The 72,089-nt window shown below is 25.0% G+C and overlaps 2 protein-coding genes across 2 annotated transcripts; both read right to left on the reverse strand.

Moving 5' to 3' along the window:
• Positions 1-15,185: 15,185 nt before the first annotated feature.
• LOC145834841 (SCY1-like protein 2) lies at positions 15,186-28,856 on the reverse strand. The gene is made up of 14 exons (XM_082942361.1): positions 28,680-28,856; positions 27,638-27,798; positions 25,945-26,086; positions 24,459-24,605; positions 22,561-22,782; positions 21,959-22,075; positions 20,718-20,843; positions 19,936-20,118; positions 19,288-19,524; positions 18,748-18,916; positions 18,018-18,127; positions 16,425-16,532; positions 15,888-16,145; positions 15,186-15,677 (listed from the first exon to the last, which is right to left on the reverse strand). Exons 1-14 carry the CDS (start codon positions 28,854-28,856, stop codon positions 15,186-15,188), a joined length of 2,649 nt encoding a protein of 882 aa, XP_082798487.1.
• A 230-nt stretch (positions 28,857-29,086) lies between these two features.
• LOC145834851 (ATP synthase mitochondrial F1 complex assembly factor 2-like) lies at positions 29,087-30,286 on the reverse strand. Its single transcript, XM_082942373.1, has one exon. It carries the CDS (start codon positions 30,284-30,286, stop codon positions 29,486-29,488), a length of 801 nt encoding a protein of 266 aa, XP_082798499.1. The 3' UTR covers positions 29,087-29,485.
• Positions 30,287-72,089: the final 41,803 nt, after the last annotated feature.

Below are 72,089 nucleotides of genomic sequence, written 5' to 3' on the forward strand. Positions count from 1 at the left end.
CTGACAACAGCATGTTATTATCTGAAAAAAAAAAAGTTAAGAGTTACGAGATTTAGTAAGATTATTATATAATCTCATTTATTAATTAACTAAATGCAAGTGTTTTCTATTTTGTACCAAAGTATTGCACACTAATTAAGTAAAATGTCATTTCTTTGCAGTTTAGTTTTTTTGCATTATTTAAAATATATTTTATTGCAAAACTGCTAAAATACTCAACAATTAGTTGTTATTTGCCTTTTAGATATCTAATTAGTTGTTTGGTTTGATGTTAAATAATAAGTCAACTAAGAAAACGTAAAACGCTTGTATTACTTAAGTTTTAAATAGATAAAAAAAGTATTTTGTTCCGAACTAAAACATTTTATAAAACAACAACTTGATTTAGTTTAGTTAACAAAGTCCAATGTAAATTTACTTTTACAAACAAAAATAATGTCACAACTTAAAGGCAGCCTTAATATTTTACCAGCGGTTAAAAAACTTTTAAAATGATTTAAGGATAAATTTTTGTGGTTTCAGAACTTTTTTTATCTAATTCAGTCTAACCAAAAAACCAAATGGAAAAATGAATTTTAAAATTATAAACGTATAAGAAACATTAAACACGGTAAGAATTAGTAATATTGTTGCTTTAAAAGCTACACTTTAGTAATGAATCCTGACTTTAATATTGCAAGAGCACCAAAAGTGTGTCCGCTAATAACATAAGTTCTGAATTATGTTGTCTACTTAACAAAAATCTACTATATTATTTAAATTAAATTTAGTGATACTCATTTATCAGCAGAATTTATTGTTTAAGAACGAACAAAATTGTATATCACACAAACATAAGAATTATTCGGCAAAATATCTAACTTATTAAATACTATTTGAGAACGTAAAAAGCTATTCAAATAAAACAGCAACCTGAATCAATTACAAAGCATAAGTTTTAAGAATAAACTGATAGAGTTCAAATTATACAACAAGATAACAAATGGTACATCATTAAACTGAGCCAAAGAGCGGAAAAAAGAGAAAGACATTTTACATTGAAATATTGGCTAACTCGTAACACAGTAAAAATTTTCACAGCTACGTAGTGCTTGATGCTACATAATGTATCTCAATAAATCATTCACCTTCATTGCCAGTTTTTCATCTTTGCTTGCGTCCGGTTCCTATAAAGAATAATGAAGGTTATCATTATTGAAGTTAGTTAAAACTGTTTGGATGAATTTAAAAAAAAATTACTATGAAGCTTTAATGAATTTGATATAGCAGCAAAACTAGCATGAGTATCTACATAAAACCGAACTTGGTAAGTGTTAAATTAATCAAGTTACTTTCAATTTATAAAGACACTTTACCTGCATCCAAAAAAACTCTCTTCTTGGTGAATTCTTATATTTCAAAACGTAGATTCTTGATGACGTCACCGGTTTGTAGTGCTTCCACTCACAATCGTCTGTTAAAATTTAATTTGTTTTTTTCTATGATTCTTTAAAAGTTTAACGTTTATTTATACATGCACAAGTTTTATTAATAAATACTTATTGCAACTTAAACTAAATATAAAATATTTATGAGCTGTAAACAGCAGAACTGATTATTTTGATCAGCCATTTAAAATCGACCTATCTTTATATATGTGCATTAAAATGAAGATTTATTTATGCAAATTACTAAAGAGCACCAAACATTTGTGAGATGTAAACAGTAAAACTTCTTTTTGCTTGTCAACCTAAAACAAACCAAACTATTTTTCAAAAAAAAGTACATAGGTTTAGATATTTATTTAATATGAAATCAAACACTAGTCAATACGCTTAAATGAAAACAAATGCTCAACAAACCAGGTCCAATGATGACTTCTACTCTATTGCAAGGGCCTTCCCTTGTTTTCCAACACAAATGCATCAGCTGGTCTCTTGGCGACAGAAACATGTAAAACAACCCCTTCCTAGGATCCGCTGTTACTAAGTTGCCCTGTTTAAATAGACATTTAAGATAAAAAAAACATTAGTAAGAATGCTATTTAACAAGCTAAAAGGTATAGCTGTTAAAATTTGTTGCAATTTTTTCTCTACTGCTACAGAAAACTGCAAATAAAATTTTTAAACTAATAGCTAAGTTTTTTAGGAAAATAAACATTTTTTTAAGTTAAATTAAATAAAACGGGAACTTTAATTTCGTAGTTGAAAGGAAATACTGTTTAATCTTTACAAACTCCCTTTGTGGTTATTAAATTGTTATCAACTATATTTTTATAAACTTGAAGTACTTCAAAGTTTTCAGAGCAAAATACTAAAATTCTAAATTAAAACACTAGAATAAACATGAGAGTGGTTTTAAACAAAATAATAGTTGTACACAAAATGAAGTAATAGATTATCTAAAAGCAAAAATGCTTCAAAAATGTTACAATTTTTCTTAAGTGTTAAAAACCTGCAGAAAATCTTACAATAACGTCTGTTTTAATACTTATCATTTGAAGCTTTTTACATAGTACAAAGACTTAGTTTAAAATCTATTTGCTTCAGTCATTGTACACAAGTATAAAAAGAAAATTTATAGTATTCTTAGAAACTGTTTAACAAATGTATATTAGTTTTATCCCACTTAAAGATATACTTATTTACCATTCAAAAACAACTTTTATTGAGACAAAAGTTATACATAAAGAACAAATTTACTTTTCCCATTGTAAGCTTGCCACATTTGAATTCAACCAAGATATTTAAAGGAGGTTTTACTTTTTTAAATAGAGCCATGCCACTAGTTTTTCTGCAACAACTTAAGTATTAAGTTAAATTTGAAACGTTCCAATACCACAATTGATACTTTATAGTAAGCTAATTTAGCGTTCAGAGAAGCTAGTATTGATTATGTTTATAACTTTCATTTTGTACAATTCACTTTGATAAACTTTGAGATTTAAGAGCTATGTATTTTTTATTTTTAAGTAAACAAACAAACTTTTAGAAGAAATAAAATGTAAAATTGTTATTTAATACTAAAATGTTTTTTACTCTACTAAAATTAATAAGCTGACCAAGTTTGAAATTTTGAAACTTTGTTGTAAACTATTTAAGTATTTAAGAATAACTACCTTATTAGAAATGATTATTGTTAAACTGTTATATTTAATGAAGAGATTTTGATAAGTTTTTTTATAAAAACCTAAAGTTTTATACCTATCTAGTATATTAGGTATAAGGTACTAGATATAATTCAGCTTTACCATTTAATTTTAATATTCTTTATAAACTTAAATGCTAAAATTTCCATGTTAATGGTATAAAATTTTAAAATTTGATCCTTGGATATAAAGTCAAGTACTCTATATAGCTAAAAGATTAAAATTTAGAACTAATTTAATACTGATTTAAATGAAAGTTTGTGTAAAATTATCTAAATTTTACTTCTATAAAAAGCTACTTTATATACATAGTTTATAAGCTTTATAAGGGTTAGTACTAAATATAATAGTATTTTTATGTATGTTTTAAGCAAGTTAACTTTAAAAAAAATAATGATTGAAACTCACAATAAAAATCAATTTTAAGCAATATGTTTTCTAAAAAAATAAATAAAAGAATAACTTGAACAAAATTTTCAAATTTGGCTGCTTTTCTTTTAGTATTGAAATTTTGATTTTTTAGCAATCTGCAAACGTCGTAGCATGACTTATCCGGCCAAATTTAGGGTTTTAAAAATTCTGAGCCGCAAAATAAAAAGACAATAATTATATGAATTAAGCGTTACACTATGAATAGTTTATACCTTTAAATGTCGCTGGTATTAAAAAGTTTTAATTTTAAAATTATTAAAACTTCAACTGCTTTCTTACTAATCTAGTTGTTTATACTTTGGCTGGTTTATCTTTTTGTAAAGTTTACAAAAATAGAAAAATCTACTTGGTTGTTTGCGTTTTTGATGTGTTGCAAATAAAAAACAAACTTTTTTTGTAATCTATACTTTTTATTCTTACTAGTTATAGTTTATTGAACGACAAAAAAAGACGCTCAAAATGTTTAGTCCTAGGACTTGGTGCGCGAAGAACCTTTCGGTTATCGAAGACTAATATGAAACAACGTTATTTATTTATAATATATCTACTTATAGGTTGGTTAGGGGTAAAATTTAAAAAATGAATTTATAAAGGTTATTTTTGCATGAATGCTAACTAAAGGTAAAAGTTAAAACATTAGTTTTTTTGATTACGAAGAAGCGTAAAACCTAAATTAATAACAATTTTAAAGTTTAAGGAAATAATTTTTTAAAAGTGAAAATAGTAAACTTTCGAAGTTATTTTTAAATTTGAAACAAAAACAAGTAGTTTATTTAGTCTTTTAAATTTAAACCTAAAATTAATCTGAGATTTCGATTACTTAAGTAACGCTAATGTAGTTACAGTTTCTTTCTTTTTGTTTGCAAAAAGACAACAAAATGTAATAAAAAATATTCATGCAAAAATGTTCACTTACAAAGTATCATAAGTCTGAAGTAATTTATTAAACAGTTTTTGTAAGTATCTAAGAGTTTTCTAAGGCTAACATACAAACTATTTAATATTTAAATATGAAAATTGTTGAATCTTATTATAGGTTTATAAAATAACTATAACTAGTTGGTTAAGTCTATGAGTATTTAAAACTAAAACAAATTAAAACACCGTTAAAACCTTTAGTGTTTAAATCATTAATTTAAACTACAGCTGTTAATGTTTAAGTATTGTAAAATTTAACAAAAATAACTTAATGCTTGATTTAAACTTAATAAACTTTTCAAGTTACTTTTTGTAATCAAGACATGTATTTCATTTTTATATAAATGTGTTAATTTACAGTTAGTATCGAATTTTAACTATTGTAAGTAAAATAACGAAAACATTTATAACTAGAAAGTATAACTAAAACGTCGTTGTAGTGCTTTTGTATAGCTAATAGGGTTTTTAATATTCCAACTAAAATATTGTCCATAAGTTTATTTTAAACAAATTCAAGTTAAAAAATTCAAAGAAATTCAGAATTTACATTGATTTTAGAAGTTTTAACAAGTAAAATAAAAACAACTAGAGGTTATTACAAATGTATTTCTTGTTTATTTACGATTCATTACTTTTACTACTTCTCTATAGGTAAAAATTTTTATATACATTTTTAAACGCTAAATTTCATTGTTTTGAGTATAAAACCGCATACATTAAGAATTAATATGAGCCTATAAAGTATATAAAACGGCAGTTTTTTAAGTCCAGGTTGATACCTCAAGAATCTGACGAAAGTTTGTTAGTTGTTTTAACATTTTTACTTATAGTTAAGTAAACTTTTTTGATGATGTTTTGTTAGCAGAGTATTATACTAGTTTTTGGGTGAAATGAATAAAAACACTTTTTTTTCTATTAGAGTTTTTTTTTTAATAAGGTTAATTTTTTTTATTAAGCCTATTTTTAATACACTAATGCAACTATTGTTTCTAAAGTGAAATTTTACGGTAAATGCATATCAATTCTCATTAATACTTAAAATTTAGTTTACAGTCTAAAAATATTGATAATCTATATTAATGCTGTAAAGCAATAGTGTTGAGAAAATAAATAATACCTTTTTTTGTCCTCTTTTTTATTTACTGTAAGCAAGCGCTGTAACTTTTTTTGTTTTTAAGTTGTTTAGCAACATATTTTTTTTATGCATTTTTCTCAAAAATTTAAACATAAATATTTTTTAACTAAATTAAACTTTGTTGAGATATGTTAGTTAGCACTTAACTAAATAAAGTAGTTAGAATAGTATTAGTAATATTTAAAATTATTAAAGGTGCTTAAAAAATGACTATAAAACTCTTAAGTAATTATATTTAAATTAATATTTCAAAAGTACTTAAAAACAAATGTCATAGTATCATATAAATTATTAATTTTATTTTGATATAATACTGTTTTAAACATATTAGTTGAAGCATCAAGTAACAAATTTAAGTATTAAATAATTTTAACATAGAGCGTTTGCTTTATGCTTCACATTTTTTAGTAGTAGCTTTTATAAATTTAGTAATAAACTGTTTTTTAGCTATAGATTTAAGTTTAAACAATTATCTTGTTTGATAACCAGACCAGAAGTTAAAAAATTCCAAACTTAGTAATTTTACTTAAAAAACTTAAAAATTTAATTTTATTTTTATAGTAGTTTTATTGAATAACTAACATACAATTAGACTGAAGTAAGTTATAGTTTATAGGAAAAATAAAAAAGCTGTTTTTAAACTTAAGGATTGTTATAAATCTCAAGCGAAAAAAACACCATGAATAAAATGTTAATCTTCAGTATATTTTTCATGACAATGTGTCACCTAACAATTGGAAAACCTTTAGAAAAACATGTTGAAGGTTATTTATTTTTAATTCTGATTTTTATAAAGATTCTCTGTAAAACTTGGTACTTTGTTCTATAACTTAAAAAAAAGAGTACATAGTTTTATAAGAACAATATTTTGTTCTGCTGATTATAAAAACGAAGTTTGTAAGTTGAAAGGTGACATTCCGACTTGTGTTTGTGAAAATGGGTTTGTTGGAAGCAACTGTAGCTTGAGTTTGTTTGTTTTAAGTTAGGTTGAAGGCAATGTGGTATAATTTTATCATTTGTTATATAGATTATTTAGTGCTCAAAGAGCAGGTTGAATAAATATATACACTACAAACAGCAGTTTATAAATTATTTACTTAATTTTTTTAGTATTGGAATTTAAATTATAAGTTTACAACATATAGCTATTTAATTTTAAAGATTCAAACTTTCTAAAATTATCATGAAAATTTCTTTCAAAAATTTAAACATCAAAATTATATTAAGTGTATTACGTTTTTTTTGTCACCAAACTTAAATTGTCTTTTTTTGAACCAACATAAATCTATTTTTGAAACCACTTTAAATATACCAAACTATTAACAGATAAATGTCCGGTCAATAGCTGCTACTTCGGCACATGCTATTTGGACAAAGGAATAGAAAATTGTCTCTGTCCAGATAATTACAGTGGTCAAAACTGTACTAACTGTGAGTTTATTTTTATTATACGGTAAAATGTATTTATATGGTAAAATATAAAACGTAGTATTAAAACTTTTCAATGATACTTTCATTAAAGTTGCATTAAATATTTTTTGACTTTGTTTGTAAAATAATATTGTTTTTGAAGAACTAGTTGTGCTGTATGTAATTAACACTTTACAAAATTAAAAGGCTGTAAAACTTTAAGAAACAATTTTTACTGTTTGTAATAATGTTTTAGAGATTATTCGGATTGTTGGTAAATAAGTTTTACTAAAAAGTTTTCGATATTTAAATATAGAACTGTTCTTAATATTCTTTTTTAAGTTTCTTTTTTATATCAAAAAGAGTAAGAAGAATAATAGTTTTTTGTTACCACGTTTTTAAAATTAATCTTTTAATTTACTAATAATGTTAGTTTTTTAAGTGTTCTACGCACTTAGTTGAAAAAACTCTATTCTTTTTACAAAATTAACAGGAAGGTTAATAAAATACATACTTACTTAAAACAGGAACTATTGTTAATAAATCAAATAATTGTTAAATAGTTTTTTGCTAGGATATTCTTTTGCTTAAAAATAATGCTCAAATTACATTTTTTAGTTAATTAAGAAAATATCTAAAGTCATTTATATCTAAAATAAAATTCTGTTTCATCGATTGTAACTTACCATAGTTAAGATTTAGTATTTGATGTTGAGACTTGTGACATATTTAAACTTAGTGTGACTTTTGTTTATCATGAGTTTTAAAAGTTTACATGCTGAAATTAATGAGTAATAAACTTTCATCTTAAAATTCAGGTCAATAATCATAAAATAATATTAAAAAGAAGCAAATAAACTTACTTGATCGTTATAACTATAAACTTTAGTAAACCTTGGTTCATTAATGATTAATTTAAAGTTTTTGTATCTTTAATTAAGTTTAACATAAAAGAAAATCTTAAGTTTTACAAAATATAAAACATTAGTATAATGAAATCAAAATTTTTTTTTATAATGGTTTATAAAAACAAAAAAATAAGTACAAACCATCTAGCAAGTAGTGCTCTATTTATTAGAAAACATTTAATAAAATATGTATTACTACTTTAGAATACATAATTTACTTAATTAATAAAAAAATGTTTGTAGTTTTCCGTTTAAAGAAGTTTACTTGTAATACATGAACACTTATATTTGAAAAACTTAACTTCTCCTTATGTACACAAAATTACCTGGCTTAATAAAATGATAACAAAAACAACTTTTAAATATCGATTTAAGTGTTTTTATACTTTAACGATATAATTTCATTACCACATGTTTTCACAGATGAATATCAATTTCCTCGTTCACATTGTGAAAACTGTGAAAGTCTAAACCAGCATTGCATTTCACAAAATGGTGCACCAACTTGTGTCAGTTTCACAACTGTTAAAAATGGTAAGCAGTTTTACAAAAAAAAAATTGTATTATTTTTATAATCTCAAAAACTTGTTTTAGTAGAAATGTTTTTAATTTTTTTTAGCTCACCGTTGTCATTTATTTTTTAAAGGTTATTTTCTTTTAATTTAGAGTGTTTTATTTACTATCAGAAAGGTGCGAGTCAAATTGTACAGCCGAAAATATTTGTACCTACACGCATTACTTGGATAATGAACAAAACCAAAACTCGAAATATCATTGTTCTTCAGTAGAAAAAGACTTGGCTCTAAGTAAATTTCTTTGTACTTATTACTTGTGTTTATCGCACAGATTACAATTTTTATGTCTAACTGAAATTTAAATTGTTTCTATAACCTAGCAATTGTTGAACATACTAACCTTGCTTTGAAAAGAAGTTTACTATAACGCTATTAATTTAATATTTACTAAAGTAAAATAAAAAAAGTATACTGATTTTGTATATGATATGTATTTATCATGTACACAAATTAAGTTAGCATTTGAAAAACTTAACAAGATAACAAGGATTAAAACGTGTTGTTTTTGAAGAATAAAAGCCTTACAATTACATGGTAAATTTTTACTAGTTTTATGTTTAATTATTCACAAGTCAAAACAATAAAAAGAAATTCGTTAAAAAAATTTAAAAAAAAATACTTACTGTATTTTATAGACGGCTTCTGCAAGAACTGCAGTAAAGATGACAGCTTGTGTTTTCGTTCAATTTATTCAGTGATGGACAAGTTTTTTCAAAATGAATACACATGTGAACTAAAATCAACCGATACACATCAAAGTTTGTTGTATTATATTTAAAAGTACTTTTATTTTTAGAAGCTTATAATTTTGCTTAATTTTAGTCGTCTTACTTTTTAACTTTCTAAAATAACTCCATTATAATTTGCAAAATTTTGTTGTTTTCGATCGTCAAGAACAAATATTTGCTAAAAAATGTTACCAATAAACACACTATGAACTTTATCAGAAAAATTCTATAGTATTTTGAAACTACAGCTTGTACAACATAAAAACTATTTTTCTTTGTATTTTTAGTAAATGTTTTAATAAAGGTTCTAAAAACTTTTTATTAAAACAATTAAAGTTGTAGCAGTTTTTTTATAGTAGCAAAATAAACTCGAAAATAAAATATTTATTGTTAAGTTTTAAAAAACCTGCTTATGTTATAATTATTTCTTATGGTAAACTAATATTGAACAGCTACTAATCCGAACCCTGATACTGCTAATAGCAGTTTTCCTTATTGGATTGTCATAGTAGCTACTGTGTGTGGTATCATTGTTCTAGCTGGATGCGTTTTGTGCAAACTTCGAAAGTAGATTCTGTTTTGTACTTTGATGTATTGCTTTACTTAAATCATTGTATGTAAACACACAATATTTTAATTTACTTTACCACATAACTTAAAACCACAACAAATCGTGCAACAATCATCATAATGTTGAAAAAGTATTAAAAATTACAAAACATAAAATTAAATCGGTAAATATATTTAAAAAATTGAAGCAGGAGTGAGAATGTGGAGACTACCGATGCATCAAACGAATTTGAGATGGTTGTCGAATCAGGATTAGGTTTCAACGATTCCAAAAATTCAACCTTGAAAGTGTCAGATGTTTTAGGTGAAAATGATCAGGAGGAATCTACAACTGACAAGTTGGTTTTAGATAAAAGTAATTTAAGCTATCATTAATTGTTTCATGTTTTATGGTAATTAAACGTTTAATAAAACGATTAATGTGTTTATTTTAAGGCTACGGTTTTGTAGTAGTCTAAATTATTACTGCTAAAACTTAATTATTAAAATTTATATTTTATAAAACCAAAAGTCCAGCACAAAACTTATAGTACATACTCTTGAAAACGTAGGTAGTAAAAGCAAAAGTATTATTTATGTGCCTATAAGTTCAAAATTTATAAACTTACTTACTTTTCCTTAAAATATATATATATACTGCTAACTTAATATGAAAAAGAATAATTTTATTTTGGTTATTTATTGTCGGTAAACTTGATATTTCTTCACAAAACAAGCAAAATATCTTGACAGGTTGGGTTTTAGATTATAGTAGTTGTAAAAAATATTAATTTTTAACTATTTTATTTCTTATAGTTACAAATTGTTTCAACAACATGAGTAAAATACCTAATTTTAAGCTTCAATTTCTAGTATTCATAGTCTTTTCTGCTAAAAACTTTCTTTTATAAAAAATTATAGTAAAACTAAAAGTTTAGCTAAAAGTAATAAACACATCTTTAAAACTGTACCATAGGTTCGTTTTTGTGTTCTTTATAGTTCTAAATTTATAAAATAGTTAGTTGTTTTTTTTTAAGTATGAAAAAAGTAGTTTATTGATTTATTTATATTGGTAAACGGAATGTTTTTCAATATTTTATATAAAAGAAGAATAAATAACTTCAACATAGTACTAGTTTTGAGAATTTACGTAGACTCGTAATTAAATTTCAAACAATTGTAAAATACTACTACATTAAGTTAAAATAGGCTTTAGTTAAAAAATTAAGTACTGTTATGTACTTCCTTGTTAAATACAATATTAAATCTTGTTGAGCAATCAATGTTGTATAATATAATTAGCTGTGTTATTTTATAAACTATTTGTGATAGTTTCTTTTATGTAAAACAGTTTTTATTATAATTATATCTTAAGCATCCCAATATAACTCTACTTAAACTTTTATACAACGATACATTTTTATGATAACAAATTAAAAGCACTGTAAATAACATCAAATTTATTTCATTTTTATCAGTGTTTGGCAATTTTAGTAAATTTGGGGGTAATAATTAGTAAAGGGGCAAATTGGAAAGGCCATTTAAAAATTTTGAAACTTGCACTAGACATTCTTGAAGAGCTAAAAAAAAGTAATAGGTATTTTTATTAGTAATTTCGGAGTTTACACTAAATATTCTTGAATTAAAAAAAAAAGGTCTTGGGTGTTTTTGTTAGTAATTTTGAAACTTATACTATATACTCTTGAGTTGCAGATGAAGAGAAAAAAAAAGGTCTTAGGTGTTTCAAATAGTAGCTTCTTAAGTAGTTTTGTTGGAGGGGGCAATAGCTTGTTTAATCTCTTTAAAGGGGGCAATTTGTAAGAAAAAAGTTCGGGAAACCCTGATTTAGATTTTCATAAACGTTCTATTAGGATTAAAAATAAAAATAAAAATTTTTTTTTGTGATTTTTAGTTAAGAATTTACAGTTACAACTCAATTTTTACAGATAAAGCATAAAATTTTATTTTATTTGTCTAATTATATAAAATAAAAGTTAATGTCGATAAAAAAATTATTTTTTATTTTTAGAGAAACGAGGACTACCTAGAAACTAATTTCATAAAAAAATGCACAGAAGAAATTATTTGTTCTCGCATGAATTGGAAGTTATTATGAATTATTTATTTTTGACAAACTTATATTTATAAATTTTATCATTAATAAAATAACTTGACTTAAGAAGTCTGTTTGTATATAATACCATTAAAACTATGTTTAAAATAAATAGCAATCAGTTGTGGTCAGTGTTCATTTTACTCAGTTTGAAATAACTATTTTCGTATTTTAAGTATCAGTAGTTTATTGTTAAAAATGTTTAATAGAAAAGTGTTTTTCTTTCAGTCTTTGAAATGAAGGGTAGTTTAATATGTATTAAAAAAAACATTTACTTAAAAAAATATTTTCATGAATGTTGCTAGTTATGTAAAAGGTTTAACAAGTGAAAAAAAAAATAAGTTACTATACTTTCTTGTCATATCAGATATTCTACAATAGGGAAGGAAAACTCGCGAGCCGAATCTGGACCAACGACAAAAATTATTAGCCCAATGTTTAATAACACAACTAACAAAAATGTTGTAATTAACGACAATTACATTACTTTAGTTATGACTAAGTAATCGTCTTTTTTCCCAAGTTTAAGGTTTTGACGTTATAATGCCAAAAGACAGAAATGTTTTTTTCTAATAGTTTTTGTCAGCCTAGTACTGCCATGCGATTGTCATTTTGCCGCAAAATAAATTATGGAGAAAAACAAAAATTTATATTTACAAATAAGATATATTTTTTATTTGTAAGTAAAGTATACAGCCAAGATAATTTCTATTCTATTGAACTTTTTGTCCTAAAATATAGGTTCTTCAAAGTAAAGTTTTATAAAATACAGTTAACCGCGAAGGACGTTTTTTCTTTTAATGTCACCCGTTAAAGAGATTTTCGAGTAAACTTTTTTGAGCCTGTAAAGTATTTAAGGCTGCCTGCAGACCTTTGGCCTGGTAGACAAGGTTGCCACTTATTTTTCCAAACTTTCTAGGTTTTTAAAAATACACATTTTTAGGTCTATTTTTAAGTAAATTTTTATATAAGAAAGTGTGTTAAATAGTATAAAAACATCGAAAAGATAATGTAAAGTTACTTTAAATAAGTTTCTAATAAAAAAATTTTTGATGATGACAAAAAAATCTTATTTGTTTGATAGATTTTTTGTGTCAAATCGAAACTTTACTACTGAAAATGTTAAAATTATTAAAAATTCCAGGTTTTTTTCAAAACTTCTTAAATTCCAGTATTTCCAGGTTATTTTTGCCTAAATCCCGAATTCCATATAAAGTGGCAACCCTGGGTCGATTAATATACTTCAAAAAATCATTTTAGAATGAAAATAGATGTACAGCTGCAATATTTCGCACCTTTTTTATATGTGTCTGTAGAATTAGCTCTTCTTTAAAACCAGTGATTTCCAACGTTGAGTTCCAATCAGTAATTAAATGAATTATAAAAAATTCAAACAAGTTGCTATTTTGTTTAACTATTTGTCTGTTATGTTTATTTCTGCTTTAAACATCAAAAAACACCTTAATGTAGAGTCTATAAAAAAAACCAAAAACTGCGCATACCTTCTGCATATTGTGAGAAGCACTGATTTAACCCCATAGTGATTATTTATTTTATTAAGTATTCCTCAAAGTGCACACAACTGTAGGGGTGTGTAAACTGTTAGTTGGCAAGTAAAAATGGAAAATTTCTTTTGAGGGGTCACATTTTTGATTTTTTTTTTGCATTCCATAATGCCGTCTTTTACTAAAAATTGTGCAACCCAGAAAATAGTTATTGGTTGGACGGTTTAGAGCCCCTAAGCTGTATATTCCTGTACTACAGTGTAAAAATGCACACTTTGAAAAACACTGATTTAGAGTTTTTTAACTGATATGTTAACTAAGAGGTCTTGCAACGCCGTGCCCTAAATTATTTATATATTTAAGCTATAACAACAGTTAGCACTCACTTAACGCATGAAAAATAATTAAATTAAAAAATGCTTTAGGTAAAAGTTTATATATAAAACAAAAGCTCTCGATTAAAACAGTTTATTACGACATAAAAACATATATTGCTTGAAGTAAATACTTGAGGCAGTGTTAAAATCAAATAAAAATTTTAAATATGACTAAAATATTTTCATTGAATAAAATGAAACATAAAGTCAAATAAATAATAAGTATTATCTTGGAGTTAACTATAATTTCTTCTAGAGTAAAAACCATATGCTAATCAAATTAAACTCTTAAATAAAAAATATACTTAGCTTATATGGACAAAATACATAATTTCGAAAATTAAGATACACGGTATATGAAAAAATAACAATACTTAATAACAAAACAATATTTAGGAGACAAATACAAAATAGATGGCTGAATAAGTTTTTAAGTCATAAAAATTTAAAAAGATAAAACTGAGATAAAAAACATAAAATATTTAAAGTTTAAAACGTGCATTGAAAACAAACCAACTATTACAGTATAGAAAAAAAAAACTTATGTTTTGTTTGTTATTTGATAGTTGAAATGTTTTCAAAGATGCATAACTCGACTAACAAAAATATTTCTGTTTTCATACAAAAGACTGATTTTTCATACTGAAATATTTTTTCGTAGTATAGCAGGGGTCGGCAAACTGCGGCCCGCAAGGTTTTTTTTCAGTTAGAAAAAAATATAACAAAATTCTTTGTGGTAAAACTTAAAAGTAGGCTAGTACTTTAATTATTACTCTTTACTAGTGCTATATAACTGTTTGTATCATCACATCTGTTTTTTAAAATATTATTTTATACTGATTATTTTAATTATTTAAGAATAACAGTGGCCCGCGAAAACGTTCTGCGGCCCACGAACATAACTTTTCCAGAAAATTAGCCCACTACTTAAAAAAAAGGCCGCCGACCCCTGTACTATAGTGATATAGTTATACTTATAGTAACAGCCTCTGAATTCCTGTTTTATTTAAAATATTAAGAATAGCAGTAACTTATTAAAGTTAGAAAAGGTTTAGATTGATTAAAACTTCAACATTAAATATATCTTACTAAAAAGCATCTACTAAGTTTCCTGTGAAAACAAAGTTAAACTGTTTTAAATTTATCTTTAAAAAAAGTTAACTAGTTAGAAACCATACAAGCAATATCTTCTAAACTTAAATCATTCAGATAGTTAACTTCCTTATATTTTTTAACCTTTAAATATATGTTTAACTTTATTAATTTATTAAAAAAAATTAATCCGAGAAATTCCAATAAGTTCTGGAAAACTCATTTTAAGCTTAATTTATTTAAGATTAAGGAAAAAAATAGTCAAAATAAACTTTCTAAACATACTTGAGTTTATCAATTTATTTATAAAACAATTTCACCCGAGAAATTCCAGCAAGTCCTGCTGGGTGAGTTTCTTCTGATTCGGGTTTTGTTTCTGGGGATTTACTTTCTGTGACGTCATCAAGTTCATGGGCTTCCCCTTTTGCTGCGAAGGAAACGAGAGGAGGGAGTCGAGTGACGTCACGTCGCCCTTGTTGCGTGGCAACGTATTATTTTGCTGTGACATCATCGGCTGGTTGTTGCCATATGACGTCATGGAGCCGAAAGGAGAATTGCTTCCGGTCTGATTTCCGCCGAAATATGATGGTGTCATCATGTTGTTTCCGCCGAAAGCGCCACTTTGTGACGTCATGTTTCCGAACGCGGGCTGCTGTGACGTCATGAAAGAATTCTGCTGCTGGGAGTTGATCATGTAGTTGGGTTTGCTCTGTGACATCTGGTTGTTTTGTGAATTCATGAAGTTGTTGTTTTGTGAAGACATAGACGTGAGGTTTTGCTGCATAAGAGTTGAGGTGAGGTCTTTTGGCTGAAAAAATTAAATTAGTATGGTTAATAGATGACAAAAACCATTTCTGAAACTTTAAACGTAGAATGATTTCGGAAGGATTTTAAAGAAAAAAAACTATATAAAACAAATTCTATTTAATTTTCGACTAGATATGTACTTGATTATCATACTAGTACTATAATGTCAAAGCAACATAACTAATTTAAAAAAATTTATAATAAGCCAAACCTTATTTACAGTTTTGACTGGAGGCTTTTGAATGGTAGGAACATTGTTAATCTTGAGCGTAGCATTTCCACTTTTCGCAGGAACATTTCCAGTTTTTGCAAGATTATTGTTAACTTTAAGTGGCCTCACAACCTGATTTTTCATCCTGTTGTGCTGGGCTTTCATATCTGCCAGTCTCTTCTTATCTTCCAGTGACAAATTGTTGGTATCTGTTGAAAGATCTTTCAATTCCTTGTTGTCAGACACGTCCAATATTCCCTGTTCATTTGATTAATAAAGCATTTAACAATTCGTTTTTTATAGGCATTTTTTTTACAAAACTAAGTCAAATATTTATTAATATTTTAGTAACATATTTTTAAACTTGTGGAAACATAACAAGTTTTTTTTTAGTATGAAAAGATATAACTATTTTTCTATCACTCATGGTTTATATGTGTCTTTTAGGTAAACATGTGCTTTAAAAATCTATTTGGATTATTTTAAAATAGTCTCAAAAACTAACTAGTTTTTAAATGTATAAAAGTATCAACTAACCGAATTGTTAACTTTAGTGAAGTCCAATTCATTTTCTTCTTGTATTTGCATCTTACTTATTTGTTCCAATTTTGTTCTTTGTTCCGTTTCTACCTTCTCCAACATTTCCTAATATATTTATAAAAAAAAAACTTTATATCAAAAAAAAACTTATTAAACATAATAAACTTAACAAAATTATTAAAATAATTTTGTCGTTACTAATTAACTATAGTCTACTGTCTGAACACGTGGTCCTCAATGTCTTTGACACTAGAAATAAAAAACGGTTTAAAATTTATCAGATTTAAGTAGAAACATTAAAACCACAAACTCTTCGGTTAAAATCTTAAAGCATTTATAACTTAATACAACACAATCTTTAGAAGAAATATGTTTAGGAAAACTTGAAACTAAAACAAACTGTTATAACAGACATGTAGAAATTAAACTGTAACAAATTAAGGAATCATTACCGTTACATAACCTTAAAAAGTATGAAACATTTAAGTAAAATAAATAAAAAAATTGTTGTTAATAATTTCTCTAGTTTAACGAAACTATATACAGTAACCTCTCGCTTCTTTACGCACTCGTGACGTTACGCACTCTCGTTTAGTTACGCATTTTAGAACTCTAAAAAGTTCAAAAAACAAAAATTAATATTGCATAAATTAGGTTTATTGTATATTTTTTAATTTAAAATATGCTTTTAAATGCTAATTCACTTCTCTATATCTTTAGTTTTTCTAAACTTATGTTTCTTGACTAATTGATAAACTTTTAGTTAGACCTCAGTTTATCAGAAATTTTGTTATACAATAAGAGACTAAATTAAAATTCTGAAAGAAATATGACTGTTTTAAATAATGATAGTATAATAAATAATGAGAGTGTAAAACACAAATAAATAATACAGCACTCTTGCCCTATATATGAATAAACATCTAAAAAAAAATCAAATGAAACTTCCTAGTAAAAAAATACAACATTTCTTTATTGTAAACAAATGCTTAATTATAAATTGATTTTGCTAAATACATAGAATATAAATTTTAAATATCAAATTAGTCACATATAAATAAAGATAACGATAAAATCTACTTATTATTAAAGGTAGTAAAATTTTTCTACTAGTTTAATAATATTATATAAATTTCAATCCTTTATTTTTAATTTATGTATTGTTTTATCTTTTGTTTTCATATTTGTAAACAAAGTATACAAGTTGTTAAAAATTAAAAAGTCCCCAGTCTGCTTTTAACTAGAAGCAATATCAAAAAACAGCAATTATAGTGAGTATATTTGGAACCTCTCGTACCTTTACGATCTTTCGTATCTTTACGCATTTTTGCTGTAGACACAATGTGCGTAAATAAGCGAGAGGTTACTGTAATAAAAATGTAAAAATAAAAATAAAAAAAGTAAAAATGTTTACAAACATTTATAACAGAATTGTAAGATTAAAACTGCTTCAAATTAATTTATCATTACTGCTACATAACTTTTAAACACATCAAAGATTTAAATAAAACTTCGAAACAAACTGTTGTAGTTTATTATTGTAATTAGATAAAAATAATTATAAAAAATATGTTCAAAACAAGTACAAACTTTTATGACAGACATGTAAGATTGAAACTGTTTCAAGTTAAGACTTCCTTCAAATGCAAGTGGTAATAGAAATGGAATAACTTTTCCCGTTACCATCTCCTTAGTTATACCTGAAACAAAAGACTTTATATTACTACATTTTTAATTTGAAATACAAAGGTTTTTGAAAACTTTTTTCAAGTTTTCTTATTTTTTTCTATATTTTTGAAGGCACAAGTTTTTTTAGTATCAAACAAATTTTAAGGTAAAAAAAATAAGTTAAACAGGACTACAACATTTCAAAAATACTGTAATGATACTTTAAAAAAGTTTAATAAACATTAAAATTTAAAATATAGCAAAAAAAATTACTATATGTATTATATTTTTCATATCTAATCAAAATTTCTTTATTTCTCATGTGAAAACTGTTTGAGATTCCAGGATTTTTTTCTTCAAAATTTCTTAAGATTTTAAGTTAATAAATCATTTATAAAAAATAAACATAAAAATGAGAATAACTTAGACTTTTATAACATACAAAATTTGTAAGTTTCAAAATTTTAATAAACTTAAACTTTTTATTTATAACTGTTGTAACCAAAAAAGTTGACTCAAAAAAAAACATTTAGCACAAAATATATAAACCACTTACACTTGAGTAATACTTTTTAGTTTTTATACTTCACAAACACTATTACTTTCGTCTTGTATAAACTATTATCATAAAAATCCTATAAAATAAACTCACCTAATTTATCGTTGTTATGAGCGATTTTGAATACTCCCAGCATGGCCATCAATATACCGGGTTCTCTCGATTTTACCAACAGCAAATGCACCAGTATCTCGTCCTGACAAGTCCACTTGTCGAATGACGTCATCAGTTTTGATGTGCATACCAGTGCGTTCACTTTTAACTGTAAAGTTAACATATTCATTTACAAGAGAGCTTTTAATAGTAGATATATACATTTGATGTGTACAAAAACGCAATAATTGTTGTTAGTATACATTCACTTAAAATTTTTAAATCTTAACGTTCAGTTTAAAAATTAACACTCGTATGGTGCTAAATGAAATTAAATTATAATTCTGTTTAAACCGAAGCTTGTGACAAATTAAAGTTTTGTTTTACCTGTTAGTGTAAAATTAATACAAAAACATACTAAGATTTTTAAAAGTATTTAAAAAAATCTTAAATTGAACTCAATTAATTTTTGAATATCGATAAAGTATAACTAAACATATATAAAAAATGGATATTTTTTTATAAATTTAATGACCAAACCTGTGTAGTGCTTCCTTCCAGTATTATCTTCCTGATCTTGGGAAGAACGTAGCTCTTCATCGAAGTCAGGTCCAACTGTTCGGCGAATGTTGGCATTATACTCAAGCTCAAGTCTTGTATCTGTGTTGATGTAGATTCTAGTGCTGAACTTATCATGGGCAGTATGTGACCTTTGATTAAGTGTGATGGGGTTTTCTTCAGTAAAAAGTCCATCTTTTTCAGCATTTGAAAGATTATCTGCAGGAATTATTAGTATTACAATAGGATCTTTGGATGGATTGTTTTCAAGTACTAATATACCAAGACACATGGAAAGATAACTTTTAATTTCCAAGTTTTTGAGTTTATGGTTATTTTTTAATATTAATGGTTAAGAAAATTATTATTACCAAAAAGCAGACTCTTAAAACTCATTTTAGTTGAGACGGCTTTAAACATTTTTATCAAATACTTTTCTCAACAAAACTATTAAAAAATTAAACATACGTTCATCATTATGATTCATTTGATACGCAAAAGATGCTAAATATTTTCAACTATTCGATAGGTAAGAAAGTTAAGATATTTCATAGCTTTTTGTTTGCCCTTATGTATTTTACATATTAATTTTGGAGAATTACGGGACAGTTAAACTAATGTTAAAATAACCTGAATTGGGTTTTGAATTTTAAACACGGGTACCAAACAGGGGAATATTTTGTTCAAGTAGTCTTCATCAGTGCAATTACTATTTTCTGCAATGTTGAATATGCAAGGCAGTACGAATGGTATCATATTGGTGTTTGATAATTCGCTTGTAAGTGCTGGTATAACTCGTTGAAGTTGAACTCTCTGTATATAAAATATAAACAAGATAAATAAATAATAATAAATTGTCAGTTAGTTTGCTTGTTTGTGCTGGTATAACACACTGTAGCTGTACTATCTGTAACTAAAAAAATAAAAAATGTGAGTGAGCTATTTTTTTTTTAAATGTACTTTTAAATGTTATTTTTAATATGAATGGTATCATGTTGGTGTTTGATAATTCGCTTGTAAGTGCTGGTATGACACGCTGGAGTTGCACTCTCTGTATATAAAATAAATAAAAATGTGCTGTAGTTAAAAGTTCTTTATTTTTTATGTTGTTTAATTTAGGTTTTTATTTATTTATAATATAAATGGTATTATATTGTTGTTAGATAGCTGTTGTAACTCGTTATAGTTGCACTCTCTGTTTATTAAAATTTATCAATTATTATATTTATTTTAAAAAATTATAGAGGTTTAGGTACCTTAAATAAAAAGAACTATGTTAATATATATTTATCCACAATATCAGCTTAAGGATGTATTCTCTGTGTAATAAGCATTAATTTTAAATGATTTTTTATTTTTTATTTTAACAATTAAGAATTCAAACATAAAAATCATATTAAAACAGAACAAACCATAGGTAACTGTGGTAAAACGTTGGGTAGGCTTTTGAAGAACTGAGAACGTTGCAAATTGTCTCTTTGTAAAAGCGAGTCTAAATATTGCAGTGTTCTTACTCCTACACTGTCGAAGAATGGCAACTGTACAAAAAATTTAAATTAAATAACATAAGTAGAACTCGCTATCAATATCTATTTAGTTTATACTTTTAATTAAAATACGTTTTAAATTTTAATACCAAAAAAAACTCCTGCGCTGTCGAAGAATTGTAACTATACAAGATTTAAAATAGTAAAAAAATTTATGGTTGAGATAAAGAAAAATTTAATTTTATTGGCATTCTTTTGTTCAAGTATTTAAATTTAGTACAAATTTGTAACAAAATATTTGGGGGCAGTTAACTTTAAATTACTTCAAACCATAGGCTATTGATATGATGAATTTGTTTTTAAAATCTATGTTTGCAGGGTTGCCAAATGTTTTTGGCAAATTTTCTCCAGGTTTTTTAAATTACAGGTTTTAGGGTCTATTTTTAGTTTAAAATTAAGTTTAAGGTAAAAAACTGTGTTTAATAGGATAATGACATTGAAAAGATATCTTAAAGCTTCTTAAAACTTGTTTGATTATAAAAGAAAATTTAATGATTTCAAAACAAAATTATATCTTATATCTATACGATAAATTTTTGTGTCAGATCTAAATTTTACTACTTAACTAATAAATAATTTGTTTAAAAATCCAGGTTTTTAGTGATTTTTGTTGAAAAGTTCAGTATTTTTTTTTTAATATCTCAAACTCTAGGTTTATCCAGGTTTTTTAGCCTAAATTGTCAAATTTAAGGTTTTTCCAGGATTTAAGGTTTTTTGGCTACCCTGTGTTTGAAATAAAATTCAAATATATATAAAATATAGTTGTTTTATTAAACATGTTTGCTAATTTTAGTAGCTAGTTATTTAAGCTATATTTTATAGCAAAAATAAATACAAAAAATCAATATATTTTTGTTTAGTACCGATTTTAAATTGTTTTAAAGTTATTATTGTTAAAAAATAAATTTAAAAAAGTTTTTCGGTTGAGTGGTACCTAAAAGAATAAAAAAATATTCAGATTTTGTATTTAAAAATATTTGAAATCATTGGCATGACATATAAAACAAGTTTTATACATACAAAAAACTTTATATACTTGTTAAACTGTATCTTAATAGATACAAAAAATCTTTGAAACGTATTTTAATAAAATTTGTAAAACAAACTTTAGATATTTGTTGAGCCGTGGGCCTAACATCTGGTTCGGGATGTAGCAACATTCTAATGTGCTCGTGAATGTCTGATGGTACTTTGTTCAATTGAGTGGTTGATATGTTTTGTAACTATCAAAATAATCAATAATAATTATATATAATAATAATATTTTAATTAGCTCATGAATGTCTGATGGAACTTTATTCAATTGTGTGCTTGTTATGTTTTGTAACTCTGAAATTATTATAACAAAACTTTAAAAATTAGCAAAAACCTGACAGAACAGCATTTAAGTATAATGAATAAATCTATTGAACCTAAATAAATTTAAGAAAATTTCATAAGGGCTTTAATTCTATATATAAAAAAATATCCTATTAATAATTATATACAAAATAATATAACTAATTTACCTACTACAAACTTAACAACTAAATTTGTATTATTTTTATTTCAGTTTCAAGTTACAAACTAGGTTAAATACCTTTTATACAGATGTTATAGCAAAAAAAAAATGGAGATCTGTAACTTTAGTACAGCTTAAAAATAATTTTAATTTGCGTGCTTGGCAAAACTATTTATACTTGTACTGAAGTGAGAAATCAATCAAAACCTTGTCAACGCATCTCGGAATTTCTCTGTACAAGTTCTGAGTGTTGACGTCCAACAGAACACCACCGTTGTTGTATATCGCGTACAAGAGCATGCCCACATTGTACATGTCGGACTGTGTATTACATGTTCTGCTTGTGATGTGCTCTGGCGAGTAGTATGAGGGGTTGGGTTGCGAGGGGGGAGGGAGTGTTGAATCCCAATCCTTGCATATGTGCTTCGGCTGAACAAAGTTTATAAAAGTCAATGATACAGTGTTTTGTATATAAAAAAAAAGGAATTTATTTGTTAACGGGTAGTGTTTAATTTCAACTTTTACATATGTGTTTTGACTGAAGAAATTCATAATATTTACAACTATTGTACTAATTAAAACTATTCACAGGGTTACCATATTTTCAATTTTTTTGTCCAGGTTTTCCAAATTTCTTACAGTTTTTTAAAAGTACACATTTGTAGGTCTATATTTAGTTTAAAGTTTAATTTAAGGTGATAAACTGTGTTAAATAGTATAAAAACATTGAAAAGATACCATAAAGCTACTTTAAATATGTTTTTTAATAAAAAATAGTTTTGATGGTGACAAAAACTTTTTATTTATGTGATATATTTTTTGAGTCAAATAGAAATTTTACTACTGAACATGTGAAAACTGTTAAAATTCCAGGTTTTTTCAGTGATTTTTGTTCAAAATTCCAGGTTTTTCCATGTTTTTTTCAAAATTTCCGAAATTCAAGGTTTGTCCAGGATTCCAGGTAAAGTGGCAACCCTGCACTTAAAATAGACATTATTGAACTATTTTAAAATCGATTAAAACAAACACATTCAATTTATTGTCTTATTTTCTATATTACTAGTATAACTGTATGTATATATAAAACTAGTTTATTTAATATTACTGTTTAAAAAAACATATTTAGATAAAATTGAGTATTAATAAAAGCTTAAAACTTTGTTTTTGAACATGAATAAAACTGTAAAACTTATATAACTTTTAATACAGAACTGTATTCAAAGTGAAAAACAATGACACATTTTTCGATGAAAGTTCTAATTATTGTTTTATTTTGTGTGGGTGTCAAAACAAGAGGAAAAAAATTAACGAAATATCAACTACTTGCTTTTACTTTAATAAGATATTTTTTTTTTATTTAACTCAGCACTTTTTCAATTTGTTTATAGACATTTTTATATGACAAAGTTAAATTTGTTAGCTAAAATCTAATTTACGTTAAGCCATACATTTCTAATTACAAAGAAAGCTATTATATTTCTGCACAAGTTTTAAATAAGTTCCTTCTTTTTCATCACGCAATCTTTTAAAGAGTTTTTGACAACTGATTTCAAATTTTGGAAGAAAGTTATTAACAACAAAATTTAACAGAAAGTTAAACATTAGATTTGCCTATATAATAAGGTTTTCAATACTAAATCTAACTTTTAATGTGATCACCTATTATACCATAATAAATCCTACAAATAAACACATTCAATTCAATAAAACTAACAAAAATATTTTGCTTTTAATTAAATATAGTGTAGTAATTAATTGAAAATGTTTATAAACAAAACTTTGATTCAAATTTTCTTTTCCTAAAAAGTAAATTTTCAGTTAAGACAAAACTTGTATAAGCTGAGTTGAATACTTGCAAATATTTATAAGTATGGTAGTTTTAAAAAGTTATTTTCTATTGTATTCAACAGTCTTCAGTGTAATTAAAAAATAATCAAATAAAATATTTCTCTTTACTACATTAAATTTTATATTTACATTTTATTTTAAAAGATGAAAACAATTAGACCTATAGTCAGGTGTTAAGCCAATTACAATAATAGTAACTAGATATTTTATAGTTTCAATTTTAAAACTAAATACTTTTTTTATATGTTAAAACAAACCTCTGAGAAAGAGCCCGTATTCAGTACGGTGAAATCAAATCCTGATATTTTCCAGAACCCGTCCTTGGTGGACACAATGTTCTCAGGACAAATGTTGCCGTGTATTATCTTCGCGCTGTTGTGCAAAAATTCTAAACCCTCTGATACCTTTTGTTAAGAAATATATTAATGTCTTATAACACAATATCGATTATATATTGATCTAAATAAGAAGTACTACATAACAACTTTGAAAAATTTTAAATGCTAATAAAAATATTGATTTAAAAACAAATCGTGTTTTAAATAAGAATCTATGTTTGAGCAAAGCACATGTTCCCAACTAATAAGCATTAACTTTCAGGAAAAAAAATAAAATTTTTAAGAAACTTTATCAAATTTACACCTAATATTTCTTACTAGTGTATGCTTTTAAGACTATACTTCTAGGAGTTAAGATATCAAATTGAGCAAGTTCATTTATTAGTTTATCCTTAAATTAATTGAAAATAAGTTAATCTACCCTAATTTTGGTATTTAGGATTGTACTGAACAAATAATAACATTTTCAAAAAATACACTCAAAAAGCTTCAAAAAAAAAACTAGTTAAAATTAATAAATAGAAATACTTATACTTTTAGATCAAATCAAAATAAACACAAAACTTTTTAATGTTAAAGTTAAATCAAGTTAATATTATTAATGATAGGCACACATAGTAATATTCTTTTACCTAAAAACTTAAAAATTTTCTTATCTTGTGATATACCTTTTACTAAAACTTAGCTTTAAGGCCATAGGGGGGTAAGCCATGTTTTTTACAAGTTGATCTTATTTTATATAAATTTTTCTAAGCTTTAAGATTCTTTTTAAGATTTTTAAAAATTCAAATTATTTTTTGAGATATGACCAGTCAAAGTCGGGCCGCATAATAGGTTCCCTATGGGAAAGGAAAACTAAAACAGCAAAAATAGATTATTTTGTTTAAAATCTATCTATCTCCTCCTACGTTTTTCAAGCAATCTTCTTCAAACTTTCACAGTCTAATCTTTATACAATAAAAAAACAACGTTACTTTGGACTTAAAAAAATTGGTAAAATTTTTTTTTTAACTTTTTTCATAAAATTTTTGTTTTTTTAAGTTATTAAAATTCATAAGTAACGTTTTTTCTTATAATGTAAGGAACATTTCCTGAAAATTGGAAGAAGATTAATTGAAAAATGAAGGAGGAGATAGATTTTCAGCGATTTTCAAATTTCCAAGAAAATCAACCCCAAAAAATTTTTGGTCCATACATTTGTATGGGAAATTTTTACAAAAAATAAAATATCTCAAAAGTTAAATGGTATTTTTGAATTATATAAAAACTGGCTTATAGTTTGTGATTAAAGCTTTCATATAAAAGCCAAAGTTAATTTTTGTGAGAAAAGTGTTTTACCCCCTCCCCCTATAGCCTTAAATTCTTAACTTGAAAAAAAAACTTTTGCATTACAATTTACACTAACATGTATCAGTCCATACTTGATTTCAACTTCGTTGACTTCATAACCTTTCATGAAGCTGGGTACTTCGTTTATATTAGAATGTTTGCCCAGCAAGTTTGCGAGACTGCTGAATATGGGCTCGGTACAGAACACCAAGCTTTCCCTGTTTATTTCATAAAAATTAATATTACTAAACGTTACAAAATGTATTTAAAACCTTTGAAAATATTTTTTAAAACATTTCATTATTATTTTTGTGCTTAGTCAAAAAATGCTTTACATAATACCTTAAAACGTATGTTAAAAGATACTAGAATGCAAGATACACTTCATACTTTTCATAACTATTTCCTATATAACTATTTCCTATGTAAATTAACCTTATCATATGTTTTAAAATAATTAAAACATAAAATTATATTAGTTATTTTACTTTATACAAAGCAAACATCATAAACAAAACTGCACAAAACACCAAGGTTTTCCTGTTAAAAATATTTTCCTATATATTGAGTAAAACTACATACAAAAAAAACTAACATTTATCTGCATTGTATAAACGAACTATGAAGAAAATCAATTCAATAATGCAACAAGCTCTTTGTTATTAATTTTTGTTTTGTATTCAGCTGAACTAAAGCAAAGTTTATAAAACGATTTAAATTGAGTTAAAAACTGAACATTCTTGTTTGTATTAACAATTTTCATTAAGAAACACTTTATCAACAATAACACCATCAGGCATGACAAAAGTTTTTGATTTTTTTTTGATTTTTTGAACTTTTTCAAGGTTTTTGAAAGTACTATTTTTTGTTAGTTTTAATATAAAATTAAATTTAAGATAAAAAACTGCCATAGAGAGCATCATAATATCGAAAAGATACTGTAATGCTACTTTAAAATTGCTTTATAAAAAAAAAGTTGTATTTAACAGACTTTTTCTATGTAAACAAAGCTTAATATTTTACATGATAAACTGTTTGAAATTCAACATTATTTCATTTAATATTTCTGAAATTAAAGGTTTTATAGGTTTTTTACCTGGATTATCAAATTGCAGGTTTTTCCAGGATTCCAGGTTTTTGGCAACCCTGATACCATCAAGCAACAAAAAACAAACAGTTCAAAGACAATTCTGAGCATATGGATACTAATAAATTTTTCTTTATACAACTCAAAAAAGTTAAACAAACTAGTAGTCAACTATAAAACATTCAAAAAGAGCCTAGGTTTAACAATAATTTTAATAAATTTGTAACTTTGATGTTTCCTGTGCAAAGGATATCATAACTAGACCATGATAAAATAATATTTTGAATTATAAAAGCTATAATCACAAGCATGTATTTTCAATCAACTTAATAACTTAGGTAAAAGGCAACGTTACAAAAATTCCAAATTCTTTCAGTACTCAACAGTGAGTTATAGAGAATTAAAATTATTTTTTAAATTGGAAAAGTAAAGTTATTTAACCACACAAGCAAATATATATTAACTTTTACTAAAAGTAAAAAAATCATTAACAATAAAATCCACACTCAAACCTTGGCCTTCCAATACAAAAGTCAGTTATATAAAAAAAGTTACTATTATTGTTTTTGAACCTTAAAAACTTATGTCATTTAACAACTCAAAGTGACAATCATAAAGACTTACAGCTTAAAAAACCAAGAGTAACTGGCAAAACTGCAAACTTTACATAAAAAACTCAAACCTGGATTCTTCCAGCACATGCTCCACTGTGAGTATCCTGGGATGCTTCAGTTTGACCAACTGACTGCAACCCTGCTTGAACACGTTCAGTATCATCTCCTTGTCCTGCTTGCTGTACTTTTCAGTTAATAATTTCTTCTCCAACACCCATATCGACACTTCCTGAAAAATGAAAAGTAATTTTGTGAGAAACTTTTAATATCTAAAAATAGGTTTAAGTTTAGTTTAGAAATTTAAGTTGACATTTGCTGTGACTTTTTGGTAAAAAAGAATGTTACAACTTCCTGCTAGATGGAGGATACATTTTTCATAGGAATCAAAAATATTTATTTTATTTTATTTAAAATAGAAAAAGTGTTTCTTACACTCATCTTTTAATCTAACTTTATGATTAGAAATTCTGCATTTAATACATATTGACACTTCCTGCCACATTTTTGTGAAAAATAAAAGTTAGAATTTGCAGTGATTAATTTAATCAATTGTTTCAGTAAACAAAAGTTCTGCTCATAGAGCTTTTCAATGATAGTTTTACAACAAACTTACTTTACTTAAGTTATATAAAAAGAAATGACAAAAAAGTGTTGTTGTTATACTTTAAATTATTTACAGAGACACACAAAAATAGTCAATGGTAAAAAAAGAGAATACTTTGCATGGTAATATTTTATTTCTCGTTGCATAAAAACACACTTATACAGCAATTGATATAGATGAATCTCTTAAAATTTACTAAGTTAGCAAAAATTTATCTTATTTTAAGACCATAATCTAATTTCTTAATAACAAAGTTCAACTTAATTCATAACTAAAACAAAAAACTGAACTAAATTAGACAAAAACAACAACTTTCTACACCTAATCTCAACCTTAGTTTCAAAAAGTTTGAATTTATAAATAACTATATACTCTTTTTTATTTCAAATGTTCTTTTATAAAACAACAATTCATTCAGTTAAAAAACTTAGGTTTTTATCTAATTAAAAATATAAACTATTATAATAAATGTAACTAGATATAACAAAAATAAAAACACAACCAACGGCTTTTGTAGACTTTTTGCAACCACTGTAGATTTTCCACAGCAGGTCCGGACCCGCGCTTCCAATCTGCTTCCCTGCCTCATACTCTCTCAGCAGGGGATTCCCGGGAAGTGCAGCACTTATTTCAGTGACGGTGCTGGTCAGGGTTGAACGCAGCTTGTTAAACATCTTGTCCATGGCGATTATTTTAATTTTAACTATTTTTACTGTAATTTGTATTTTTATGCTTCAATTTATAAAATGTCTCAATGATATGAATACATAATTTTATCTCAAATTTCAATTTAAAACTAAAAGGTGCTTTTGTTAAAAAACACAATGATAATGCTTTTAAGCTTATTAAAACTTCTGACAAAGCTTAATGAAACAAAACAGTTCATACTTGATCAAAAAAAAAACTATGTATAATTACCTAAGCTGATGTGTTACCCAATGTTTTCAAAATTTGACATATATAGACATTTTAATTGTTGGTAACTAAATACTAGAACTTGGTTGTATCAAATTTGTCTAAAAAGCATTTATAAACTAGTCACTATAAAGTACTTTAGATAGCATGTACTAAAAAGTTGCCTAGTTTTTTTTGCAAAATCTTACTAAAAACATCAAAGTAAATAATTATAACTTTATAAACTGAAAATTAAATTCTATAACATAAACATGAATTAAAACTTTATTTAAAGTATTACCTAAGAAACGTTCTTATAAAAATAATAATTTACTTACTTCAAAATAAATGATTTATTTCATAAAATTTTCTAGTTCACATGCTTCTTACAATTAAAAACAGTATTTCCTAAACATCATCAACTTTCTTGCTTCTTAACAGTGGAAACCTCATTGGTCATCTGAATGTGCACGTAGCAGGCCGAGCACCTCATGATGTTCTCCTGCAGCTCCAAGTCGTGAAACTCCTCAACATTTCCCCACTTTGAGGCCTGAAACTGCTGCTCCAACAAAGTCAGCTTCACCGCTTCCTCACAAGTCAGGTGCCTGTCAATGACCGCCAAGGTTAAAATGAGCGACTTCAAAGTTGCAGACATCTTTTCAATGGACAATAAACTTGCCTTGTCAAACGACAAGATGTGATTGGTCAGCACGGGTATGGTGTTTTCTGACAACTGTGGCATCTTGAACCCGGTTGTGTGCTGGACCTCAATGCCAAACCTTTTGTTGGCCCACTCAATCACACTACCCCACTTTTCCTTTTGCTGCTCAAACAATTCCGGCACGTCGTCCATGAAGAACAGCACTGTGTCAGTCTTGACAAAATTGACCAGATTTTCAGCCAATTTCTTGGGGACCACATGACTGTCCGTTGCCTGGTAACACACACTGGTCAGGGGCAGCCTGTGCATCTTCAGTTCCTCGGGCTGGGAGTTCCACTCGTTGGCCACAGCATGGGCAAGTCCCTCATTTTCAAACTTTAAAATGTTGCCATGGGGGCTCTTCAGCTTTCTGGAGTCCAAGTTGACTTCAAACATGCCTGATTGCGTTTCCTGGACGACGCTGGCCACCTTGTAGAACTTCTTCATGCCGGGAGATGCTGATGACGAGCATCTTGTTTGTGCCAGCTTCAGTACAGATGATGAAAGTCTTTTGAACATTGTTGATGTCTTTGTAAAAAGTCTGGAACATCAAAATTAAATATGAGAACAATGAAATTAGAAAAATGTTCAAATTGAGAAAAAAAAAGTGTTAAATTTTTGAAAACTTAAAATAGATTATTTTTTTAAATTTCTGTGTTAAATCTAGAATCTAGATGTTTAAATAAAATCTAAGTAGCCAAAAAAAAATTATTAATTACAAGTGTTAAAGTTTTGATCTCTGTGAACTGAATTTCAGCTTAACACTTTTTAAATGTTACATTTAATCTAGATAATTTAAATTTTAATTGTCCTTAAACCTTTCTTCATATAAAATGAGAAGATTTAAAACTATGTTAGCATCAACTTATTCTTTTTACAACGAAAATAAATTTATGCTACCTGTTTTCAAAGAAAATTATGTTGCTGAAAAACTAATTAAACTAATTAAAGGACTTTTAAAATTGTTTGTAGATAATTTTTCCCTTGGAAAAATTAAAAGTAAGTATAAACCTTAACTTGAAATATTAACTTAATTAAAACAATGTGTTTTTTCTAAAAACATTAATTGGTAAATAAAAGAAAAATAAAAGTTTTTTTTTTTTACTTGATAAAGCCAATGGAGGACCCTAGTATTTTTTTAAGCTAACATTTGTTATGATATGGAAATTTAAATTCTGGGTAAATTTAATGACTTAAAGTATTATCTAGCTTTTAAGGAATAGTCAATAATAAATGTGCTTTCTAAGATTTTTTTATAAAATCTATAAAACTTCTTTAATTTTATCTAATCATTTTAGTAACAGACTAAGTTTTTACAATATAACACTTTTAGGCTAACTTATTGAGTTTTTGGAAACAAAGTTTTAGGACTTTCAAAAGTATTCCCATATTTGACTAAAGTCAAAGTACAACTATTGGTATCTCTTTGAGCTCCATTTTCTAGGCTTCAACTTTTAAAGCAACAATTTGTTTTATTGTAAGGCCACAATTTCTAATTAATAAAATTAAAAACAAATATGATACAAATATATTTGAATTGGAATAAACAAAACTACATAGAATTATTGGGTGGTCTCTGATTTTTTAGATGTTTCTTTCTGATTTTCTGATTTATTTCCTTATATTTTTAAACTACAAGCTTTATCAACTAAAATTAAGGTAAAAAAAACAATAGTATAAAATTATGAAAAGATACTTTAATGCTATTTTAATTGTGTTTTATAATAAATTTTAAGGAAGGATAAATTTTATAAAAAGGTTTTATTTGTGATTTTATAAAATATGTATAACTTTTTGTTGAATAAAATAACTTATTTCTTATGACTTATTAGTTAACCTAAAATAATTTAATTTGCATATAAAATTGTACAAAGTTTGAGGTTTTTCAGGTTTTTTTTTATGTCAATTTTTTTTCAGGTTTTAAAGTAAAATCACCACCCTCTGTTTTATAAAAAAAATCAGAATATAGTATTGGTTTATTTTATGTTATTAATTGGATAAAAAGTGGCCTGAGATTTTATAAGATCTTAAAAGTATCTCAAGTTTTTTATAAAAAACATAACTACTCTATGTCAGTCTGAGACTGAAAAACAAATTCAAAATATTCTGAGTTATTCTGTGTTGTTTAGAGATTTTCAAAGATAAAATATTTTGAGCTATCTTGAGTGTGTGGCAACCTGCAAGTATGTTTAAAAAATATACACTTTTTCAACTTAAATTTTTCACAAAATACTTATGTTACATAGATAACTCAAGTTAAAAGATATGTTATATTTGACTTGTGAAATACAAAAAAAAAATGTATCATTTTATGGTTTACGCCTTGAATTTGAGTATTGCAGTCTTTAATATAACAAATTAAATTAGGACACAGGGAAGATACGTCAATTATTAAAAATAGAACTAATTTTCATATAAGACTTTTATAAAAACTGTAAGTCTAATAATAACATAACAAACTGAAACATAATGCAAATATAGTAGATTATGATATATCTGATCATAGGCCTGTTATTTATAAAATTAAATGTTAAGGAACTGAAAGGTATTGTGTTATCATATTTAAGTTCAAATTCTAGTAAGTTTGATGTTGGAGTTTTTTAAATGATCTTAATAGGAACTTGGGTAAATTGAGAATAAGTAATACAAAAGGTGATGATGTAAATGAGTGTTAGAATAAGTTTGAGAGTGTTTTTAGCACAGTGTTTATCACGCACCAACTATAACTTTTAATATAAAATATCAAAAACTAAAAGCTTAACCTTGGATTAAAAAGGGAAATATTGTTCCAATCAAAAAGAAAAATCTGATGTTTAAGTTCAATATCAAAAATAAAACAAAAAAAAAAAATTATTTCAAAAAATGAAGAAATATGCTGGATCGAGTTATTAAATGCTCTAAAAAAACATTATTTTAAACAGGTTGTGGAAAAAAAAAACAGAAAAAGTTGGGAAAAATATCTAACAATATTTTTGCTTCTAAGCCTATCTCTCATTTTAAAATCAATGTGCTTGATGAGCATCGTGATATTGTTGGGGAATTAAAATAAAAAGAAATAGGTAAAAAAATAATCAAAAATTTTGAGTCCATTTTTTTGAACTCTTTAAAAATTGTTTTGCTAAAGAATATATCAGGGAGTAAAACTGAAAATTTTATTAAAACAATGAACTCTAATAAGAGTGTTCTGATGTCTCTTGTACTTGTTTTGTGAAGCTTAGTACAAAAATAATTTCCCCCTACCTTTCTAAATTGTATAGCAATTGTGTTGAATATGATTTGTTTTGTAATTTTCTTAAACATGCTGAGGTAGTGCCAATTTTTAAAAATGATTAAAAAAACAATAAAATAATTTTATTTCTATTTTCCTTCAGTCTTCGTTTTCTAAAATTTTTAAGTCATTTTGTATGAGAGACTGAGTGATTACTTTCTGTCACATGATGTACTGTACTGTAAACAATATGGGTTTAGATACAACAGTGTGAAATCAGATTGTTGACGAACTAAGTAAATAAGGGTGAAAAAAAAAAGTAAATTGTTCTGTGTTCTTGGATCTCACTTAAGATCTTAATACTGATATTCATAAAAATTTAGTATCAAAACTTGAATAATATAAAACACTTAATGTAAAATTTTAACTAAAATAATTTAAAAAGATAGAAGTCAGTCTACTGTTATAAATAATGTTGTTTCTGAGTGAGAAATTTTGAATGTTGAGATACTTCAGGGTTCTTGTTTTAGTACATTGTTGTTTTTTGTGTATATAAACGACATATTTTCAGCTATAAGTACTAATTTGAGATTGTTTGCAGATGATGCTTGTCTGAGTGATCAACATTATGATTATTACCATGTTTATGCTGTTATAAATGTGGAGGTGAAGAAAATTGATGAATGGCTGTGTAAAATAGATTGGTTATTAACTATTCAAAGACAAAGTTGTTGCTGTTTGACATAACTGCAAGAAAGAGTGAATTCAGTATTAAGGTAAATGGTTTTATGATTGAGCAGAGTGAAAATACTAAATATCTAGGTATGGTATTAGACGACAAATAAAATTGCAAGGCACATTTGAACTACCTTAAATCCAAGCTTTTGAGAAGTTTTTTTATGATGTCAAAATTGAGATAATATTTGGATGCAAGCACTTTGAAGATGGTGTATTTTGTTCTATCCGCATATTAAGTATTGTACATCTGCTGGGGGTGGTGTTGATAGTTGTCATTTAAATCCAATTATTAGTGTGCAGAAGAGAATTTTAAGATATGTTTGTCGCATGCCTGCACTGACTCAAACAAATTCATGTGAAAACTGGTATTCTTAAATTTAATGATTTGCAAGTTTGTAAGTTGATGCTGAACACTTTGGGAAGATTTGAGGCTGACCACAGTATTTTTACTCTAGTAAGTATGGTTCATACACACAATAAAAGACATTATGAAAAATAAACTTTGTGGTTTAAAGAACTAGAACAGGGCTTAACCTTAACTTATTCAGGTACTTGGGTCTTAAGTTGAGGTCTTGTGTTCCAGAAATTTTTAAATGTCTTTTGTTGATCAAGAAAATTTAAAAAACCTAAAAATGGATGAGATTAAATAGTTACAAAAAATATTTGTTTTACCAGTAAACTGAGTAGGTTTGGAATGCTTTGGTTGAGTAACTTATGTTACATGCAGATTACACTAATTGCTTTTAGTTGGTACATGTTATCAGTTTTTCTTGACACATGTATGGTCAGTTTTATCTGTGTTTATTCTGATTTATGGTTGACTGGTTTTGGTCTGTTGATAGGGAAAGATATTTATATGGGTGCACATGATTGTTTATTTACTGTTTTTAAAAAACAGTTTTTACGTTATAAAATTTTTGTTTTTTATTTTTTTCAAATTTTGTTCCGACATAATTTTTAAATATTGCAAGGAACATTTCCTGAAAATTTGAGGTAGTTATCTCAAAAAAGGTAGGAGGAGATAGATTTTTAGTGATTTCTTATTATTTTCCTTTTTAGTTTGCGCCTCCCATAAGGATCCTATTGTTGCCTTCAACTTTGACCGGCTATATCTCAATAAATATTTTGAACTTTTAAAATATGTAAAAAGCATTTTGTAGCTTAGTAAAAACTATATAAAATAAGATCAAATTTTAAAAAAGGTGGTACCTCCCTATGCCCTTAATCAGTAGTTTTTATTATAGTTATTTAATGCTAATGTGTTCATTATAGTAGTGTTTTAATGTATTTTTCCAACAACTGATTGTGAATTCACTCTGGTGGCAGTGATCACATGATTGGGTTGTTATTGGGTGTGATTTGTTTGCTGTAGCAATGGTAAACACTTGCTTTGAGATTTGAGCTCTATGATTATTCCAGTGATTTGTTCTTTTATTGTTAAGATTTTGGCCTTGTGAGTTTTTTTCAAAATCGTGTGTCCCTGAGGGTTTTTTATTTGTTTAAAATAAGGTTTTTTGTTTATCTTCTTATGGTTGAATAAAGTTGAATACTAATGGGGCAGCTAAAACTACACATGATGTAACACACTCACTTTTCCTTATAAAATGTTTTTGTTGCTAGGGGTAGAGTTTGAGGCTGATGTTTTTTTAACCTTAAAAAAAAGTTTTTAAAGATAATTTTAAAAAACTCTATTGTACCGGTTTAAATATAAATTTAACGGATGCAATGAAAAGTAAATTTTGACATAAGTTTTATAAAATAAGCTCTTAAGTAAATAAGTTTTAGAATTATGCAAAAGTTTTTTTCTGCTTATAATCAGTTAACAAAAGAAAACTTTCATTTACATAATTATAACTCCATTGTTAAGTATTTTTGTGTAATTTAAGGTTTTTTTTACAAAATTATTTTTCTTCTTTAACTTATTTAGTACGTAAGAAACTTTGAAATAGTGAAAATTTAGTTGAATCAAAACATAAATTGAATGTTCAAGTTTTTTTAAGTTTTTTTGTGTACCCAAGTTTTGAATTTTTCTTATGCTAAAAAGCTTTTCATTTTTTTTTAACAATGTACCTTATTCTTTAGTTTAATACCATGTTATTAAAATTTATGATTCATAACAATTTTCTGTTAACTTTCTGATATAGAATGATGAAATTGTATCAAGAATAAAAATTCCCCTTAGTCAGTAAGCTATTAGCTAAATAGTATATCACTTAGTATGTTGAACGTCTAGTCTAGAACAAAGTTTCCAAAACTCATACTTTTAAACGCCTTTTGCCAGAAATTTAAAGGTAATCGCTCAAATTTTATAAAAAATACATTTTTAGTATTTAGATTCAATTATAAAACTCTGCTTTTTACTAATTACTGCCACCTTATAGCCAAAACTGCCCTCAACGAACAATATTGCCCACTCTAGAAAAAACCTAGTTTTAAATCTATATTTTTTAGTGAATCATTAATTAAAAAGCTCAAGTTTTGAACATTTTAGTAAAACTGACTGTCAAAACAAACTAAAGAAGTTTGAACTCTAACTTTTAAAAAATATTTAGATTAATTATTTTCTTAAAGCTTTTTTTAAGAATTTGAAGAAACTTTAAAAACATATTTGTAATAAACGGTAGCTCTTTTTATATTCTGTATTCGTCTTTTATTGATATATTTTAACAGTATACTTGTAATTAAATTAAGCTAATTCCCAACTGTGCACGAATTTTTCTTTATTCAACTTCTTTAGAATCCTTTAATTTATAATTTCAAGTTTTTGTTCTATTATCGCAAAACTCGTATTATAACTTTAGCTTATTTAGTGATTATAACATATTGAAAACTATTTTAAGATATTAAAATTAACTTTTTGATATTGTATAAAAGTTTTTTAGTTGGTCGATATATAAAAAATTTTCGTCTTATTAAATTCTTTCAACTGCTTTTATTGCAATTTATTTAAAGAAATAAAAAAGTTTTACGCTTTTTTTTTACAAGAACTATAATTACTTTGATTTTTACATTTATCAATAACCGAAAAGTTCGTCGTGCACTAGTTGCTAGGACTATATACTTTGACCTTTTATTTTTTACTTGCTTCACTATCAAACTATTATATATATATTATATCTATATTATATTATATAATATATATTTTTATAAAGCGAAAAGTAATTAGTGAAAAATGTATCGTAAATTGACATAAGATAAAAACAATTTAATAAAAACAGGTTTTACAGCTTTAGTTGCTAATTACAGGTTTGTTTGTAATGGCATTTGACTAAATTTAACACAACTTAAAAATATATAAACAAAATAAATCATGTAAAGTACAAAATTTATTTATTTTCGTACCGTATCAAAAACTGTTACTAACAAGAATAAACTAGATAAGTTTTATAAGTGTTTAAAAAAATAAACTAACGTATTCGAATATCCGAACTTGACCCGTGTATTTACAAAATTTATCGATTACAGCTTAATTTTACCTCAAAGGCGGCTTTAAAGTTTTAATTATGTGACCAAAAGTATTGTTTTAAATTTATTTAAAAAAATATTTTGTTCTAAAATTGATAAAATTAAAAAGCAAAACCTTTAAAAAAAAGTAAAGTTTTATAAACTACTTTCTAAAGTGTTATTTTTTACCAACCTTGAAAACAAAATTAATTGAGAGAAAACATTTTGTGATTTCTTTCAACAAAGTAAATCTACTGATAACTTACAATTTAAGCATGATGGTTTGCAATTAGTTGCTTATTAGTGTTTTAAAAACTTAAATCAAGTAATTTTAAACACGGTAATCAGTGTTATTTTATATCTATTATTCAAAAGGTTTTCATTAAAATTTTTTACAACGAAAAAAAGAAAAATTAAGCTGCTATATGGCTTAAAATGCCAAAGAAAAAATAGTAAGACAAGATATATGGCAAAAACATGTAAAGAACATGATTGCTTAATACGATGGTTTTTCTTCTTCTGCTACACCGATCCTATAACAGCTCTGTAAACTAATTTATTTTATAAAAGAAAACTTCTACTTTATAAAAGTTTTTGCTTTAAATTTTCTATAACATAATACATTAATCAATTTGATTTTGTGTTCTAAAAGTCATGTTATATATTATATATATATATACTGTTGTTGCAAAGTTTTAATAATCTTAAACTATAAAAAAGCATAGATAATAGTGTATATGTATTCAAAAAAATTTAACTGAAATATTCGATAAGTCGACTTTTTCATAAATATTTTAAAAAGAAACAACTTCAGTACAGCTTAATTTTTAGTAACAGTCGTAAAAAGTTATTTTCTGCCTTGATACACGAGAATTTTTTAATGAAACGTTTTCTGGTGGCCGGCGCCTTTGAGCTTGAAAATTTTTGATTTTATAATACTTTTTTGTTTTAGATTTTTTTGTTTTTGCTTTAACATTGCATAGTCAGTTAAAAAAAAAATGAAGAATAACCAGAACTTAAACTTGAAAATTTGTTTTTTGTTTTTTTGTAAAGTTAGTATGATAAGTAATAAAACAATTTCATTTATATATGTTATTTTTTTCATTTAGTTAGTTTTTTAATTTCTTAAAATTTTATTAGGTTATTTATTTTTTTAAAGAACTCTTTTTTAAAGAAACTACAATAAACTAAAATTCAGAATATCTAAAAGGTAAAATAAATGGTTATAAACTTTTGATAAACACTTTTTAGCTAAGTATTTTGTTTTAAGAGAATAGAAACTTAAAATAATAATTATAGAAAAGTTATATAACTCAGATTATTTGGATAAGCTAATTTTGGTAATTATTACAAGAAGAAACTGCTTATCTTTTAGTAGGTGTTTTAGTACTTTAAATTTAAATAAGTTGTTTTTTAATTATACTGTTGTTAATTGCATTAGTCTGACATTTTTAAAGTTTATAAAACATAGGTAGAATTGTCGTATTTCTAGTTAATCAGATAGATTTTTTAATATTAGTTTTACACTTGTAATTATAAAAACGTTTAACAAAAAAGTTATGAAAGAGTATAGCTTTTCAGTTATAAAACAAACAAAGATTTTGTTAAAGTGTGTGAAAAAAAGCTTAAAAAACTTTTAATTACCTTCTTGACTTTTGAAGAAGTAGTTTTCTATAGAGAAGTTTTATTTTTAAGGATATTATATCAAAATGTTGGAATATATTTTGTTTGAAACAGTTTAAAATCGGTAAAGTATTTTTTTTTTCATAGTCCTTAATTTAATACAAGTTGGTAGCATTTAATCGTACATAATAAAATAAAAAAATTTTATAGGATTGTATATAATAGAATGTTAATGAACGAGTTCACCTTAATGGTTCATATTATTACGTAACTAAAAACCTTCAAAACTTCACCCAAGCTCAAGAAACTTGCCACCGAAATTCTAGTGCAATCGCCGACTTGAAAACTTTAGATTTTGAGAAATTTGTTGAAAAAATAAGAAAAGTCGAAGGCTTTATGTACAACAACGTCTTACGAGTGCAGCCTTTCAACAACACCATAAAGAATTGTTTTGGAGTATTTGATCTTTTATGGATAAATGTGGACGAAGGTGTTTCTGGCAACGTGCATAACGTTTGTCAAGGTCATACGCGTTTTGAAAACAGCATGTACAAAACTCTGTGCTCTAAACCAACCGAATCACTAAATAGCAACTCACTATGTGATAGTTCAATCGATTCTGGTAGTCCCCTGGTTGCTATAGTAGTGACTTTGGTGGTTATTGGGATAGTTGGAACATTCATAGTATTGTTTTTCTACTTCAAGAAGAAAAGACGAACAAAACTGATGCAAAAGAGCAGTGTTTGTCAAATTGAACTCGTTGAAAGCAGTAATGAAGTAAGTAACAATTATCTTTCAATTAAACTAAAATAAACTAAAACATAATATGTCATAAAAACTAAAACATATAGTCACAAACTTTAATTATGATAAAAAAAATTTTAAAGAAAAAATCAAATCAACTGCACAAAGAAGAAGTTTTTTTATGTGAGAATCATCGTGAAGAAACCAAAACGTTTGTTTAAATAGGTATGTTTTAAAATAAAAAATATACTCAAAACAATACTATTAGTTGTTTAAACTAAAGCAAAGAATTAATCGGTACGATTAGTTAATTAAGCCTATTTCTAAGGACTTTATGTTTATAAGTACTTATTTCAAAATTCGTTTCATTATGAAAGCCGTTATGAACATTAAATATTAGTCGTTTTAGCTTAATTGATAGGAAATATTGAAAAAATTAAAATGATAGATTCATATAAAATTTCTATAGCTTATAATTTCAGATTCTTAAAAAATTATTTTTTTAAAACGATGTTTAACTAAACCTAGTTTTTTATAAGATAACTTTAAAACATATTTTTAAATATTAATTATATTAAAGTTTCAATAAGGCTAAAAATCAAAGTTATGAAAATGTTTGTTTGTTTTTCTATTTAGATAACTTTTTAATTGTAATGATAAGATCAGAAGCTCACATTAAACTCAAGTTTAAAAATGCTTAAGGTTTGACCTTTTTTTAACAAGTGACTATTAAGTTTTATTAGTTACTCAGTCAATTTACGCTAATGAAATCACATTAAACATACTCAAAGCTTTATTTTTTTTTAAATATGTGGCTAAACTTTGTTTTGCTAAACACTTATTAGTATTAAATAGCGTCCGTCAAATAAACAACATTTTTAAGTTCTATCATAAGTTATGTTTTTTATGATTGGTATGTAACGAACATCTAAAACAATAGGTTTCAAATGGATTATCTTGAAGCAAAATATATGCCTCTCTTTTGAAATTTTATTTATAAAACCAAATTAACCTAAACTTTTAACGTTATATATGTTTTACAAAACTACGAAAAACCTTATACAGTATAAAATACATTTGAAAACTATTTAATTTATATATTGACTAACATTTATGAAATATATGTATTTCTTGTTTTAAAATTCTAGCTGCAGTTTGCAATTAACTTTATAATTTTATAATGAGAAGCTACGTTAAAGAGCATTATTTGTTAATGTAAAGCAACAATACTTTAAATAGAGTTAATCAAAAGTTTCAGATGATAATTTAATAAATAATTTTTAGTAAATAACAAAAAAAGCTTAATTTTTTTTTATAATAATCATTTATTATAGACTTCTAAAGGTTTTTTAAAATAAAAACTTAGTTTAGTTATGTTTTAAAAGTATCATGCACTATTTAGTTAAACTCAGTGTTATTTTGTACATTTTCTTAATTTATAAAATTATTTATCCAAATTTCAAGCTATATAAAAATATAGCATTTAAATTATAGCAAAAACGTATTATTTAATTATTAGCTTTTAAAAAACAATTTTAACGAATAGCTTAAATAGGATTTTGTTTGCTTGGTTAACAAATGATTTTAATAGTGCTTACAATAAATAAGTTCATTCATAAATTAAGTTTTAAAAATAGTATAAACAATAATTTACCTACTTTATTACACGTAATATCGAGTTTAAGATAATCACAAAATGCCTTAACTTATATTTTTTCTATTTCTAATTTTTGTTGAAGTTCTTTTATTTTTTTCTTAATTTTTTACTTCTAGCTTCCTTAAATATTGAAAAATAGTTTATATACTATGTTAAAATATATTATTTTACACGTAGTACAGAATAAAGCCTATTTTTGCGCGAAATTTTTATATATACAAACAGTTAGATAATATGACATAATGATCCATAAACTAAGCATGGAAATTAACAATACTTTTACTTTGTCGATGTTTTTTAAAACAGTATTATAAAGCATTTAATTTTAAAATTCGGCATTTAATAAAGTCTGGAAAAACTTAACAGCAATTTGTAAGAAAAAACTATAAGTCTTAAAAAAATCTCAATAAAGCATTTTGTATTTAAAGCTAAAGTTTTACACAAAAATAAATAGTATTTTTTATCAAGTTTTACATTAAGTTTTTGTCAATTTTAATATATTTAGTAAGTTTTAATTAATTTTATATTATTCCATATCAATTTTAACATTTACCACTAAATGACTAGTCACTAAGCTTTACGTTTTATAGTGTTGTATTATAAATGTAAAAAGTAGACATCTTAAAAATTCAATTCTTTCCTATGCTCAATTTACAGATTGTTACGGCATACAACTTAAATACTTGTATTTATTCTTATGAGAGGCTTGATTAACAAAGCATAAAACTAATTCTACTGTAAAATATTGTCTGTTTTGCGAAATTTATACAATGATTATTGTTATGTAAAGTAAGCAAAATGTTATACCAAATTTTAAAGAAACAATATATTACCGAAAAAATCATACATGTGTTTTAATACTTTACAAATACAGATTGTAAATATCGTAATATTTCAGCAAAAAGGAAAAAAAAAATCAATTAAATAAATATACTCATCAGTGTTCAACATATCTTATACTGATTTGTTCCGTTATATTTCATTACTATATTCAATACTTAATACCATAGAAAAATACATTAGTTTAGCTTTGTATTCTCTAATGAATATTTTAAAAAAAAAAGAAAGATATTAGGTATAACTAACTTATTTTAAAAACAACAAATTTTTAAAAATATAGTTTAGATTTAAAGCTATCAACATTTTTAAAAGCGAAAATACATATAATTGAAATTTTTAAAACTTATTTTATTAAAACAATCACTACTACTGATAATAAACAAAGTAGCTCAATATAACATTAAAGTTTAAAAGTTGCATACAGCTTGACTAAAATTTATTTTTTGTTAAAATAAAAGTTTAAAAGTTCAAATTAAATTTGAACTACTTTAATTTTGTTGGGTGAAAATTTGAAAATTTAAACTAAATTTAACCTACTTTAATCATTGCAAAAATAAAATTTTAAAAGTTTAAACTAATTTTGACCTAAGTTGAATTTTATTGAAATCAAAACTCATAAGTTTAAATAAAGTTTAATCTACTTTTAGTTTTTGGTTTTCAAGTTCAATTAAAAGTTATGTAAATAAAAAAGTTTGGTCGATGTTGACGTGAAAATATTTTGTAAGTATGTAGCATCGTTTCATTATAAATACAGTGTTTGAACTGATTAATATTGCTGTTTGTTCTACAGCTAAAAAACCAAGTTTTCAGCTAAGTTTTTAATTAGGAGTTACTTTTATCATTTTAATTAGTGAACTTTCAAAAAACATGCAATAGTTCTAAGTTTTACTTTGAAGCTTACACAGTTTTCAATCTAATAACTTAAAACACATGTTCTAAAACTTGAAAATTATTTTGAATAATTAAGTTTTAAAAAAATACTTAAATATCTACTTTTTCTATGTTTATAAAAGGTTATAATTTGATTTTAATTATTTCATTATACTGTATTATCAAACCTAATAGAAATTTTAAGCCTTTTAGGTATAATTTATATAACTGCTATAAAGTTCTCTCACGTTAGTTCAAAACTTCTATAAATTTTAAAGTGTCATACTTCGGTTTTTTATAGATCTAGGTAAGTTTATACATTTATTTTTTTAAACTATTTTCACCTACTAAATTTAAAGACTTTTATTGTTTGTAATCGTTAGCTTTTGCAAAAAAAAATATTTAACTACTTAATTTTATGTTCATTTATTTTTCTAAGTTGTTTATTTTTTCAGCTTGTGCCATTAAAAGCTCATTATAAAACTTACGTTCAATCAAGAGTCGTTAAATTCGACCTACTTTTAAACAAGTATTCACACACTTTGTTAAAATTATTTTTATGAGCTGAACCTAACTGACGTGAGGTATAAAATTTTTTTTGAACAATGTATTAAAGTTTCAGTTTTTTATTTCGTGTTTTTTTTTGTTTAATAATTCAAAGAATATTATACTAAAAACATTTAATAGTTTTATATAGCTTTAGTTAACAACTGTTCCATTATTAACACTACAAAAAATAAAAGTTTAAATAACGGTATTAAATAACAATTATATATCTTGTTCAAATTTTTAATATAAAGTGTTAAACAAACATGAAATTGCTGTTTTAATTAATAAAACTTTTATGCTAAATACGTTTTTAGCTTGTAGTATAAACAAAATTATTTTAGTAAAATTAATGTAAGTTTTTCTATGTTTTTCAAAAAATGTAATTTAAAGTTCAATTCAAGATACAATTAAAGACATGTGTTTTTACAGTTTTAACCTTTTTTTAAACAGTAAATCAAAAGGTAAATTAGATGAGGCACAGAATTCACTGAACTTGCAACATTAAATATTTGCTCACCTCATAAATGGCAGATAAAAAGGATCTCTTGTAAAAAAAAAATATATATAAACTCTTATTTCTATCAACCATTAATTGTTTATATTTAATATAACTATAAAATTTGAAAGTCATAATCTGTTTCTGCTTAAATTGAAACATAACATGTTTTTTTAAAATATAAAAATTAACTTTACTTTTTACTTTAAAAACTGTACATTATCTTTTTGTTTTGATTTAAAAACTTATGATACTTATCTTATAAAGTTTTTTGAACAAAAAGTTTGTGTTAATTTTTGTAGTAAAAACTTAGTTCTTTTTATATTCTTTAACGTTATATTAACTTGATAAAACATTTATCTTAAATTCTAAATTTTTTTCATTGTTTTAAATGTCAAAAGTTTTTTAATTTTCAATCGCTCTTTTTCGTATACTTTGTCAGTGATAGTTGTATTTATTTATAAAACACATCTAAATGTAAATAAAACCATCAAAAAAAAGTAAGACAATATTGTTTTAATAAATGTAAATCTAAAAACTAAATAACTACTAACTTGGTCAATCTAAACTTAAATTTTTTTAACAGTTAGTTTCTTTCACACTAAAGTATTATTGCAGATTATAGAAGTTTAAGTATCATACTTGTTTTAGGTTTAGTTTTTTTAGAACGTTATAAAATTACTGTTAAGACAAAAAATTAAAGTTAATTGTATACAATGTTTAAATAAGTACCACATGTTGAAAAACTATAAAACTTAGTTAATCAAAATGTTTTTAATAAAGTTTAAAGTTTATATATGTTTTGAAAATCAAATTTGATATAAGATTAAATATTGTTTTAAATAGCAAAGAAAACTAAAACCTTGTAAACGATGTATCTAAGAAATACTTATAACCAAAAAGTCTTTTGCAAACTCTCCTATTTTATTTATTTATTTGTTTATTTTATTTTTACTTACGACACCGTAAAAAAAAAATTCAATAGCTGAAATCTTATTTTTGAAAAAAATTCATTGTAAATGTATTTGTAAGCCAAATAAACTTATGTATTATAGTATACTCAGTTATTTATCTAATTATAAAGAAAGCAGCGTTTCAAAGTTTTTCGAGCAAACTTATGTAGTTTAAAAAAACATGCTTAACAGTATTAATTTGCCTTTTAATTCCCTTTAAAACTAACAAAATCAGATATGGACCTGACAAAAGATAAATACTCAAATATTTTTTTAAATATTAATAAACTATATAAAACAATATAACATGTTGTTCAACTTTCTTAAAATTAAAAAAAAAAGTTCTAGTAAGTCTATTTTTCATATGCGGTTAGCTTTTAGTTTTATATAAAATGCTTAGTAAGCATAAAAGAAATATTGTTTAGTTAGACATATTTACAATTAAAGATAAATATGAACAAGTTAATTCAGTAAGAATCAATAAAGAGAAAAACATTTCTTTGTCAAATTATGTTTTAAAGCTATAAAAAAGTATTTTTTAAAAGCTGTTTAGTTTTGCTTGTCAAGTACTTATGTTTTCATATTTTAAAATTCAAATTATCCCAATAATCGATGTTAAGTAATATATAACAACTAGTTTTAACTTATTAAATTAAAAATGTTATAATTCTTTTCAATATATTATTACAAACATGAACATCTAAATTATTAAAAATTCCACAGTTTAAGTATTTTCTACTTCATAGTAAACATATTAGACTGTTTATATATGATTAATATCTAAATATAGTTTTTTGCTAGCAGTCATTTGGGTTCAAACCTGGTTTAAAATCTACGAATTCTGTGAAACGGTACTTTTCTATAATAGCTGTTGTAAAACAACTTTTAATTTAATATTAATTAATTTGAAAATCAAAATTACAAATCTTTTTTAAATCACAGTACTTAGTGAATACTTAATAAAAAATATATTTCTATCATTTTAAGAATTAAAGCACTGATGTAAATTTTATTAAACTATTTCGGACTTTGAGAAACAGAGAATATGGATTATGGAACATATACGTGTCCATAATGTTTTATATGTTGCTTTAGGAAGTGAGTAGTTGAAAATTGATGTTAAGGTACGTGTACTTTGGTTTGGATAGGTTTTTCTTCTTTAAAATATTTTAAATATTAAAAGGTTTTTTGAGTCAAATCTTCGTTTTTATTTTTAGATTTTTACCTCAAATAATTGACCAAAATTTTAAATTATAAACTTATAGTTTATTTATGTGTATAATAGTAATTTAGATTTGGTAATAAATTTAATTAGTAGTTCACAAAAATAAGTATAGAAATTTAAGAAAATACTTGAGGTAAAAATCTATTTAATTTAGAAGTAAAATTGTACTGTAAAAGTTTCATAAGTCTGAGACAGACATTATTTTTTATTATTAAATTAATAATGATTATCAGTGTTGTCTGATATTAGCTGTGTAAAAGCACAAAAATGTCTATAAAAAGTAGCTTGAATGCACATAGTAAGATTAGTGAGTTAGAAAATTAATTTTTTAAACAATTATATATATATTCTTTTAATGTTACTTTTGATAGTAATTGTTAATGTTTTACATTAAATATGCTCGGTAATAAAATTCAACCTCTAAAAGTTTTTTTTTATGTATTGAAAATACTTAAGTTTTAAATGTGCATTCATGAGCTACTTATTGTTAGTTTTGTGCACTTTTTTAAGAAATTGAAGGTAATTGCTGTTCTTTGAGATTGATAATTTTAAAGTTATTCAGAGCAGAATTTTAAACAACTTATTCATTTAAACTTTTAATATTTTGTTCTTTGAAAAATACTGCTTGCAATTCTATTTTTGAAATTGGTACCTAAATTACAGAAATAAGCATTTTTGCCCACACTCAGGAAAATTAAGATTAGTTTGAAAAAGTTAAAAAAAATTTTTTTATTGAAAACGCATTAGTTACAACTGTTTATGTATGAACTATTTTACTGTTAATTCTGTGCACTTTTTTGTAGAGCAATTTTTGTTTTTTAAAATCAAAAAACTTTAAATTCATTTAGAGCATAGTTTAAACAATTCATTTACCTACATGTTTAATATTCCATAATATTTTTTAGATTAATATCTATTAAAGAATTAAGTTTGTTCATACTTAAGATAAATAAGGCTAGTTTGAAACTTTAAAAATTTAAGACTCTCTCTTCACCTCACATGTTTAATACTTTATTTTACTACTCAAAAAAAAAGTTTATTTTTCTATCTTTTAAAAGTTGTTGTTTATTATGTTTATAATTCTATTCCTAAAATTCTTTCTTAAACTAAAGAGTTATACATGGTTTACTACCATCAGAATAACTAGGGCAAGTTTGAAGCTTATGAAAATATTTTTCATCTCTCAGGGCACCCAAAAAAATTTAGATTAGTTTGAACTTTTTGAGACTAAGAATAAAATCAGGCTAATGAAGGCTAGTTTTACTTATATTTTTAGAAACTAAGGTTTATAAACTTGTACTATAAATAAAACAGTTTAACTTGATTATTTTTAATTCAGTCCTTTTATTAAAAGAAAATGCTTCATAATAATATCATTTTTTCTATAAAATAATAATCTTAATTATCTAGTAAGATTGGACATTAAATAAATAATTTTTTCTAAATGTTTTACATTATATGGGTACAAAGTTTTTATTAGGAAAGACAGTTTATGTAATTCTTATTTAAGAATGGGCAACAAATGGCCTTTTAAATAAAAGTTATATGATTTCTAAAAAGTTTTGAATTTGAATAATTTTGAACAATATGGAATTTTAAACAATAATTATTAAAATACGAGCAAAAATTTGGAATTTTTATCTTAATTATTGCATTGTGAAATAGCGAAATTTCAATTAGGTACAAAAAATTTATCATAAAACTGAAAAAAAGTTGTATCATTTACAAATGTTTTCATTAAAAAACACGTTTGAATTAACTATACAGTATCTTTTCAAATTTTTGTACTAATTAAGACATATTTATTTCCTTAAATATAATTTTATTTCAGAAATGGATCAAAAACTTTTTTTTAATAAACTGGAAAACATTTAGGAAACCTGGAATGAGTTTACCAAAAACCTTTAGCAATCTTGAAATGACTGGCAGGCCAATACTTAAGATTTTTTTAAAATAAATTAATATTACAAAAATTTGCCTGCGAGCATGTAAATCTAGCTCGCTAAGTAAGGTTTTAAACCTGAATGTATTTTTTGGGATTTAAAACAAAAAGTAAAAGAAAAAATACAATTTTCATACAATTTAAGGGAAATTTTTAAACCTACTTTAAATATAATAGAAAAAAGGTTATGTAGAACTGCTATTTTATCAAACTGAATTAGGTAATTGAGTATTTTCTAAAATATAATGAAATTAAAATGCTTTGGCCCTTAAGGACTAGATTTTAATACATTTTGCCTGTCAACTAAACATGTTTGTCTCTTTTTTAACAATTTGGTGAATACATATTTTAAGGTTTGTCAGCTCTAAAAAACAAAGAATCTGACCAATTTAAAGAATTAATAAAAAGCTTAAATTATATTTTATCTAATAGAAATAATTTTAATAGGTTTGTTGCACACTCAAGCTAATTCAAATCCAATTAAAATTATTAACTATGGCTAATTTATTATAGTTTTATCAATTTTATAGAATCTCAAGCTTGTTTAAAATTTGTTCTTAGCCTCTTGCTATTTTTATTAACAATAAATGCTCTTTTGTATACAAAGCTAAAACGTTTTGATATTTTTAAGAAATGTTTTGATCTCTTAAATAATATTGATACTTTATTGTGTTTTTTTTTAACTTTTAGGCCAAAATTATCGCGTTGTGTTTAGCTTTACTTCAGGGTTACTTTTTTTAAAAAGCTCCCTTTAAAAAGTTAAAAAAGCTATAGCCTTCCCTAATAACAGTTCTCAAAAACCTATCAACTAAAATGCGTAAGACTTTTTTGGTTTTTTCTCTTCACCATTAAGTCCCTAATACCTAGTGTAAGTTTAAAATTATGACCTCATGGCCCCTCTTTAGCCCCATTGCTGCTAATGACCCCTAATTTTAATTGATGTCCCCAAAAGGCAACTTAGGGAAATCCTTCTCTATGTTGATGTAACAATTTTTTTTCAAAATTTTCTGGTCAAAAAAGAGTGTGTTGTCATGTAGCTACAGACTAAGTATATAAAAGCTAAAGCTTTTTTCGGCATCTAAAAATTTATTCACATTGAATTACAGACAAAAGTTTTAAGCACAGTATTTCTCTGATCAAAATAAGGTCATTTTTTATTAATAAATTAATTGAAGGGTTGCCACACACTCAGGTTACTGAGGGATTTAAGGGAAACTCAGGAAATTTTTAAACAATAGAAAATCTTAGAGAAACTTGAGAAAAATTGGGGAATTTTTACTTTTTTTTTAACTCAGGGAAACTCATGCCAGGTTTGATTTTTTCTAAAAATTTCAGAGAAGTTTTGAGATTTTTTAAAAAGTCTCAGGGAAAACTTTTCTTGATCTAGAATGAGATTTAATTAATCTAGTTTCAATATTTTGGGAGAAAAGTCTTTATATACTTTTTTTCAAGTGCTTATTTAAAAATGTTTAGCCTTGCGGCTAGTTCTTTAATATTCTTAGAATAAACATTGTAATTTTTTTAATAAATAATGAAGTTTTTAGGACTTGAAAAAACTCAGGGAAGTTTAAAGTTACTCAGGTAAGTTTCTGGTCACTCAAAGAAGATTTTTAGAATTAAAGGCAACCCTGTACTTGGCTAAAAATAAACCATTGAGCTTTACCAAATGTATATTAAGTTTTCACGCTTTTCAAGTTTAGAGAAAACACTAAATTACCATTAAGTTAAAAAATAGATTTGAAATTTATTCCTATATAATTTTAAATTTATCAAAAATAGACTAAACTTATACTATATATAAGTTTAAAATTAAATATAAAGTAGTAATTTGAATGATATCATTATAAAATTAAAGTGCTAAATGAGGAGATAGAATTAAATGGCTCATTTTATTATAAATAGTTTGTTTACATAAAAAAAAAGAAAAATAAGTTAAGTGTGAGTATATACGTTTTCTCCATTACTAATGATAAAAATTTTCTAAAGTTGGTATTAAAAGAAGTTGATTAACTAAAATCTTCATTACCATACTGGGTTGCCAAAAAACCTGTAATTCTGAACAAAAACAATTAAAAAACCGAGAAAAACCTAGAACTGTAGACAACTTTTTCATGTTAAGTAGTAAAGTTTTGATTCATACAAAAAATCTATCATGTACATAAACAATTTTTGTCATCATCAAATTTTTTTTTTATTAAAAAACAAATTTAAAGTAGCTCTACAGTATCTTTTCAATGTTGTTCTTTTTATACTACTTCACACAGTAGTTTACCTTAGTTGAACTTTAATTTAAACTTAAGATAGATTCTAAAACCTGCAGTTTAAAAAACCAAAAATAAATTTTGAAACCATAGAAAAAATTTGCCATAAAAATTTGGCAAACCTGTACTATAAAAAAGTAAAGTTCCTAATAAAAAATTATATTTTTTAGCTAATATTTACCGTATGTTACTTTTTGTCAACTGAATACTTAATTGATATGTGGTGTGTGTGCTTTAAAAAAGATATTATTTTGAACAATAGTAAAATGTTTAAATTTTTTTATGGTATAATAGTGTGATAAGGCCAATAATTTGAATAATATTATAAAACCCGCAAGTAATTGTTTTAAACCTGTTAAGATACCACTTTAGAATACCCTGTTAAACTGTCTTGGTACTTTTAGTTAAAAATTTCGATAAACTGTATTATCTTTAAATAACTTCAACTTCGTATTAACTTATATTACTACTTAATGGCTACATGTTTTAAAGTAGTAGTTTTATAAAAGACTATTCAATGGCGACGAGAAGTATTTTTGGTAGGGGTTGGGAGTACAGCACAATTTTTTTGGTCATGCTGTAATATTCATTCAAGTCCATATGATTTGGATATGTTTTTGCTCCATTAAGAAAAATTTGAAAAAAAATATATACAAAAAATTTTAAAAGTTTGCCACCCAAAAAACTAATTTCACCCCCAAAAATCACATACTTTTTGATTTTTTGACTTAAAAAATAATAAAATCACTCATACATGTTTTAGACTTATAGTTTATATCTTAAATAAACGCTTACACTTATTGACATTATTTAAAGACATGTTAACTGCTTTTGATGTATTATGACGTTATAAACCTCTACTTGTGCAAAATTTGTCTGTAAAATATAGGGACAGCAAGTACAGCACATTTTTTGGTCATATTGTAAAATTAAAATAAGTACATAAGATTCGAATATGTTTTCGCTTAAATTAAAATTATATAAAAAATAAATCATAATTTACAAAAAATAAAAAGTTGCTGCCCAAAAATAATTTTAATCCAAAAGATCACATATATTTTTATTTACGATTTAAATAGTAAAAAATTACTTACATGTTCTAGACTTATAAATTGTATCTTAAATGAGAGCTAATAATTATAGGCATAATAAAAAAAATGTATTAACTTCTTTTGTTGTATTATGACGTCATTATTACACTAAATATGAAAGTTTTGTCTGTAAATTGTACTTTTTATTTTCTAACAAAAAAAGCAAAATCTTTTGCCGTTTTACTTTTAGTTTTTGATTTAGAATATAAAATGTGTGGAGTCAGCTAGGCAGAAAGATATTACTGATGTAATATCATTTCAATTGCATGTTAATATATATATTAAATACATTTTAAATTACTTTCCATTATTATAAGTTATAAATTATTGAGAGCACCCGTCTAAGAGTAAAATATCTAGACTTTTATATCATAAAAAGTGCATGTAAATTTATTAAAATTAGTATAACATTATTCTTTAAATTTAAGATTTTTTATTTAAATAAACAATAAATGTTTATCTGTATATTTTTTTTAGCTTTAGGTATGTTAACGTTTTCAAATTACTGTTAGTTAAAGTTTATAAAAAATTGGACATCTAAATAAATTAAAACTTAATTTTTTAGTTTGTTTAAATGTTTTAATTCTCTAATTTCAAAGCTTTTTATCAAATCTTTTTTAGTTTTAAACTCATAGCAGTTAATTGTTGTTGTATTAACTTATATAAAATGCTCTCAATAATCATAACTTACTAATACTTTATAACTAATAATTAAACAACAATTATAACTAATAATAACAGAAAGTAATTTAAAATGTATTTTATATGTCATAAAACATCAAAAACAGTTAATATGTCTTTAAATTTATGTCAATAAGTATAAGCTTTCATTTAAGACTTAAATTATAAGTCTAGGACATGTATGAGTGATTTTATTACTGTTTAACTCAAAGAATCGAAAAGTATGTGATTTTTCGGGGTGAAATTAGTTTTTTGGGTGGCAAACGTTTTAACTTTTTGTATAAATATTTTTTTCGTATTCCTCTTAATGAAGCAAGAAAACATCCAAATCATGTGGACTCATTAGTCCAGCAAACATCACCCAAGTACTTACTACCCCTAGTAGGGGTAGCAAAGCTTCAGGAACTTAAAAAGAATAAGTTAGGAACAAGTTTTTTGTTATATTTACTTCATAGACCGACTTAAAACTAAATATAGATCTTCAATTAAAGTCAACATTTGTAGGTATAAAAACTCTTATTAGTTTACATACAGTAACTTATTAAAATGTATCGTATTAATTTGAAGATTTTTTAGTCGTGATGTCATATTGACTTTACAAATTGACTTTAAGCTATGTTTTTAATCAAGTTGTTCTTGGTATAAACACTAGAGTTATAAGGTATTAGAACTACAGTAATCATTAAAAAAAGCAAAAATTAAAAATGTTATCAGTGATATAACATAACAATATTTTTTTTTATTTAACCTTTAAAAACGTTCTGTAAAACCTTTGATTAGAAGTAAATCCTTATTTTGGCCTTCTCAGGTGGAACAATTACTTTACCCGATATGGCCTTAAAATTTCTATGACAAAACCAAAAAAAAATTCTTGCTATCTTCTGCAATAATGTTCTTCTTGATTCGTAGATAAATTTAACAAAAACATAATAAAACATCTCTACAACTAATAAAAGTAATGTTTGATCTGTGTTTTGCATTTTTTTTGTAACTGGTAAAGTTTAGAAATTCAATATGGTCTATAGTGTTTTAATTTATGGGGGAGTTCCCTGGAGTGGTGGACACCTTAGTGGGCACTCTAAACCGCGGGGAAGGCTTTCTAGAGGGTAGCTTTGCTACAGCTAGACTAGAGAGATAATAAAGGTCTATAATTAGTGTCCATATTAGGTTTACTTTTGAGTCAATTGAAAAATAAATTCAAGTTAAATTAGTATCAGCCCTAATTAAATTGTATAAATCAGCAATTATATCAGTTATAAAACTAGAGCGAATAGTTTAATTTAGTATCAACTCTAATAAAATTTTGAAATCAGTAGTTAACAATGTTATTTTATTTTGAACTCTAAACTTACTGCTGAGTTCCAATTGAACTGTTCAAATCTAAATACAGAACTTGTGTCCAAACAAGCAACAAGTTCAAATGATTGAGCTATAAATGAACTGATTTCACTTACTCAAAACCCATATACAGGATTTGTGGACTGACAACACTGAAGTGACTGCAAGTCGGTTACTTATAAAATAAATGAATTTATCTTCCTTTTTATTGCATCATCAGTGCAGTTTTATGCATAATTACAAGTGATTTGCAATTAGCAACTTGTTGATTATAATTGACCGTACATTTTCATTTTGATACTCAAGACTTAAAATCAGGGATGTATTACCAGGGCTTTACAATGTTATTATTACAACAAAAACAATCATTTTACATTTTTTGCAAAATTTCTAAACGTAAGTTTTTAGAAATATAAATTGTTATATTTTGTATGCGTATTAGTGTACAGATTTTTCAATACATATTTAAACTATTTAATCAAAACGTTCTTAGCAAAAGTTGAGCTTTTTCAAAGCACTTATTTTTTTACTGACTTTAACATAAATTTCACAGAAGACTTTGTATTATTTTAATTGCATGATGGCTTTGATAGAAGGTTCCAGAAAAAACTGTGGCAACACTGTGACCACACCCAGTGGCACTTACACTTTTCATGAGGAAACCAAAACTAAGTATGAAGCGGCAGAGCTGTGCAAAAAAAACGGTGGAATCCTGGCACCTCTGAACACTCAGGAGGAATTCGATGCGGTCCACAAGTTCGCGTACGAGTGCGATAGGTGGACTGGGTACGAACTTTACCACGTGGGCTTGTACGCGGTTGACAAAGACATCAGGCTGTTCAGCGACTGCACGGATTGGGATCCTGCAAAGCACGATGGTCTGTACAGGACCAACCTCGACGGAAGGAACTTTTATGCGACTTACTACCGCCCCGCCAATCAGATCATGACTATAACTTCGACGCAGACTAAAAGTTTCTCAGCAAAAACAATCTGCCTCAACCCTTCTGGAAACCCTCCAGCTCCTTCAGCATTGGTCAAAGAGGGGAGTACAAATGCTTTCGCGAGCACTGGTGTTGCTGTAGTTGGAGTCGCGCTGGTAGCTACAGTTGTTGGTCTCGGAGTGGCTCTTTACAAGTCCATGAAGAGAAACCGCAAACTGTCTCAGGAGCTGCCCATTACAAGCAAGTAGATGGTTGCGTGTGGATTTGAAAAATTCATTCTACTTATTGTATAGATATACAGTTTTAAAACAAATTGTAATAAATTAGTATAAACTATTCTGAGATTTGATTGAGTACACGTAGAAAATATAAATCAGTTTAATATAATTAACCTAGTAGAAAAAGTATTGTTTATTGATTTTAATTTATAGATATTTTTTTTTAAGTTAAAAAGAGATTAAAGTAGACGACATTTTTATTTAGATTTGTTTTAAAAAATATATTGGTTCTGTTGCCATAGATAAACTTAAGCTAACAGAATTAGAAACATAAAGTGTTTTAATATCCCGGCTGGTCATTTTTAGTTAAAAAAAAAGGAATATTCTGGAAATTTATAAGACGTTTAGTCATTATTTTTATCTAAATCGCTTAAAGCTTAATACTTGAATACACAGTAATTATTTTTTACTTTTTAACAGTATCTGTTTAGTTTTTGGAAGTTAAACTATCAGCATCCGTTTAAGAGCTCCTCTATTTTTAATGATAGTAACTAATTTTTTGTAAGGTGATTATTAGGCTTGGGTTGCTTCATAGAATAAACTCTACTACTAAAAAATTGATATTTTGGAATACCTTCAAGTATATGTGGTTCCTAAGATTTTAAAATACTGCTATGAAGGGGCTGAATACTACTGTTATGCTTGCAACTACATAAGTTAATGCTAAACTATTTCTAATCTCAATAATATGTGTGCTGTCTATTGAAAAAAATTGAAAGAGGTTTAAGCTTGGGTTTTCGAGCTATATTACCATCAAAACACCATTAGATTAATCTATGAGCACCATTATAAAAAAAAATAACAATGACAATTTAATACACATGGCAATTTAAAAACTTATAAAAACCAATTTTCAAAACTAAAAAGAGTATGATAAAACAAAAAACACCTGAAAAATAATTTTTAAGATTACGATAATAACAAATTAAAAAAAAGGCTAATATAAAAGCTTTAAAACATTGTTAATATACATGTGTTAAAGTTATTTTAAGCTATTATACGATTCATAAGATTACGAATACACGTATTATTAAAAAAATTTAGTAAAATTTTTGATAGTAAAGAACTATAAAAAATTTAAAGGATTGCAAATGAATAGTCGAGTATCTTTTTTGTTAATAAGCTGTATATCACCCCTATACGTGGTTTTTTAGGGGAAACGGGTTAAATATGCATGAAGAAGTTTTTGCACAAAGTGGAATTTTAGTACTTTAAACACTTTTGCACGGAAAGTCATTTTTCACGAATAGTCATCTTTACACGAAAGAAAGAAAATGGTAAAACAAAAATAGATGCCGAACGAGAGTAAGGGTTAGGGGTAACAGTAATGGTAAAAAAAAGTTTAAAAAATAATACTAGAAATAAAAATAGAAAAAAAAAAAAGTTACTGACCGAGTGTAAGGGTTAAGGGTAGCAGTGATAAAAAAACTTGAAAATAAAAAGTTTAATAAAAAATAAATAAATTTTGCAACCGAGGGTATGCTTAAGGGGTAATAGTAATAGTAAAAACAAGTTATTAATTCTACCAAACATTAAAAAAAAAAAATTAAGTCGTGCAAAAGTGACCCCTCGTGAAAAAGTGTCTTTGCGCAAAAATATCCTTTTCGGCAAAAGTGTCTTGATGCAAAAGCGTCTTCGTGCAAAAGTGTACCTTCGTGCATTTTAGACTTCTAATCTACTTAAGGAGTGTTTTAGTAGTTTCGACAGATCTTAAAATTGAGGTAAATCGAGTAGTGTTTATGGTTTGTTTTGGACTTGAAAGCATAAAGTAGTCGAATTTTTAATTCTAAAACTCTCGGAACAGTTAACAAAAACTTCGAAAACATGGAAACTAGTTCTGCACAGCTAATTATTTAAACGTTTTTGCTTTTATAGCCACCAACGTATTAAATTTTTATGATAGCGATACTTCTAATAAAAACTAATCATTTATAGGCTAAAATACCAGTTAATATGCTTACAATATAGAAGTTTTAGTTTAAACGTTTAATATTAAAATTTATAAGATCTTCGGGCTTTCATATATAAGGCATCATTTAGTACCCTTCAGTTCATTTGATACCTCTAACAACCTAAATAGTTTATATTTTTTTAATCTCTATCTGATATAAAATTTTAACGTGTGTTCTTTATTTTGTGTTTAACATATTTAACTTATTTTTTCATCTTAAGTATAATAAGCAACATTAGTGTTTTAGGCATATGAAGAAGTATTAAAAACAATACTTGTTTAATTTATTAATTTGTAAGTATCGCAAAAAAAATACTAAAATATTTAAAATAAGCAACAAAAGAAAATATGATGCTTATGTGTGGTCTAAAAAATATTATTACAATATGTTTTTAGTATGATTAAAAGGCGTAATCTATTTTAAACACTCTTTTAACAATACTTTTACACGTGGCTTAAAAGTAAACTTCAACTGGGGATGGGTCAAGTATGCGTGAAGACACTTTTTCACTAAGACGCTTTTATACGAAGAGTCTTTTTTGTACAAAGATAAAAAAAAAGAAATATATAAATTTACTGATCAAGGGTAAGGGCTAGGAGTAATAGTGATAGTAAAAAAAATCTAAGAAGAACCAAATACAATAAAATAAATACATAGAGTTAACAATGGTAGTTAAAAATAAAAGTAAAAAAAATTCAACCTGTGAAAGCAAGTCTTTGTACATGTTTGACACTTACCCATTTCCACTTGTTTTTCGCACAACAGACAATTTTTAAATTGATAATCCATTGGAATAAGAGCTGGTTTTGAATATCACGATTCAGCAGAACCCGTATATATTTATGTATATAAAATTAGATCTAGCCAATACCGGGTTATTTAAAGTTTTCAAATAAATTATTTTAAATTGCAAAACCAGTGTAATTTTTTCCATAACTAGTCATCTTCTAGAAATAGTACAGCAATTAATAACTGGTAGGATAATTTTCAATTAAATCTTTCTATTTATAGTTTTATTTTGATTATAGTTGAGTGGATCCTCTAAATAGAAATCTTTGGCTTATAGCGTTTTAATTTGTATAAAAAAATTTGTAAAATTGATCAAAATTAAACTTAGTATAATTGGTAGGCATCAATACTAATAATAATTAGTCTCCTTTGCACGAAAGGTCACTTTTGCACAAAGGATAACTTTTGCACGAACACACTTATGCACGGTTGAATTTTTTTTTGTGTAGTTTTGTTAAAAAAAGTCTTAAATATTGTTGTGTAAACTTATTTTGTTTAAACTTAAATTAAAGTAAACACAATATTGAAGTTAAAACTGGTTTCTCTTATCAGCATCAAAATTAATTTTACTATTTTTCAAGTTTCTAATACTAAACAAGTTATTTAGTATACTTACTTTTAAAATACTTTGGTTTTATACATAACTCGTAACTGAACTTATAAGTTTAATAGGAACTAAAGTTGTTACCTATAGATCCAGTAAAGTAGTGTTGTGCAACTATTACCTTACTTCATAGTGCATTGGTGCATATTACAATAATTAAATTTTCTCAGTTCGTCTCTTTAGTATGTCCTTAACCCAACGTGAGCACTTTATGACCTCTTAATCATCTTCTTAGTGCTCATAACTCTTCGTGCGAAAGTGTCTTCGTGCATGCTTGACCCATCGTCAAATATTTTTAAGTATGTTATTAATTTGATACTTAGCAATGCTTTTTAAATAATCGCTACATTTATTTATATTATTTAATTGAAAGTATAGTTAATATATACTTTGATCGTAATTCAAACAATAATAACGAGTTTAAACAAATGCTTCTTTGACATTTTTGAGGTATATTTTCTCATATGTTTAGTAAATGATAAAGATATAAAAACCAAAAATAAAGGTTAAGAGACTAGAAAGATTTGATGAACTATAACCATCTGACCTATTATCATAATGATCTGACTTAGGGTCATAATGGCTAAAAGGTCTATAATGGTTACGAGGGGTAAAGGACATGATAGGGGAGCAAAATATGGAAAGTTAAATGTTATAATTTTATTGATGCGTTACTAAAAACTAAGTAATTGTATTAAAGCAATTTTATTCATTTTAATCGACTGTTTTTTACTTTTTGTTTAAATTACTTGTTATTAGTTTCTTAATTCTAACTATACAGATTAGGTAAGAAGACTTTTTGTTCTTAATTCTATTAATCTATTTATTATCTACTACTAGTTTTAAGACTTTTAGATTTTTTAAAGTAGTAAATAAGTATATAGAAAGGAAATTTGTAAAATATAAATAAACTATAATTTCGAAAACTAATATAATTAGTTTTTGATCTCGACTAGATTAATAGCAACTTAAGAATACTGTAAGCTAGATATTAAACACGATTAAAGCTAATACTACTTTATATAACACACAACACACAACGATACTAACACAATCACGAATGAGTAGTCGGTGTTGGGGGAGAAAACCCGTTTAGTAAACGAAACTAAGGGGAAATCGGAGTAAACTGAATAAATCTTGATCGACCTCTTCGAAATATGGTGAACTAATGACCCTGAACTAGATAACAAGGCTGCTCGATTAGCCTTGTCTTCGACACGATCGTAGTAAATGACGTAACTGTAACGGGGATGACGTAATAACTTTTCACTTTTTCCCAAGAAACAACCCGAAAAATGTTGTTTGAGTAACTTAGTAACTTAACTTGATTTACGGTACAAAGACCAAAAAAAGCTGTTGCGTCCGCGGGACTAGTGCCTATATGCCAATAATTTCAGAGAATCCGATTTTTTCTCGGCAAATAATTTATTTTCCGCGGAAACTTCGAAGAATTAAAAAAACAACATATGGAAAAACTTTCCAAGGAGGAAATGTGTCATATATTTTAAAAAGTCGGTTAAAATGACAAATTCAAAGGGAAATTTATTATTATTTAGTGTAAGAAAATTCAAATAAAGAATTACGTCCTTACAAAACTTAAACAAGATAGTATAACTATTTTGAGTAAAGTAATTTACCGATTTAATTGTGTTGTAACCTATGGATGTAGGTTAATTTAAATGATAAACATAACTTATACTAAACACTTATATAATACAATACATAAGGCTAATCTAAATAAAACTAGGCATGACAATCATTATGTTGTATTAAAATACAATTGCAAACACTAACAAATTTATAAATAACATCATACTTTAGAAACTATTTTATTTGAAGTCAAAACTTTACACACGAGTCAATCTAAAAGGAATATACTTTAAGAATGTATAATACAAAATAAGATTCAGCTACTTAGGATTTAAATAAAACAATGCTAATCAATACTTTAAACAACACAAAAAAAACAATATAAGTGTCTATTCAACATGAATAATACGTTTACTGCAGCAGGCTGTGGCTAGAATATTCCACTAATTTCTGAGCTGGTTTATATAGCAGCGTTCTCAACTTTTTGCAACATTACATCAGTAATTTCTTGTCTGCACTTTATTTTCTCTTTATGTAAACTCGCACCAGTATAACTTTTGATCTTGCGAGCTTTCTCTTAATCGCTTGAACGAACAGTGATTTTATCTCAAAACTTTCCATCAAATCTAATCAGTAATCAAGTGCAACTTGATACACTGTCACAGTATAATTAAGAATTGCTTTTTAACAGCAGGAAATGAGTTACTTATTAAAAAAAAGATATCATGAAGAAAATATTAATTCATTACCTAAATTTATTTTTAACTCTAAAATATTTAAAAAATGTTATTATAACTTTTTTAGATAAATTTTAATATTTATTTTATGATCTACAAGTTTTCAATTTTAATGTATGATTTAAAAGATATTTTAAAGAATTTTAAAATATAATATTTAAATAATTTTGAAAAAAAAACATCAAAAAAAATTACAAAAAAAAGTATGATGTAAGTTTTATGTGTAAATTTTAAGCTATTGTGATGTACGACTTGATAACTGAAAGATTTTTACACGAGGTTGTTATGCCAAACTATTGAGAATATTTTTATCGTTCAATAAACAAAATATTTTGAAACAAGCTTTAGTTATTTAAGTAAATAACAAACTAAACAATTTAATATTTTAAAACTTAATACTAAACTTTACATCATAACTTATTTCAAGAATTAGGTACAAATAGTTTCAATGACACTTATAATGTTAAACAATAATGAACAATCAATTTTTTGTTTATGTTTTAATTTTATATTTCAAATTATACAGATTAAAAAAAACAGCATAACTTGTATAAAAAATTGTTCATGTATTTAAAAAAAAGTTCATGGCGTCTATTTATTTGTCTAATATAAAATACTTCAAAGCGTGGTGTATGACTCGATAATCAACCTTCCTTTGTACACCAGGTCCTTAGACCAAACTTTTTGAGCGATTTTTTTATCGTTCTATTAACAATGATATAAATAAAAGTTTTGTTTGTACTTTTTCCAGTAACAATCGGTTTGAATTATTTATGATTGCTATAAAAAATAACTTCGACGCAAATACTTTATTTACTTACAATGTTTTACGGCTTTATAAATATAAGCAGCTTTGCACATTCAAATATATAAAAGTATAGTTGTAATTAAGACTAAAATAATTAATACTCAAAAAAGTTCACTGCTACATAAATGTAAGTTAATGTAAGTATTAATTGAATTTTATGTAATTTATTTAACTTCAATACTTCCGGTAACATTTTTTTATTCAACAGACGGCGCACTTCAGTTAAAAATACTCAACTTAACTTTTTTTACATTTTTTTACTTATATCATATTTTTAACAACAGGTTTTAAAAAGTTCGGGCAGTATACTTTTTAGAGCAAGTGACCTACTTTTTTATTAAGGCGAAAATTTTTCTTTTTGTTTAACGCTATTAAATTTTCAAAATTATTTATTATTATATGTATGATTTAAGTTTTCATTTCTTAGAGCTAAATATCATTTCGTTTGTCAGCTAATTTTACAAACTTACAAGCTTGAAAATTTGTTTAAAATTGTTAGTATGTAACATCTTATTAAAGGTTTTAAATTCTAAATTTTTCATTGTTTTAAAATTAGTCTTATCTTGCTACATTTTGTATATTTTTTGTTTTAGATGCAGTTTTTCGATAAAAAAAAACTATTTGTATTTGTTGTATAGTTGTATAAATGATGATAAGTTAAGATAAAATATAAATAAAAACTACACACAGCTTTGGTTATTTGTAACGAAAAACAGAAACTTAACAGTTATATTTTATAATACTTTTCAATAATAATTTACGAATTGTTTTAAATGAATTTCAATTGTAAGTAAAAATTTGTTTCAACTATTTTAACTATTTTAAAATCTTAGTTAAACTTGTTAAAATATCTTAATCAACTACTAATCAATACTTATTTTTACAAAACTATAACTAAATGTGCATACATACGAAAACGTTTTGAGTAAGCATAATAGTTGAATAGTTAGTATAACTTTTGTAAAAAATGAAATATAATGTAGACATAATGCTGCTAAGTAAAAATTGTAAATTATAAAAAGAATTTTCACAAAAAAGTCTTATATTGGAACATAAGTAAAAGTTCTGCTAAAAACTTTTTCTGTTTTAATAAGTTGTATACATAAAAAAAAAACAATTGAAAAGTATTCCAAGTAACAAAAAGCTATAGTTTATATAGTATAATTTTGAACAGATATATAAAACATTAAAAAAAAAAATTTGACGTTATGAAAAATTTCATATTTGGAAACTCACTTTTTTACATAACAAAAGCAAAAGAAAATCTAACTGAAGCTGAAACTAGCTGTTCAAAAAACTCTAGCACGATAGCGAACTTAAAGGGAGTGAATTTCGAAAAATTTGTAGACAAACTGTTAAACTTTACAGGGAATCTAAACGAAATTACTGTTTTACGTGTGCATCCAGTTAATAATAGTCTGGATGAATGTTTTGGGTTGTTGGATCTGTTGTGGTTGAACAAGGAACAAGATTTATATGAAAATGTTGTTGATGTTTGCACAGGAAATAGAAATTTTTTAAACGGAAAGTTCAATACGTTGTGTTCTAGAAAATTTGGGAAAAGTGATCATCAAAGCAACTTGTTATCCGATAGTTCCATTGATGCTGGTAGCCCAGTTCTCGCAATCGTTTTAACTTTGGTGGTTATAGTTATCATTGGAACCCTCATAGTATTGTTCTTCTACCTCAAGAGTTAAAGACGAACAAAGTTGATGCAAAAGAGCAATGTTTGTCAAATTGAACTGGTTGAAAGCAGTAAAGAAGTAAGTAACAATTATCTATAAACTGTTTAAATAAAAACTGAGATTTATAGTCACAAACTTAAACTGTTATAAAAGTTTTTAAGTATTTAACTAAAGTATACGATAAGTAATGAGAAATATAACTAAAAATTAAAGGTTTTCACATGAAAAATTATATCATTTAAACAATTAAAAATTAAGAGTTATTTTTTAACAAAAACAAACTAAAATAAAATATGTGATTTAAACTAAAATACATAGTCAAAAACTTGCATTATTATAAAACTTATTACAGGAAGAACTGAATCATTTGCAGCTAAAAGAATGGGACTTTTGTGAGAATCAGCTTGACATAGCTGATGACGTTAGTTTAAAAATTATTTTTTTAAACTAAAGCAAAAACCTTATAAGAGGGTTTGAAGGTTTTTTATTTGATTATAAACATATTTTAAAACACAAAGACCAAAACATAATTTTATGAAAGTGTATATTGTAGGAAGAAATAAGTAATTTCAAAATGAAAAGATGGGATTTTCAAGAAGATCTTTGTGATCCGATTAATGATGTAAGTAAAACGTTTCTTTTTACAAATAAAGTAAGAAATGAGTACAAAAATAAAATAAGGAACAACATTGTAGACGAGTAGACAAGTTTTTTAATTTTTTAAGAATGGTTAAGAATACATAATTACCATTACTTCATAATTATAAGAAAAACATTTTAATTTATAGAATGAAACAGAGCAAGTTGTTAACGAAGTTGTTAACCCAAATATTTTCAAAAGCTCGTTTCTCGAAAAATATGCAGTGGACAAAATACTCGGCAGTGTAAGTTTTAAAAAGCTGTTATGTTTTTAATTAAAATGTTATTTATATATAAAAAAGTATGCTTTAATTATTTCAACAGGTTTTTTTATCTTATAAGATTTATTGTAAAAATAATTAAAGTTTAAAAACGATTTAGTTACAATATTTAGAGCTGTTAAAACAAAAAAAAAACTTTGGAATAGATATTACTTGTTATCAATCTTTTAGATAAAAGATAAACAGACTAGTTTGAGTTCAGTTTTTTTATAAAACTAACGATAGCAATATTATTGTCAAATATTTTTAATATTATCATAAAACGTTATAAAAACTTTTTAAAATTATTTTACATTTTCATTAATAAAATGTACTTTATTTTTAAACGACGTTAGTATTTTGCCTTTTCGCTAATAATTTGTAAAAATTTTAATAATTTTTAAAATTATGACAGGGCAGTGATGGAATTGTTTTCCAATGCACCCATCGTGAATTAAACATGCAGAAATCTGCAGTTAAAAGGGTGGTGAGAAAAAATAGGTTAATTTGTTTGTTAAAATATATATTTTTAATTTAAAATGTGAAGAAATTTAAATAGTACTCTAAAATTTTGAAGTTTTAATGACTCAAGAAAATATTTGCTTGTTTGTTAAATAACATACTTAATATAAAAAGTTAGATAGAAAAGAAAATAAATATTTAATTTGAATTAAAAAACGTCCTGTAAATCATAAAAAAAAACTTTAAAATTTATTTATTATAAATATCACTTTAGTTGATTTTTTTTTACTATTTAAAACAAATAATCAGCATCAAAATTCCCTTTTTAAACAGATTAGTTTCATGTTATACATTACATTTTTTTAAAGCAATTAGCTATGTAAACTTTTCTTTAGTTCGAGCATTTATATTTTGCAAAATATGCTTTTCTTGAAATAAAGTCCATGTAAATTAGCTTCATTGAAAGTAAAGTGCATTTTTGCACACTAATGCGATAAAAGGTATTTTTGAAAAACTTTAGCTTGAAAAATGTGATTAATTTTCCTTTCGGTTGAAACTTTAATAAGTTACAATAAGTTTCAATCCATTAATTTTCAGAAACGATTCGTTTTTTAGTTTAATGATCATTTTAGTTTAACACTTCAACTAAGTTAAACGTCTAAATAAACCTTTTTCTATAACTGATTATTTCAAATGTTACATGTTTTACTATGTTGATTTATAAAATATTGAAAGTTTTCGTTTTATAATACGTTTTCATTAATAAAAATGCTATATCAAAGTTAACTAAATAAAAAAAAGTTAAAATATGTAGCTTTTAAAGCACAGATTAGTAACATAATTTATTTAAAAAATAGACTGCTTACGTTTCGAACATTAGATTTTGTTTGAGCAATTAGCTATGTAAACTTTACTTTTTTTCAAGCATTTAGTTTTTTGCAAAATAGGCTTTTCTAAAAATGAGTTCCATGTAAATTAACTTTATTTAAAATAAATTGAATTTTTGCACACTAATGCGATCAAAGGTTTTTTTTTGAAATACTTAAGCTTAAAAGTTGTAATTAAGTTCCTTTTCTATTTAAAATTACTTTTTTTTGTGGTACGTTTTTATGTATTCAAGGAATAAATTTTAACTTTATAGTTTTTAACAATCATAAGTTTTGTTGCACTACAGTTCAGCGTCAAAATAAGCTTTTTTTACTTAATAATTTTAAATGTTACGTGTTATGTTAAATAATCGACTTTTTCAATTTATAATACGTTTCTATGAGATTAAAAAACTATTTTAAAGTTAAATGTTTAAAAGTAACCAAAAAATTAAGGTATACAGTTTAAAAAAAGCTACTAGTAAAATTTTTAATTAATATTTCAACCTATTTTCTTTACGTAGTTATTGAAAAAACTCAAATTTTAAAGTCAATCAAGTTTTTTGACCTACTTTTAAGCACGTGACTTTCACGCTTCATTTAAAACTATGACAACGCGTGAAATTGAACTGAAGTTAACCAGGAATTATTTTGTAAATATGTAGCAATGTTTCGTTACATGTGCAGTCTTTGAACTTATCTACAATACTGTTTGATATAATTCCTATACATAGACTGTTTGAGTATGTTCAAAAAAAATATTTCAAACATTTAAAATATTAGGCTTGTATAAAAAATCTAATATTAGTAATTTTTAGTTTTTTCAATACAATATATGTTTTAAAACAAGATTTTACTGAAAAATTGATTTTCAAACAACATTAATTTTTTTTTTAATAAAAAAAATTAAACTTCAAGCAAAGCAAAAAATAAATGAATATATTTTTGTGAGAGTTGTTTTTGTTTAGATAATTTCTATAATGTTGAGATAGAATCATAAACTCATTGTAAAAGTTAAGTTCAAAAATGTATGAACACTGACTTATTTGTAATATATTATTTTTCACGGTTTATTTAAAATTATGTAAACGCATGAAAATTAAGTTGATGTTGAATGTATTTAAAAATTACTTTTTATTTAACTTGCTACTGAAAATTATTTAGCTAAACACTTTTAAAATATTTTACAGAATAAACGAAATCTTTTTAAATCATACCAATCGTTTAAATTCAATTTTATACGTTTGATATATAATGAACATAATAAACTGAAATGTTCATGTTGAAAAAAAAGCTAATGTTTTCAAGTAAATTTCATTTTAACATATTTATTGTAAAACTATGTAGATAGTACACAAAAGTGATTAGTTTTGCAAACTTATTGATTTTCTTTTTAACTAAAATCTATTAATATATTTTTTGCTTTTTTGGTTTGAAATTTGATATTTCAGTTATCTATGATATTCTGGTTAAAGTAAAGATTTCTTTAGTTTAAGTAAAATAATTAAAAAAACATTTAATTGCAGTTTTTATTTTGCAACATGTTATAATATAACTGTTTAAAAATGCTAATTTTTTTTTGTAGTTTTAGTTATCTTTTATTTTACATAAGATATCATAGTTTTCGTTTTTTCCTCTTTATAAAACTATTAAAGCAATTTATACCTTCATTAAAAGTACATAACTAAAATCTTAGCATTGGTATACATTTCACAAAAAATATTGTAACGAACAGTTTATATAGAGCTCATATTGTTTTAAAAATACTTGTTATTACTTGTTCTTACAAAAAAGGTTTAATTAATAAATTAATTTCAAGAGTTGTTTAACTAGAATTGATTTATTTCTTAAAGTGTGTTTAACGCTTTGTTCATTTATGAAAAAAATTAAATGCTAGTATTATTTGTTTTTTAATAAGGTAAACAAGTAAATAAATCTTTAAGTTGAGTTGGTTAATTTTTTTTTTTGCATTTTACACGTTCAATTTTCTAAAAAAGAATAGTTTATGTGTTGTGTAGAACAGACATTATGTTAAACTTCCCTACTTTTATTGAAACAATATTCAATTTGGCGCGTAATTGATCTGTATACAAATATTTGACTAATATGACGTAATAATCCATAAAAAATGGCATAAAAATGAATATTACTTTACATGATTTTTGTTTTTGTTATTTAAAAACAGTTTTATAAAACATATAATTACAGGTATATTTGGTAGGTAAAGGTTTTCCAAATTATTATAAGTTTATTAAAACTCACTAAAGTATCTATAGAATGATGCTGTACTTACGGTTTGATTTTGTCTTAAGCTTTAAAGCTAGCTACATTATAATTGAAAAAACAGGTAATGTAAGTATTTGTTTTTAGTTTTTATTTTACATTTTTAAATTTCTAATTGGTTTTTATTTTTTCATTTAATTATGTTATTAGGTAGTTTATTGGCGTTTTTTAAATTTTGTTTGTAAATTTTATTTTTTTCTCAAGAAAGCTAAAACAATTTTTACCAAATTCAAACTGTTCTAATAATTAAATGTAAAACAGCTCGTCATTTATTAATACAAGTTAATTTTTAATTTTTGCTCAATACAAGTTAAGCATAAGTACCTTTAGCAAAGCTGATATAACATGTTAAACTTTACCTCAACTTAATATTCTTATGTAAACAGACAATACTAAACACTGATTAACGTGAAAAGTATTTTTGTTTAATTTCAGAATTTCAACGTTTTGTTTTGTTTTATTTAAGAGATATAAAAAATATATAAAACGATATTAAACTGTAAAACAAAGATTTGTTTACAAAAGTATTGCAAACATATTTTTTAATAGTGCTATTAAAACTAAGGTTCCTAACTTTTACAAAAAAAACATATGTAGGGAATTTTTTTATTTTTTTTAGGTAATTAGTACAACTGTTAACTTACTTAATGTCTCATAAAAAAGCCAAAATATGAAAATAAAAAGATTGACCTAATTTTAATATATTGAGATTTACGCTTCAGTTAACAAATATGTCAATGCGCTAAATTGAATTGGCGTTAACCAGAAATACTCTGTAGCTATGTAGTTGTTGTTTTAAAATTGCAGTATTTTAAGTTGTTTAGAGTTTCGCTTGTTGTAAATAACAAGATATTATATTTTTAATTGAAATGTTTTTGAAAGAATCAAAGTTAATTTACTAAAATAAGAAATACTTTTAGAAAGTTTTAAGTTTTACTTTTAAACTTACACATTTTAAATTAAATGACTAAAATTTTTACTCTCAAGTTTCAAAACTACTATTAGTTAAGTATAAATAAAGAAACTTGTTTATTTTCTACTATTTTAATCTTTATAAGTAAATCTTATAATTTCGTTTAAAATATTACATCTTTGAGTTTTACTATAATTTTTGATGTTATTTACAGTTTATTTATAAAACTTTTGTGTACATAACCACAATACAGTTTTTTTAAGCTCAATTTAAGTTTTAATTAATTTGAGTTTATCATATATATTTTTAAATTTAAGGTTTTTGAAAAAAATTGTTCAATTTAAAATAGAATACAAAAACTGCTTTTATTTGTACAGGTTAAGCAACTTTTTTTAGTGTTTTATTTCAAATTATTCGCTTTTGAAAAGCAAATAATATATATTTTGAATGCTAATTGGCTTGTTCGAGTGATTATTGTTACATTTAGTGATGTACAATGCTTTTTATGTAATTTAAGTTCAAGAGCCATTAAACTTGAACTTGACCTAACTTATACAAGTGTTCACACGCTTGAATGTAAATTATTTAAATGCGCTATACAGAACTTAAATTAAACAGAAAATGTTCGTTGAAAGAATATCATTGTTACAGTTCTATATTGAGAATTGTTCTTATTTAAACATTTAAGATATGGTATAATAAAAATATTGCTAAGTTATTTATTATGCTGTTTAAAAACTGTAAAAAGTTAAAAATAAAGATACACAAGGATTGAATATTTTATTATCTTACCTTGCTTGGTTTTAAGTTAGAGCTATATATAGCAACAAAACAAATATTTATATGATAGCTTTTTTTGTTAATATCTACTATTTTCTAACTTGAATTAATTACTTAATTAATTATGTAAAGTTTATTATGTTTTCTTGGATTTTAAACAAATTATTTTTTTTTAAACAGCGAATTAAAAGACAAAAATGATGAGTCACAAATTTTACAAACTTTGCAACATGAAAATATTTGTAAAATAATTGATTGTTGGAACGAAAGGCCCCCTCATAAATGGCAAATGAAAAAAGATCGAGAACTATTCGGGTTACCGTGAGTATATTTACAGTTTTATTTTAATTTTTTTTAATTATAGTCTAGATACATAACTACCTTTATTTAAAATAATATTGATAAAAAAAGACAAGAAAAGTATATATCTTTTCTTAACATATGTACTCATTTGAAGTTCGCTATAAAGATAATAAACAGTATTAGAAGAAAAATAAATTATAGTAAAAAGAAACTGAGAAAAGGGATATTAAAACGACACCATTTTATTACGAAAACAATGACCCGCTTAAGAGCCTACCTAATTGAATCATCTACTGACAGTGAAGAATCTGTTGAAAACGAAGATAATCTGTTTAATTTAAGTGAAGAAACAATTGCTAGTAAGTACTTTTTGATTAATTATAGTTGTTAATGTCTATTTTACATCTTTTTTGCTCGCTTTAAGTTTTCAAATATTTTTTTTTCAAACATTTTATAATCAACTTAGAAGTAAAAAATAACTTTAAAAAATGTAATATATTGAACTTGGTATTGTAAACACACTTAGATTAAATTAAAACGTGAAGAACGTTGTATAAAATTATTAACTTGTTACTAGTTTTGTGATATTTACTAAATATGTATATAAAGTAAGCAATTAAATTTCAAGAAAAAACGACATTTTGAATACTCATGTAATTTTTTACTCAATTAATTACATACATAATAGAAAAACTTAAACCAAAAAACTGTATTTAACTCACAGTATTTTCATTTATCTTTTATAAATAAATAAAACAGACATAACATATCAAAATCGAAGATATGACCAAAGAAGTGCGTACAGATATTACGTAATAGAACTGTGTAGCGAAAAAACATTGCGAAATTATTTGAATGAGAATAACAATTGGCAAAAGCGAAAACTAGATGATATTATTTGCTACATCAATCAAGTAAAATCTAATATTTGCGATTTAAAATTAGTTTAAATATTTATTTTTATTTGGTCACAAGCATTCTACTGAAGTAAAAATAGCTTTTAACTCTATTAAGCTGGGATAAAAATATTTATAAAAAACGTCATAACCCATCTTTTAAATTTCTTAACATAATCGTATATTTGTTGAAAAATATTTACAAATGTACCTTAAATAAACTAGTTAGTTACTCATACAAAAGTATTAGATAGTATCAGTAATTAAGTATGCATACAAACATATTATCTAATTTAAACAATTTTAATTTAATTTAAATGAAGCAAGCCCAGGGTGAGAAAATATTAAACATTTTTTGAAAAAAAAACATCAACGAATTATAAAATTAATTTATAATCGAGATATAAGTTAAACAAGTTAATTATTTCTAATTAATAAAATTTTCAGATAGTATCAGCAATTGAGTATATACACAGCAAGAGTATAGTTCATAGAGACGTGAAGCCATCCAATATAATGTTCTCCATAAGCCGCCCCGTGCAGATAAAAGTTGCCGATTTCGGTATATCGAGGAGGAAAACCACTCAAAAAAATCTCCTCCTCTCGCATCAGTCCGGAACCCCATTGTATGCAGCTCCGGAAATTGTTAATAAGTGTTTTAGAAATTTAACTTAAATTACTCATTTTATTAACTAAGCACTAAGTATATAGAATAAATCAATGTTATACATTCCGTAAACCATGTTTAAATTTTGTAAAACAAAACGATAGCATTAACTTTTTAAATTGTAAAATATTTGAAAAATAATATATACTTGAATGTATAATTGAAACTAATTTAAATTTATTACAGTCCAAGGAAATAGAACCGGGAGAAGAGAGTTGTTACGACGAGAAAATCGACATCTATTCCCTCGGAGTGATGATCTTGGAAATGATCAGTCCGAGACCTACTTTCGAAGATGTCAAAAATTTGCTTTTGGAAGCTAAAATGAACCGGTTTCCTCGTTCTTACGTCACTAGCATTCCTGAAATGGTTCGTTAAAAAGCTTGTGATAATATTTAGTTTAAATGTTTTTATATAACAGTTTAAAATTGACAATTAAAAACTGCATATTTACTTTAAAAAAAAAATAAAAGCTCATGATAATATATAAACAAGTATTTCAAAATAAAGAAATATTTCTGAATAAAAGTTTTTTAATCATTTAAAATAAAATTCAAGCATTTAACAAACTTAATTTTAAAAAACTAAAAAAATTTTTTGATATAACAATATGAAAGCTTGCAGTAGTATAATTTTAATAAATTTTTAAATGGTAATACTAAACTATAACTTATTTTTTAATAAAAAAATTAACTAGCTAAAGCTAGTAAAAATTTTACTTTTAGAATTATTAAAGGTAAGGTTAAAAACTAAAAAAAATCTCTAAAATAAACAAGTAAATAAAAGCTTTCAACATCATTATTTTCAGTTTTTTTTAACTATAATAATGTTAATAACTAAAAATTTACTTTTAGATAAACAAATAAAAGGTGTAATAGCATTATTTTGAGCGTTTTTGTAATGATATTGTTGAAATTAAAAATTGGTTAATAAATAATAAGTAAAAATAGTGCTATAAAATATACTACAAATCTAAATAATATGTTTATTTAATAAGGGTTTTTTTATCAGGTGAATTTCATTAAATCTTGCCTCGAAGTTGAACCGTCAAATCGTCCGAAAAGCAGTGAAATTGCGAAAATTGATTTTAGTAGAATGATTCAAAATCAGAATTTTTTTGATCAATATTGATAGCAACGAGAAAAAGACTTAGATTCTGCAAAAAAAAAAAACCATTCCAACACTTTGAAAAAATCAGAAGAAACT

This window comes from Thalia democratica, chromosome 1 (genome assembly GCF_965202585.1).
Source record: "Thalia democratica chromosome 1, ktThaDemo2.hap1.1, whole genome shotgun sequence".
Lineage (NCBI taxonomy): Eukaryota > Metazoa > Chordata > Thaliacea > Salpida > Salpidae > Thalia > Thalia democratica.

Excerpts from the sequence above, each read along its gene's own strand:
- LOC145834841 (XM_082942361.1), bottom strand. The coding sequence starts at position 28,856 with ATGGACAAGATGTTTAACAAGCTGCGTTCAACCCTGACCAGCACCGTC. Across the intron at positions 18,917-19,287 it reads TGGAAGGAAGCACTACACAG|TTAAAAGTGAACGCACTGGT; the intron begins GTTTGGTCATTA and ends TTAACTTTACAG. Across the intron at positions 15,678-15,887 it reads CAGTCAAAACTGTAAATAAG|CCAAAAGACCTCACCTCAAC; the intron begins GTTTGGCTTATT and ends TAATTTTTTCAG.
- LOC145834851 (XM_082942373.1), bottom strand. The coding sequence starts at position 30,286 with ATGTTCAAAAGACTTTCATCATCTGTACTGAAGCTGGCACAAACAAGA.